Raw genomic sequence first — 72,089 nt, 5'->3', positions numbered from 1 at the left:
AGTGGTTTGTAGGTGGGTTCACCAACTCCTGAACACTTCCTGCGCAATGGCTTCAAACTAAATCAAGACAAAAATCAGGATTATTCATCAATGAAAATCAGATTAAAAACATAAGTGAAAACAAACATTAAAAAAAAAATCCAATCAGCTCTAACTGAGAATTGTTACAATTATACTCCAGAGATTGCACGATTTGCAACTCACAATTAGAAACTTCTAGATGGGAACAGACGGTGGCATTGTAATAGTGTCACTGGACTAATAATCCTGGCGCCCAAGCTAAAGGCTCTGGGGGCATGGGTTCAAATCTAGCAGGTGAATTTAAATTCAATGAATAAATCTCAAATGCCTTGAGCTCGGGTATTTTCCTCAGAATAGGGGTACGAGACAGATATCCATTGTCTCCACTTCTATTTGCTTTAGCAATTGAACCGCTGGCCACAGCGTTAAGATCTTCCAGTAAATAGAAGAGGATAACTCGGAGAGGGAGCACAGGGTGTGCTTGTACGCAGATAATCTGATTTGGGCAACATGGTAGCACAGTGGTTAGCACAATTGCTTCACAGCTCCAGGGTCCCAGGTTCGATTCCGGCTTGGGTCACTGTCTGTGCGGAGTCTGCACGTCCTCCCCGTGTGTGCGTGGGTTTCCTCCGGGTGCTCCGGTTTCCTCCCACAGTCCAAAGATGTGCAGGTTAGGTGGATTGGTCATGCTAAATTGCCCTAAGTGTCCAACAAAAAGGTTAGGTGGGGTTACGGATAGGTTGGAGGTGTGGGGATAGGGTGGAGGTGTGGGCTTAGGTAGGGTGCTCTTTCCAAGGGGCCGGTGCAGACTCAAGGGTCGAATGGCCTCCTTCTGCACTGTAAATTCTATGATTTATATTAGGCAGCCAGTATCCACTATGGATGAGATAATGAAGCTGCTTGAGAGTTTTGGCTCCTTCTCTGGGTACGAGTTGAATTTGGATAAGAGGGAATACATCCCGGTTTACCCCCGGGAGGGGAGCCTATCTGGGGATGTGACCTTTTCTCTTGCCAGATCCAGCTTTCGTTATCTAGGAATCTTGGTGGCCCACAATTGGTTCTTGTTCCATAAATTAAATGATGCGAGTCTGGGTGAATGGGGTCCAATGTCACTTGCAGAAGTGGGATAACATCCTTGGCGGGCAGGGCTCAGCCTGTTAAAATGAATGTCCTCCCGAGGTTTTTATTTCTTTTTCAGTGTCTCCCCACTTTTCTCCTCAAATCTTTCTTTGTCAGGGTTAACAAATTAGTGTCCTCTTTTATTTGGACGGGCAAGATCCCAAGGAGTCCAGGGCGTTCCTCCAGAGAGGCAGACAGTCAGGTGGTCTAGCTTCACCCAATTTGAGAGAAAAGCATGGAGGTTTGGGTACATGTTCATGGAGGGAAGGTTTACCAAGTTTGAGGAGCTATCGGATAAATTCCAACTCCCTGGGTTCAGTCGGTTTAGATATTTTTAGATTCGCAATTCTTTTGCATAAAGCTTTTCCCTTGGCACCACCCTCCTCCCCATTGAAGAGGATTTTGTCCATGGCTATGTCTGGTGGGGGGGATTATTTTGTGTAGTTATAGCCAGATCCTAACAGCGGAGTCAGGCTCCGTTGGATGAGGTGAGGGCGAAATGGGAGGGTGAATTGGGTCCTATTCTGGATGGTGTGGAGTGAGGTTCTTCACAGGGTCAAATCCCACGTCCTCTTACGCTCTGCTTAGTTTGATCCAGTTCAAGGTGTACAGGACACATCTGACCAAGGCCAGGATGAGTGTTTTTTTTCTCTTGTGTGGAGGACAGTTTTGAGAGTTGTTCTGGGAGACTGGTTAGCCACACTTATATGTTCTGGTTCTGTCCCAAATTAATAAGCTTTTGGTTCTCTTTCTTCAACACAATGTTGGGGATACTTAATGTTGACCTGGAGCCATGTCTGCTGGTGGCCGTTTTGGGGTGTCGGACACGCCGGTGCTGTAGGCAGGAGTGAAGGCGGATGTCCGCGCCTTTGCCTCGTTAATAGACGGGAGGAGAGTTCTGCGTGGGTGGAGATCATCCACTCCGCCCAGTGCCTTGGCCTAGTTGGTTGACCTCATGGTGTTCCTGCATTTGGCGAAGGTCAAGTAGACCATTAGGGGGTCGGTAGGTGGGTTCTCCCTCAGATGGTAGCCATTCATTTCCTCTTTCAAAGAGTTAGTCACCATCAGTTGAGAGAAAAACGGGTTAAAGGGATTTGGGGAACAGGTAGGGAGGTGAATTTGAGACCAGGAAGAGATTAGCCATGATCTGATTGAATGACGGAGCAGGCTCAAGGGGCTGAATTGCCGTCTTCTGCTCCCAATTCCCATGTTCCTTATGTACATTTTCAGCTGTTAGAAGCTTGCTTTGATGGCGCTTGAGTTCCAGTACACACAGATTCAATGAAAATAAACTCAATATTGATTTCCTTCAGTTCCTCCGTCTCATTAAACCCTGTGTTCCCCAACATTTCTGGTGCGTTATTTGCGTCCCCCTTTGTGAAGACAGAACCAAAGTATGTATTTAGTTGGTCAGTCATTTATGCTGAATATGTTGAACTTACATCTCTTTGATGTCTTCAAAATTTTTGCCCATTGGCACAACATTTGGGTGAATATTCACAGGCTGTACGTACGAAAGAAAATCCTTGATCTGATTGAGGGAGGAAAGAAAGCGACAGAAAGAGAACAAAAGAGAAAGCACACAACACAGGACAAGGAAGAGTGTGAAGACAGCAAGAGATGGTGAGCGAGAAAAGAGAAAAAAATGAACATGGGCAAGAGGGAAGAGACACAAGGGTGAGGGAATTGTTGAATGAGTAAGTTTGGGGCAGGGAGGCGGTGGTGGAAAAGAGAGAAACCGATTTTAATACATGGAAATTTCTCCCAGATTTCTTTACATCATTTAGGCTTCATAATCAGTCTACTTAAGGAATGATATACAAGTATCTTCAAAATCAGGGCAGCACGGTGGCACAGTGGTTAGCTCTGCTGCCTCACAGCGCCGAGGTCCCAGGTTCGATCCCGGCCCCGGGTCACTGTCCGTGTGGAGTTTACACATTCTCCCCGTGTCTGCGTGGGTCTCACCCCCACAACCCAAAGGTGTGCAGGCTAGGTGGATTGGCCCTTAATTGGAAAAATAAATTTAAAAAGTCAATTAAAAATACAAAATTAAATTAAAACAATTCTTGATTGGACTCTGGCAGATTCTCCTGTCACTCCAGCAAGCTTTGGCTAATTCTGTGACAGAGTGGATTCAGATCACTGACAGCCGTCCAGACTAAAATCAACCTTATGAGGCAAGGAAAATGCGAATTGACAGAAATTAAGATTGCAAGTTCACTACATAAAACCTCGGAATTTGAAGAAAAGTATTTACTGTAGATAACAGAAGGTCCCGACCTTACCTCACTGAAGGACGAGTGAAATGAGAAACAAGCCCTGTACGAACTCTCTCCAGTTCTGAAATAAATTATAAAAATTATTCTAAAAGACAACTGAACTGTAGTTTAAGACATTTCCCATTTAAACATCAGTTAACAATCCCTTGGTACAGGAATGCAAATTTATTTTATGGCTAAAAATTGCTGTGTTGAGGGCGGAACGGTGGCGCAGCGGTTAGCACTGTTGCCTCACAGGGCATGTTTGATCCCGGCCCCGGGTCACTGTCCGTGTGGAGTTTGCACATTCTCCCTGTGTCTGCGTGGGTCTCACCCCCACAACCCAAAGATGTGCAGGGTAGGTGGATTGGCCACGCTAAATTGTCCCTTAATTGGAAAAATTGACTGACAGGAACTGCTGGTGCTGCATACACAACACAACAAAGTGTTTGCACTTACATTCAAGATCTGGAGAACTTGGGCTGTCAAGTAGCAAGTAACATGTGCCAGGTAATGACAGAGAACAAGACAGAACATAACCAAATCCCCTCAATTCCACAGCATTATTACGGATTCCTCAACCATTAACATCCTGGGGGTTAGCATGAACTAGAAACTGAACTGGACTCGCCATGTAAATACTGTGACTACAAGAGACTGGAATTCTGCAGTGAATAACTCACCTCCTGACTCCCCAAAGCCTGTCCACCATCTACAAGGCACAAGTCAGGATGGAATACTCTCCACTTGCCTGGATGAGTGCAGCTCCAACAACACTCAAGCACCTTACCAGCAGCCAGGACAAAACCACCCGCTCGATTGGCACCCCATCTACCACTTATAAGATTCACTCCCTCTACCAGCGGCGCACTATAGCAGCAGTCTGTGCCACCTACAAAACGCACTGCCAAGCCTCCTTTCCTAGAATCTTCCAAATCAACAACCTCTATCACCAAGATGTGGAGGTGCCGGCGTTGGACTGGGGTGGATACAGTAAGAAGTCTGACAACACCAGGTTAAAGTCCAACACAGGTTCGTTTCGAATCACTAGCTTTCGGAGCACTGCTCCTTCCTCAGGTGAATGAGGAAGGAGCAGTGCTCCGAAAGCTAGTGATTCGAAACAAACCTGTTGGACTTTAACCTGGTGTTGTCAGACTTCTTACTGTACCAAGATCAAGGGCAGCGGGTCATGGAAGATCATGCAAATTACTCTCTAAACCGCACACGGTCCTGACTTGGAATGATAGTCCTTTCACCGTTGTTGGATCAAATTCCTGGAACTCCCTCACTAACAGCACTGTGAGTGTACCTACACCTCGTGAACCGCAGAGAATCAAGGCAGCAGCTCATCACCACCATTGCGGGCAATTCGAGACAGGCAAGGAAATCTGGCTGAGCCAGTGATACAAACATTTCATCAATGAATTTTTTTTTTCAAAACACATTTGTTCCTGATCCACTATACCAAACTTTAAATTCACCATGTTCCAGTGATTCGATATTTTAATACATATTCCAAACAATTTTTGATTAAAATGATGTTGTTGGCAAAATAAACGATTAGTTTAAAATTTAATTACCCCTATATTATATATGTTTTTTAAAGTGACATAAACACCTACAACATCGTATCTCAACAAGTACCCTCAGCATTTGGTTTATGTTTCTGTACCTCTCCAAAGTCTCTTTCTCCAGCTGTTACAGCTGCTGCATGAATTTTCTCCTCCTGTCTTGAAGCCTATATACTCGATGTAGACCATAATGACTCTGAACAAATTTTGTTTTGCTGCTGTCTCAACTGCCTTACTGTGGGTTGAGCATAGAACTGTCTGTACTCAAGTCTTTCAATAAGAGTGCTTATTGTGGTTAACAGATTCTTTGACGGGCACAGAGCACAACAGACATCTTTACTCATATTCCAAAACAGTGGACGGCCATTCGAGCCTGTTTGACCATTCAATCAGATTATGGCTGACCTCAGGAGCGGCACAGTGGCGCAGTGGTTAGCACTGCTGCCTCACAGTGCCAAGGACCCGGGTTCGATCCCGGCTCTGGGTCACAGTCCATGTGGAGTTTACACATTCTCCGTGTCTGCTGGGTCTCACCCCCACACCCCAAAGATGTGCAGGGTAGGTCGACTGGCCACGCTAAATTGCCCTTAATTGGAAAAAAAAAAGAATTGGGTACTCTAAATTTATTTAAAAGATTATGGCTGATCTCCCTCAACTTCACTTTCCCAACTTGTCTCCATATCTTTCAATCCCCCCCCCCCCCCAAAGGAGTTACCCCCTTGGTCCACTGTGAGGTCCACCGCGCCAGGACCACGCTGGTAGAGACCATCCGAGCCCAACCCAAGGGCCTCTCACCACCATGTCCAATCACACGCTTGGTCGATTGGAATGCACTTACCTCTCTTTGATGTGGTCAATAGTTGTAAACATTGGGGTTTCATCACTTGGACTACTGAACCGTGAAGGGAGATGAATGAATCATGGCTGCAGATTGTTTGTAGAAGCTGTCAACCACAGACCACTACTAGAAAGCTACGGATGGCTTGCAGCTAATGGATCTATGGGAACCAGAGGCGGTGACAGGGGTCTCTTTACTTTGGGGGGAGGGAAGGGATCTGTGTGAGTGTGTGGGGGGGGGGCCTTTAGGCAAGGTGTCTCTGTGAGGGGTCCCTCTATTACAGAGGTCCCAGGAGTGGGAGGGGGGGGGTCGGGTCACCCCCGTACTTGGGGGTAGTAGGGGCACCCAGGCAATCCGGCGGTGGGGATCTGCTGTGAGGTGCCGGGCGTTAGGGGTGGGTTTCCTGATCTGGGGCTGGTTGATCATGGGACCGGTGCAGACTCAATGGGCCGAATGGCCTCCTTCTGCACTGTAAGTTCTATGATAATCTATGATAATCTATGTCTTTAACCACACTGTGGAATAGTACAGTCTGTATAGTTTGTTTTATGTTAACTAAGATTTTAATCAAGGGCGTTGAACATGGTTAGAAATTGGCTGTGTAATTAATACCAGGACACTGTTAATAGCTTTTTCTTTTGTTATTTTAGTTTTTACTGGAGTTAAAAAATACTCTTCATTTTTTTCGAATGATACTATTTAAGCAGCAAGTTCCAAATATTGCCAAATTAGGTCAACACTAGAAGGCCAGAGCAGCAGATGCACAGGAACATCACAAGTTCCTCTCCAAGCCACCCACCATCCTGACTTCACTGTCACTGGGTCAAAATCTTGGAACTCCCTTGCTAACAGCACTGTGGGTGCACCTACAACCCCAGGACTGCAGCATTTCAAAAAGGCATCTCACCACCACCTTCTCAAGGGCAGCCACGCCCAGATCCCAAGAACAGTATTTCCCCCATTTCCAGATTTTTGAATGAAAAAATTCATTCCCGGAATACTAACATGTTGCAATTAACACTGCATTCACTCCATTCCCCTGGTCACGTTCCCATCAGCAAAATCCAGCTGCAGATTTGAAAGCTTTCCAGCCTCAAACCAGCTAAATATTTGCACAACACCCTTTTTAAAGCAAATTTAAATTAATGTCATTTTGGAGGCATTTTTGCCCATTTGGGTTTATATCGTAGTTTATCTCCAACAACTTTGCAAAATAATGCATCGGGAAGTTTGATAGGGTTACTTCACTCACAAGCAGATCTGTAAACTCGCTACAGGGTAGTAACACTGGCGATTTAAATAAAATTTACGACACACAATCCTTGGTTCTTCTAAAGATCCTGCAGCACTTCCAATAGTCGGCAATCTACGTTTATTCTTTTTGTACCACTGCCAAAGCTACATCACAGCCCTTAAAAATATCAATTCAATCTCGTCTGACCAAAGAAGCATTTTAAGATATCCGCAAAGGATACTCATGAGCGCTCACAAAGGGGAGCGATTTATTGGAAGGGAAAGAGAAGATCTGGGTACTGCAGGATACAAACAGGATCTCAAGTCATTGATAATCACTATTCACTGATAGGACTGAATATAATTTAGATTTGGATCTCAGTTATTTCAAGTCTCCCAAGTGGCTATTCTTCACATGGCAGTTTTGAGTGCAAGCGTAACCAATTGTGGAAGCCACATTTCCAATACACTGCTGCAAGAGGTCACTGGTTAGGAATCAGAAGAACTTTTCTCCCCACACCCGAGTGCATCTTAGACAAACGTGGGGCCTCAGTTTAAAAATCTGGCTCAGCTCAGAAAGTTGATTCATAGGTTTTCTATATGGTTGGCAATGCACCTTTAACCTACCCAGCTACCTAGGTGAGGTGGTGGTGTCAGGGATGTCACCTGCATTTAATTTCTATGAGGTTCTATGTCATGCGCACATGGGAGGAAATTTATCAACCCACAACAGAACGGCTCAAAAATACTAAGTGAACATTCACTCCCTCCGCCACCCGTGCACAGTGGCAGCCGTGTGCACCATGTACAAGACGCACTGTAGCAACTCACCAAGATTACTGATGCAGCACCTTCCAAACTCATGGCCTCCACCACCTAGAAGGACATGTACAGCAGACACATGGGAACACTACCACCTTCAAGTTTCTCTCCAAGTCACTCACCATCCTGACTTGGAAATATATCCCCGTTCCTTCACTGGCGCTGGGTAAAAGTCCTGGAGCTCCCTCCCTAACAGCACTGTGGGTGCATGTACACCACATGGACTGCAGCGGGTCAAGTAGGCAGCTCATCGCCACCTTTTCAAGAGAAACTAGGGAGGATTGTAAATGCTGTCCTAGGCAGCAACGCCCACAACCCATGGTCAAATTAGTAAAAAGTTGTTTCAATTGAATATTCAACTTAAATCACGAACAAAAAAATGAGAAACAGAACTGGACTGAAATGGTAACGTGTAAATAATTTAATAGGAGAAAATTGGGCCAGTGTGTAATATGTCGAATTTAAAATATTGAGGGTTAGGCCGAGCAATAATCTTCAGCTTCTTCCTTCGGTCAGTCTGCAGGATATTGCGAGGTCATAAATTGTTTCATTACCAATTGTATGCATCTGTCTACCACATGCATGCTGTGCAGATCATGTAACGCTGCTGTACAAGCTTTCGTACCTCACAATTACACTCGTCTTTTTTGTCCTTTCGCCAAACCACATTGTAGAAGGTTTAATGCTGATGATGCGGAGTGGGGTGCCATTCTTCGCTGTAACGCCGCATGGGAGTCGGTTTCCACGAATAAAATCCTCACCCTGGTGAAAACACCAATTAAAATATAAATTTTGAAGAGAGAGAGAGAGAGAGAGAGAGAGAGAAAGAAAAAGTGACAAAAAGAGAGGGAAAGGGAACATTACATTTAAAGAATTTTGACAATTAAGATTGAAAAAACCCAAGGCTGGCACAGAAAGAGGATGTGATACTTCTTCACCCATTACAAAATGTACGTACAAATCAGGAAATGATTCTGATCTTCAGCAGTATGTTAACAAATAAAAGCTAAGGAAACAAACATACCCTGGGGTGCCTGCATGCATGAATCTGTGTTGTTCTGTCTGTGGTCACATGATGCAGAATTTCTGGCATATTATTAAACATATCCAGCTTGTTAAGATGGACCTGAAGGTTCAGAAAAAATCCACACAAGAAAATAAGGTGCGATCCTGGTTTCGCAAGAAGTAAACTCAAGAGTACAAAGCATTACAGCCAAGATAAAAATTACTAAATTCATTCTCCTCTTCTTTGCTTTAACCTGTCATAGGTCATCTCCAGCAGATGGCAGAGACTGATGTGCTGTGTTTTTACACTCTGCTTTTGCCGTATTGCACGTGACTGCTGCCAGGCGAATGGGCCACACAGGCTGACAGCCCAATTTCATGAGCATCTTCTCTATGTGGCACCTTGCGTCAGGCAGGACGAGTTTATTCATGTGCTTTTCCATCATGTTCAGTGAGAGAAGTTAGCAGGGGGAAGTATTCAGGCCCTCTTGACATTCACCTTTTGGGAAGCTCACTTGACTCTGTTCCAAGAACAAAATCTGCTCTCGAACCCTAAAGCACTAAAACGCAGTGATCAACGACTGTGATGTTTGAGCGCGCGTGACGAGCAGCAAACTTCTGCCACCCACCTTACGGCTGAATTCTTCGCTGAGGTTAGTGAAGAGATACTCGTATCCGTAGGCTGCTTTGCAGTTTAACCACACTACATGGTAAGAGCTGAGCGTGATCCAGCTTCTCACCAACTCCAGCACCCCATTTAGGCACTCCTCCTTTGAACAGCAAGGTACAAGACAAAATATGAAAATCAGACTGGCTTTTGGCAAATTACTTAGTCATTAATCGCATAACTCTAACTTGGCTGATTTCACAGTATGCAAATCATCTGCAATCTACAAAAACAAGCCTTAAAAGGACATTCTCCCAATTTAGAGTCCAGTTTTGAACTGCAAATTGAACCAGTTTCAGTGTTCTAGGAACAGAGCAAGGGTAGGCCATTCTGCCTGCCGAAACTTCTCCACCATTCAAACAGATCCTGGCTGATCATCCAGCTCTTATGCCATTTCCCCCCACTATTCCCATATCCTGTGATGTCATTAGCACCCAGAAATCTATCTAATTTCAGTCTTGAACATGCTCAATGTTATGGGCGAGGTGTTTTCAGAACCCCAAAATGTATCATGGAGTCCAACCAACCTCTCCCTTTAATGGATTGTTGCTTTTGAAGCACGCGGCTTGTTCCCCAGGTGTGATATTACAATTATGGACACGTGGTTTTTAAAACAAAACAATGTTTATTCCATGAACTCAAATTGACCTATTAAATAAACATTGGATCTCTTAACACCCCTTACTTCAAAGATAACCCCGAAAATAATACAACACTAACTAATCCCTCAAAATGTTCCTTCAAACATCCAAAAGGCTTCAAACCTTCAAAACAGTAACACACCAGGTCACAGTTAATATATATTTTCTGTTTTATGGCCGAGATATATCAGCTTGGTTGACTTCAGCTCCAGCACCTTGCTTTTCTTCCTGCAGCTCTCTGGAAACACACAGACACACCCAAGCTGCTTTTTCAAACCTGGCTTTCTCCCTTCAAGCAGCTCACAGCAAACCAGAACTTCTCAGGCTGCTGTCTCAAACTGGCTTTCTCCTTTTAAGTAACTCACAGCAAAACAGCCAGGCACTTTTAAACTGCTCTCAGCAAAACTAAAACCAAAAGCAGAAGTGAGCTCAGCTGCCCTCCTGTGACATCACTTCAGTAATATGATCAACTCCATTCCTTAAAGGTACATTGCTTAAACATCCATTTCTTAAAGGTACTCTCACATGACATCAATGATTGAACTTGCAGGAAGCAGTGATGTGACATTTCAGTGTGGTGACCAGTCACCAGTGGGTGCAGGATTTAACTCCGATACAGAGCCAGAGGGGCACTTTGAACCTGCAAACCAGGGACAGCAGCATTGGGAGAGGCCTGTGACCCCTCCCAAACCGCCACGTGCCATTCTCCTGTGAGGACAGCACTCCATTTTTAAAAAGTGAACCTATCAGTAAGCATGTGAACAGCAATGGCTGCTTGGATCACCACCCACACAACTGGCTTTCCCCAGATAGCCAATTTTATGTTAAAGATGCTGCTAATAATGGCGGAATTGTGCATCCGACATTAAGGGTCCTCACTTGTTGTCGAAGTACCTATAATCTTCACTCTACTGTCTGCAAGAATCCCGTTTAAAACGGGTTTCAACATTGATAATCTCGGTAGTGAACTCCGCTCTTGCAGGATGCCCCTTGATTAGACAGCTCGTCACTTCGGTGAAATCAGATTACAAAATAGTCCAGGGCAGGAGGCCATTTGGTCCATCAAGCCGGTGCCAGAGATGTATTTATTGGAATGACAGTCGCGGCTCAGTTGGTGCCACACCGCAAGGTTCTGGACAGTCGCGGCTCAGTTGGTGCCACACCGCAAGGTTCTGGGCAGTCGCGGCTCAGTTGGTGCCACACCGCAAGGTTCTGGACAGTCGCGGCTCAGTTGGTGCCACACCGCAAGGTTCTGGACAGTCGCGGCTCAGTTGGTGCCACACCGCAAGGTTCTGGGCTCAGATTCACTCCAGGGCTTGAGCAGTAAAATCAAAGCCGACCCTCCAGTGGAGCACTGAGAGCTGCACTGTTGGAGGTGTTGTCTTTCATTAAACCGAGGCCCCACCATCTGCTCAGGTGGATTGAAAAGGTCCCCGGGCACGATTACCAAGAGCAGCAGGGGAGTGGCCTCAATCCACAACATAAACCGTGTTATTTGGTCAGTGTCATGCATTTTTAAAAAAAATTTTAGAGTACCCAATTCATTTTTCCCCAATTAAGGGGCAATTTAGCGTGGCCAATCCACATAGCCTGCACATTTTTGGGGTTGTGGGGGCGAAACCCACGCAAACACGGGGAGAATGTGCAAACTCCACACTGACAGTGACCCAGAGCCGGGATCGAACCTGGGACCTCGGCGCCGTGAGGCAGCAGTGCTAACCCTCTGCGCCACCGTGCTGCCCTAGTGTCATTCATTTTGAGCATCTTCGGGTCCACATATTGGCTGTCATGTTTCCTATATCACAACAGTAACTAATTTCCAAATGTCCTCCAACTAGCACAGGGCTAAATCGCTGACTTTGAAAGCAGGCCAAGGCAGGCCAGCAGCACGGTTCAATTCCCGTACCAGCCTCCCCGAACAGGCGACGGAATGTGGCGACTAGGGGCTTTTCACAGTAACTTCATTTGAAGCCTACTTGTGACAATAAGCGATTTTCATTTCATTTCATTTCCAAAAGTCCTCCATTGGCGGCAAAACAATTGAGGCACCTGCTGGTCATGAAAAGCACGACAGAAATGCAAGTCTTTAAACTATTGTCTGAATAAGCTAGTGCAGGCATAATGGACCGAATGGTCTCTTTTTGTGATTCTATAGAAACTTGCATAACAGATTGTACACTCGTATCTCATTGGGTAATGAGATTTAGGATGGTGCAAAATTCTTGACATACTCCAGTAAAAATATTAAGTGTTTAAAATATTTACCCTGCTCGGGATTTGGTAAAATCGCGGATCACAAAAGGTTGTGTCTAAGTAAACACTCTGAATGTCTTTGACCCTGCAATAGAACAATGGAGTGCCGTTTAATTATTCAAGAAATATTTTCATACATACATTATGCAAATCATTCTCCATTAGACCCCACAACATTCGCAGAGGGTAAGGAAAGAGCAAAATACTGTGACCATGAGCTGCAAATGATGCTTTGCAAACACTAGACACCAGGAACGCGTGTGTAGTCCAGGTGACCACACATTCAACCTCATCAAACATTCAACTCAGGAAGACAACACTTGATGTCTGCCCCAGCAGTCATCCGCATCATGCATCGAGATTGAATCTTTGATGTGGACAATGATGCCAAAAATCTGAATCAAGAGGCGGAGAACCTCGGAGAGCTGATCAAACGTTTGGTCAAGTGGTCGGGTTTTGAAAAAAGAGTGGGTGGTAGAAGAGTTTAGCACAAGGTTTGCAGAGAGTAGGTGAAGGCAACTGAACACACAGTAAACAACAGTTGACAAAGGAAAACAATTAAAATGAGAAACTTCATCACTAAGCTGTTGTTTTCTTCAATATTCTGTCATTCGTACTTTTACAACATTAAGTGTTGCTAACATTGTCAATAAAATCTCTTATTGGTGAAAAATTTAATGAACAAAATCTCATGTTAAGGCAGCTACTGCTGGTGATAGTTAACTAAGAATCACTGAAAAAATACTTTGCAAACATGCCCTTAAAATAAAACCGTCTTTTGATTTAAAAAGTTAGATCAAGCTCTCGATGGGTTCAGGCAAAACTGCAGCAGGCCAGCCCTAACAGGGGGCCCACAAGTTTCAATGCTGAGATACTGATCTCAGTCGCACTGTTTCTCCTGGTGATTTTCTTTTTAACTCATGGTCTCCTGAAGATGTCACAGTTTGATTTGTCAATGGGGTAATAGATCGTACCTGTCACCCGAGTGTAACAGTTCCATGCGAGCAGCTTCGCCTTTGGCTAGTCTGAAATCTCCAGTGTACAGCACAGTACCATCACTACCTTCAAATAAGAACCTGGAAAAGGGCAGGGAAGGGAGGACAGTTTCAACTCATCTCATTAGTTAAACTTTTAAAGTTTAAACACAGTTGAGAAAAGCAAGCTGTAAATACCAGGAATATAAAGTTGAAGTAAAACATTTTGTTTCAGAGGAGCACCGCGCAGAATCCGACGAGAGGTTACATTATTAACAGTCTTATAAAATCAGCTTGTTTTCAACGCTCTGGACTGAATAGCACAGGGGAAGGACGTGAGATGCATGTAGTCACAATCTCGACATGCAAGAGTGAATTCAGCATTCAAACACGGAGCAGCCCACCTGTCAGGGACACAAACGCGTGTGCAGCAGCAGGTCAGAAGGACACAACAAATGCACACATTCTCTCAAAACCCGGCCAAGCAAATCATTTTAAACAGCACACTGGAAGGTCACAAAGATCTGACTTTCGCAAAGTCTCTACCCATGCTCAATGGAGAGTAATGTGTTCCTACTATTAGCTGTTCCTATTAACTATTAGCTATTAATTAGCTATTAATTATTAACCATTAACTATTAACTATTATTATTAACTATTAATTAGCTATTAACTATCAGCTATTACTATTAATTATTCCTACTATTAGCATTTCACAAAAGTTGATCTAATTTACTTTGCTGGTAGCATCAGCTATTGCCCCAGCACATGCTTTGGAATCATAGATAGCTCAGTTTGGAAGGGGCAAATTTGACCCATCAAACCTTTGACATCCAAGCTATCGATTCCGACACAAGTCCTCCACTCTTTCCTTTAGGAAAGGCTCTTTCTGAACAGTCACCATTTTTCATTTTCAGATAGCTGGCTGCTATGGACTTCCAGTTTTTAATCCCTAACACTATTCACATAACTTTATAAAAATAATTATTTTCGAACATATGCACTCCCTGCAGCATGTGCTAACTTAAACCACTAGATAGGAAAACATACATAACTGATCCAGGGCAATGTCCGGCAGGTAGAAGGGTAACTAGCACATCTTCTTTCTATTTTTAAAGAAAAAAAGACATGGTATTATATAGAAACACACCGTGAGCAAACATGTGGACGGCACGGTAACACAGTGGCTAGCACTGTTGCTTTGCAGCGCCAGGTTCGATTCCAGGCTTGGGTCACTGTCTGTGCGGAGTCTGCACCTTTTCCCCGTGTCTGCGTGGGTTTCCTCCGGGTGCTCCGGTTTCCTCCCACAAGTCCCGAGAGACGCGCTGTTAGGTGAATTGGACATTCTGAATTCTCACTCTGTGTACTCGAACAGGCGCCGGAGTGTGGCGTCGAGGGGATTTTCACAGTAACTTCATTGCAGTGTTAATGTAAGCCTACTTGTGACAATAATAAAGATTACCTAATTAATGTGTTTAAGTTGTGAATTAGCTAATAGGTTTCTGTGATAAGGTTTACGGCTGGCGTGGATCGGATGGTGCTAACACCATGGATCCAATGCCCATTTGGGTCAGGGTGGATCTGGAACCTGCCTTCCTGCCCGACATACGGCAGAGATTGCTACCGTGGGTCAGATCTATCATTGGGCAGAGAACTGAAGGTCCATAGAACCCCTAGAGTGCAGAAGCAGGCCATTCGGCCCATCGAGTCCGCACCATCCCTCTGCAACAGCACCTAGGCCCACCCCACCCTATCCCCGTAACCCCACCTAACCTGCACACCCCTGGACACTAAGGGACAGTTTATCACGGCCAATCCACCTGACTCGCACATCTTTGGACTGTGGGAGGAAACCGGAGCAGCCGGAGGAAACCCACGCAGTCACGGGGAGAACGTGCAGACTCCGCACAGACAGTGGCCCAAGCCGGGAACTGAAGCAAGGATTCCACGTAACTAGGAAATATAACATCTACAACAGGTGTCTTCAAACACTTGGTTTCTGCTGAATGTACATTGTTAACAGTTTAGCACAATTTCAGTTACAGCGCACAGCTGCACCACTTTTGTTTGCTCTAAAAGAATAAAGCCACTTCTTACAGAAATACACACAATGGCTGTTTTTGCATAGAAGGAAGGGGGTGCAGGAAAGGTTGCATCTGCCACCGCTATAATCACCTTATGTCATGGTTAAGATTTCCATTCAAGATAAGTTATTGAAAACAATTTAAAGCAAAATATTCTAGCTAACACTTTGGGCCCTGGAAGACTTAAAAGCTTAACCGTTACAATATTACTCACATATGAGCCACATGGAATTAGAGCGCTTTGACACAGCTACATGGAAAAGCGATTGGGCTCTGGGTTGGGAATAGAGACAGAAGGGGCGAGAAGACAAATAACATCCCAAACTTCTGTTGATCAGTACAGTATTATCCAGTGACCCACTTGTGAAAGGCACTGTCCCAGGATCACCGATGTTAGTCAGGTTTAGGGTCAGGGTTAGTTATAGGGCAGCGTGGTGACTGTACCATTAAGGGCAATTTAGCAGACAAGGGTCTCTGTGACCAATCGGGACCCAAGTGTGGAATCACCCCATGGTGAGGGAGTCCTCTTAGCCAGGGAACACGTAGGGACTTTTGAGCTTGGGGCTGCTTTACATTTCCTACCAATAAATCCTCTTGTGCTTCCGTGAAAGTGCATCATTACAGGCAGAATTTTATAAACATTTTTCCCCAAAGTGTTGTCTTGGGCAGGAAAAGCGGAGGGCAGCTCGATAGCTGCCATGCCGGCATTTCCCGTCAAACTTTCAAGCACTTCGGGAAAAAAAACTGAAGGGGCTTCTGATGCGACCATCAATTCACTGAGAGACACGTTGAGAAGTAAACTTTTAAATCAGCTTACAACTGAGCCTGCCTGTGACCGGTACAACAATGAATGCGGCCCTGCAGGTCAGCTGCCTTTATACTTCCTGTAAGGGGTGGAGCCATGGGCGAGCTCGTACATGCCCCGACATATCCCCCAGTGGATGAAGCCATACAATGGCCCATAGGTGGAGCCCACAGGGTTAAACACATAACGTAACACGATACAGCAGTAACATGATATCACAGTGCACTGGTGAATTAACAGTAGTTCCATTCACCACAGCATCATGCTGGTGGGGCAGGCTCTGAATGAGCTCACCCTGCCAAAAACCTCGGCTCGTGACAGATCGCCAGATTTAGAAAAAAAAGGATTCCACCCACGAAGACAGCAAGCCCCCCCCACACACTAGCAATATTACCCCCCCCCCCCCCATTCCCCGCCAGCGGGCAGTACAGGGGCATGACCCCTCCCCGGGAGTTGGACATACCCCTGTGCCTGTTGGCGAGGACCGATCACCAGATTCCCCTTTGTCCAGACGTGTTGTAATCCTCGCCGCGATTGGGGGGAAGGTCCTAACGTGGGAGGATAACACAGATAGGTAGCCCAGAATTGGATGGTAATGGGATTCCCAATCTTTCATAGTGGGAGCCCCATTACATCATAGGCCGGGACAATGTCAATGCGAGATCCTGCATGTTGGGAACTCCCGTTAGTTTCTCCACACTCACTGGCTTACCCACCCACCGATAATGCGGGGGGGCGTGGGGAGAGAGAAGGGAGGGAGAATCCAATAATTGTGTTTTGGGGGGGTGGGGTGTGGGAGGGGGAAATTCCCATCATAATCTCTGCACGGTGGAATACTACGCCAATAACATCAATGACAAAATGCTATTTGGCGATGCATAACTAATGGTCACGTACCCACACTCAAGCGGGAGAGTGAGCACCTTCAGGAGAAAGTGGGGGCCCAGTGGGGAAACATTGTCATGAAAAACTGAATATATGGGCAGCATGGTGGCACAGTGGTTAGCACTACTGCCTCACTGTGTGGAGTTTGCACGGGTTTCCTCCCGGTGATCCGGTTTCCTTCTATAGTCCAAAGATGTACAGATTAGGTGGGGTTATGGAGTTGCGGGGTAAGGGTAGGAAACTGTGCCGAGGTGGGCTGCTCTTTCAGAGGGTAGATGCAGACTTAATGGGCTGAATGGCCTCCTTCTGCAATGTAGGGATTCTACGATTCTATACACCGGAATACAGGTCAAAATCTAAATGCTGTTTTGCTCAGGCACCAAATGTGCCAGGCTGTGGTTTCTGATTCCTTATGTGGCGAGTTCAAAGACACTGAGCAGAAGCCAGATCCTTTCCATCCATAGCAAACAGAAAGAAAACCTTATTTTCGCACGATCTCTCTCAATCTCAATTGACGAAAAGAATCAGATGTGCAACTTATCCTTTCAGACAGAGAATTTTGCACAGGGAGGGATTACCAAATTTAGAACAAAATGGAGATTTTCTTCACAAAGTTTTCATAACTAGACTTTGTGGGGGGAGTCAAATGTTACATTTTTAACTTTTCAATGTCTTAAAATGTATATTTTCCATATAAACATTTTAAAAATCACATTTGGCCCATATTCACAACTAGCAGCATCATTTCCAGTCTTCCTTTTAACAGAGTTAGAGAGAGAACTTGTGCATCTACCTCACCAGTTGCCTCATCGACCAAGGAAATCTGCGTTGGAGTTTCAACTTCAATAGCAATCTGTACAAAACAAACATTGACTGTACTTATTTTCCTGAAATAACACAAACTGAATCCTACCTCAATAAAAAACAAACGTGTCTGCTATTCTTTAAAATGAGTGGTTACCCGATATTAAATATACGCCAAACTCCAGGGCCACTCAATGCAAATGTTAAAGGCGCCACGCTCCCCTTCTACACCTCAAGAGATCGAGGTTCAAATACAGCCCACAAGAACAGAATGAAAAGCTCCTTTCTTTCTCTGCCTTAGACCTACAAGAACGCAATGCAAAATAACCATGGGCACTCATTTACTCCGCTTGGAACGGACATGTACCCGAAGCACAACGTTGACCCTCACTCAGCGCCAATTGGGAATCTCTCAGATTGAGGCGAGAGAAGAGAGGGAATGGGAAGCATGATAATCACAAAAGGGAATTTCTTTTGCCGCATTGGGCATATTATTTAGCAGCACAAAGTGTCTGCTCACTTCAGTGCGAGAAGAAAACCGATTAGTCACTTCTATTGCTCAAATATCACTCACGGCGGTTGGAGATATATTTACGGGACATTCTCGACAAGTGCACAAGAGATACCCAGCGCACAATTCTTCCTTCGAAGGTCAAAGTCACGTGGCGAGGTGGGGACGGGGAGTGTTTGCCGCTGCAGAGGGTGCTGGGAAACCATGCCATAACTTCCGTCCTCGGCACAATTAATTATGCATCCGGGGATTTTGTGCCATCTGCCATGGTGGGGTGTGCCTCAAGGAGTGTGTCCCGCGTCATACCCAGGTGTCATATTTCAAAGGCGCCCGATATCACTGACCCATCAAATTTAAGAAGATGGACCTCCTCAAAGGCAGTGAAGCTGAAAGATCCACACGATAGCTGCACCCCCCTCCCACTGCTGTGGTGTTCCAGATCCAGGGCACTGGCGGTTTCCATCCTGAATTCCGGAGGCAGCCCCAGGCCCCATTCAGGTAAATCCTGACTTTTGCACACCACGTTGGTCCAGATGTATTCCGAACTGGACTGTTTTTCCGCTGGCGGTGCAGAGAATCAGGTGTGGGGGGGGGGGGTTGAAGATACCATCCCATCAGTGAGATGCAAATGAGTTTGACCTAGCCTCCCACGGGATTCCCGATCTGCTATGACACAGCATCAGAAGATCTCGCTGCAAGTTACGCATCCCGCCAGTGGAGTCTTGGGAGAATTCCATCACCCCGTTCAGCATGGTTCCTCCTGACTAGGAGGTCGGTGCCAAGCCAGTATCAGCTGAAATGTACTACGGGGCACAACAACCAGCCTGAACATCTCAGGTTAGGGAGGAAAGTTTTGGAGAAACAGCCAGAATTCTCTCCGATGACCCCTGGCCAATGTTTCTTCCTGGACATGTGTCTGCTGCGAGGACAGAAGCAGGCTTAACGATGATGGACACTTCAATCAAATAGCCTACTACAGTCTAACATCATACAAAGAACATGTGTTTGTTAAGTGGGATCAATACTCCTAAGTCAGCACCTTCAGCAGGAGACACAAACAATTTAAACATGAGGAACTTACAATATAATTCTCCCAGAATTTATATTTGTTACTTGTTAGCAGAATCTCCTTTGTGACTGGGGAACAATAAAGCTTCAGCTTCAAGCTGTAAAGAAGAAAAATAATAGTTCAGCATTATAAAACAGGGCAATAGCAAATACCGACAAGGCTTGTCTCAGTGATATCGGGTACACAGCATATCAGAGCCTGAATGAGTCCTTCCCCAATAATCACCAAGGTTCACTGTCCGCTGGAACGGGCTGGATAGCCTAGGGAACGCTGGCCAGCGTTCCGCTTTCAAATCCATGGGTACAGCATTCAATCGCACTCCCACCTCTCTCATCCAATCTGACAGGTGATTCAATAAGGGATGAATCCCAATCTGCAGCACTCAGCTATTCACAGAGCCTAAGGGAGAGCGACTATAATTACATTTTAGCAGAGGGATTATCAACAGCGGTGAATCTTCATTTTGTTATTCACAGTTGATTGCGGAAAGGTCATTAGGAACGGTTAGTTCAGTCTGCTCTGAAAACCAACATAAACACCACACGGACTATTAATAGTCCAGCACTGCACCTGCAAAATGCCAGTTAATAATTCAACACAACAGTTCAATGACACACGTGAGCACTTTGCTCTACGGACTAGAACTACTATCTAATTCAAAAGAAATTTCACAGCCGAGCATTTCCTGATTTTGATTGTACCTCCCTCACATTTGAAGAGAGCTCTTCGAGCCGCCTCCGCCACTCAATATGATCAGAGCTGATTTTGGGTTTCATCTCCATTTTCTTGCCCACTCCCCCACATCCCTCAATTTTAAAAAAATGAAGTTTAGAGTACCCAATTCTTTTTCTATCCATATAATAGGCAATTTAGCGTGGCCAATCCACCTAGCCTGCTCATCTTTGGGATTGCGGGGGTGAGACCCACACAGACACGGGGAGAATGTGCAAACTCCACACGGGGCTAGGATCGAACCTGGGACCTCGGCGCCATGAGGCAGCAGGGCGAACCACTGCCCGCCCTTTCCCATATCCCTCAATTACCTGAGACACCAAACATCTGTCTGCCCCAACCTTAAATATACGCAACAATGTAAAGAATTCCAAAGATTCACAACCCTTTGAGTGAAGAAATTTCTCATCTCAGTCCTAAATGATCGGCCTCCTCCTGAAACCGTGCCCGTGTTTTAGATTTGCCGACGCATGGAAACAATTCCTCAGTGTCCATCCTATCAAATGTCTTCAGAACCTGGTAGGTTTAAATGAGATCGCCCCTCATTCTTTTAAATTCCGGAAACTATAAACCAATTTACTCAGCCTCTCATCATAGAATACCCTCATCCCTGGGAACAATCTAGTAAAACCTTCGCTGTACCGTCCCCCAACTTGAGCATATCCTTTCTTCAACGTGTAGACCAAAACTGCGCACAGTATTCCAGATGTGGTCTCACCAAAACCATGCACAATTGTAGCAAAACCGCTTTATTCTTGTACTCCAATCCCCTGGTAATAAAGTTCACCGCCCCATTTGACTACCTAATTGTTGCACCAACACACCAACTTCATGTCCCTTGTAGCAGCGCACACAAGTTTCTTTGAACATCAACACTTAAGCTTCTCATCTTATAAGAATAATAAATGCAGAATATTTTTTATGACCAACGTGAATAACTTCACATTTCCCTACATTATAATCTTGCTGCTCGCTCACCTAACCTGTCTATATCTCGGCCGTCTCCGTGTGTCTTCCCCACTGCTTTCCATTCCACCTAGTTTGGTACCATCAGGAAAAGATATATTACCAAATAGTAACAGGATGGTAGGGCAGGCAATAAGCAAAGAAATAACGGATGCATGTAGAAATGGTACAGCGGTTATCATGGGAGATTTTAATCTACATGTCGATTGGTTTAACCAGGTTGGTAAAGGCAGCCTTGAGGAGGAGTTTATAGAATGTGTCCGGGATAATTTCCTGGAACAGTATGTAATGGAACCTACAAGGGAACAAGCGGTCCTAGATCTGGTCCTGTGTAATGAGGCAGGATTGATTAGGAGCGACCACAATATGGTGGAATTTAAAATACAGTTGGAGGATGACAAGGTAAAATCAAACACTTGTGTTTTGTGCTTAAACAAAGGCGATTACAGTGGGATGAGAGAAGAACTAGCTAAGGTAGACTGGGAGCGAAGACTTTGAAGCAGTTGAGGAACAGTGGAGAACCTTCCGAGCGATCTTTCACAGTGTTCAGAAAAGGTTCATACCGACAAAAAAGAAAGACGGTAGAAAGGGGAAAAATCGACTGTGGATATCTAAGGAGGTGAGGGAGAGTATCAAATTGAAGGAAAAAACATACAAAGTGGCAAAAATTAGTGGGAGACTAGAGGACTGGGAAGTCTTTAGGGGACAACAGAAAGCTACTAAAAAAGCCATAAAGAAGAGTAAGGTAGACTATGAAAGTAAACTGGCTCAGAACATAAAAGCAGATAGTAAAAGCTTCTACAAATATATAAGACAAAAAAGAGTGGCTAAGGTAAATATTGGTCCTTTGGAAGATGAGAAGGGAGATTTAATAATAGGAGACGGGGAAATGGCTGAGGAGCTGAACAGGTTTTTTGGGTCAGTCTTCACAGTGGAAGACACAAATAACATGCCAGTGACTGATGGAAATAAAGATATGATAGGTGAGGACCTTGAGATGATTGTAATCACGAAGGAGGCAGTATTGGGCAAGCTAATGGGGCTAAAGGTAGACAGGTCTCCTGGCCCTGATGGGATGCATCCCAGAGTGTTAAAAGAGATGGCTAGGGAAATTGTAAACGCACTAGTGATAATTTATCAAAATTCACTAGACTCTGGGGTGGTCCCAGAGGATTGGAAAGTAGCAAACGTGACACCACTGTTTAAAAAAGGAGGTCGGCTGAAAGCGGGTAATTATAGGCCGGTAAGCTTAACTTCGGTTGTAGGGAAAATGCTAGAATCTATCATTAAGGAGGAAATAGCGGGGCACCTGGAGGGAAATTGTCCCATTGGGCAGACGCAGCATGGGTTCATAAAGGGTAGGTCGAGTCTGATTAATTTGGTAGAATTTTTTGAGGACATTACCAGTGCAGTAGATAACGGGGAGCCAATGGATGTGGTATATCTGGATTTCCAGGAAGCTTTTGACAAGGTGCCACACAAAAGGTTGCTGCATAAACTAAAGATGCATGGCATTGAGGGTAAAGTGGTAGCATGGGTAGAGGATTGGTTAACTAACAGAAAGCAGAGAGTGGGGATAAATGGGTGTTTCTCTGGTTGGCAACCTGTTAACTAGTGGGGTCCCTCAAGGATCAGTGTTGGGCCCGCAGTTGTTCACAATTTACATAGATGATTTGGAGTTGGGGACCAAGTGCAATGTGTCAAAGTTTGCAGACGACACTAAGATGAGTGGTAAAGCAAAAAGTGCAGAGGATATCGGAAGTCTGCAGAAGGATTTGGATAGGTTAGGTGAATGGGCTAGGGTCTGGCAGATGGAATTCAATGTTGCCAAGTGTGAGGCTATCCATTTTGGGAGGAATAACAGCAGAATGGATTATTATTTAAACGGTAAGATGTTAAAACATGCTGCTGTGCAGAGGGACCTGGGTGTGCTGGTGCACGAGTCGCAAAACGTTGGTGTGCAGGTGCAACAGGTGATTAAGAAGGCTAATCGAGTTTTGTCTTTCATTGCTAGAGGGATGGAGTTTAAGACTAGTGAGGTTATGCTGCAATTGTATAAGGTGTTGGTGAGGCCACATCTGGAGTATTGTGTGCAGTTTTGGTCTCCTTACCTGAGAAAGGACATATTGGCACTGGAGGGAGTGCAGAGGAGATTCACTAGGTTGATCCCAGAGTTGAGGGGATTAGATTATGACGAGAGGTTGAGTAGACTGGGACTGTACTCATTGGAGTTTAGAAGGATGCGGGGGGATCTTATTGAAACATATAAAATTATGAAGGGAATAGATAGGATAGATGCGGGCAGGTTGTTTCCACTGGTCGGGGAAAGCAGAACTATGGGGCATAGCCTCAAAATAAGGGGAAGTAGATTTAGGACTGAGTTTAGGAGGAACTTCTTCACCCAAAGGGTTGTGAATCTTTGGAATTCCTTGCCCAATGAAGCAGTTGAGGCTCCTTATTTAAACGTTTTTAAGAAAAAGATAGATACCTTCCTAAAGAATAAAGGGATTCGGGGATATGGTGTACGGGCCGGAGAGTGGAGCTGAGTCCACAAAGATCAGCCATGATCTCATTGAATGGCGGAGCAGACTCGAGGGGCCAGATGGCCTGCTCCTGTTCCTAGTTCTTATGTACTCTGTCTCTTCATCCAAGTTATTAATATAGATGGTAAATAGCTGACTCTTTGTCAAAGTAATCCAGACTGGAAACGTTAGCTCCTTTCTCGCTCCACAGCTGCTGTCAGACCTGCTGAGATTGTCCATTATTTTCTGTTTTTGTTTCAGATTCCAGCATCCGCAGTAATTTGCTTTTATTTCCATTGTATTATGATGGCTTCCACCATCCAAACTAGGCGGAGTGAATCTCAAAGTGTCAAACTAAAACACTGAATGATTGGAATCAATACAGAGCTTTGAACTTGAGGAAATCATTTTTGCTTTTAAAACCAGCAAGAGGTTGCCTGGAGACAGAGGGCGCGATCTTCCAGCCTCGTTACGTGGCGAGAAACCAATTATCACCACTTAAGCCCCATTTCCATACAATTAACGAGAGCCACCCATGATCCAATGGCCTCCCCAGCAAGTGGTCACGCTGGCACCGATTCATACTCCTTTTGAAAATGTGAACCTGGCGGAAGGTCTTCTGTGGGTCACATGGTAGCACAGTGGTTAGCACTGTGGTTCACAGCACCAGGGTCCCAGGTTCGATTCCCGGCTTGGGACACTGACTGCGGAGTCTGCACGTTCTCCCCGTGTCTGCGCGGGTTTCCTCCGGGTGCTCCGGTTTTCCTCCCACAAGTCCCGAAAGACGTGCTTTTAGGTAATTTCTCCCTCAGTGTACCTGAACATGTGCCGGAATGTGGCGACTAGGGGCTTTTCACAGTAAATTCATTGCAGAGGTCATGTAAGCCTACTTGTGACAATAATAAACATCATGTGGGGAGCCGAGATGGTGAGTAGCCTTCTTTGCTCACAGGCAAAGAGTCCGGGGGCCCTGGACTTGCCGTCCCAGGTGAGGGTGGTGGACAGGCGGCATCGGTGAGGGTCTGGCAAGCCCAGAGGGCCAGAGAGGACGGCATACTCGCCCGATTCACCTAGGACATGCCGTGGTCGGTCATCGTAACCTTACCCACCCCCCACTCCCATTTCCCACCCTCCCAGGGTCTGTGTCACATCACTCCAGCGTGTTGGCACTGTCAGCGGGTCAATGTCAAGGGCAGGGGGGTGATGGTAACCTACAGAGAAGCTGGGCGCTGGTGCTCAATCTATGCCATAGGCTGACCCCTGTCTGTCTGCTGAGTGCTTGCTTACATCCATCACCTCGGCCACACCGGTCACCTCCACAGCCCGCTCCTCGAAGGAGCTGAGGATTCTCAAGTCCGGCACCCCACCGCCAGTCTGGGCCCTCTCCCGCCGACTGTGGGAGAGCTTTTCCTGAGGGGGCAGAGGGGGCATCGTTAGCCACATGCGTGGTTCAAAGTTCGGGTGGAGGAAGGGTTGAAGGGGGAGGGGAGTGGAAGGAGGGTTGGGGGTCACCTGGGGGGTTGGTGTCAACTCACTCATGCTGCCCGGTGTACGTCTTTGAGCTTCTTTCAGCGCTGCAGACCAGTCTTCCTGGTCACACTCCGTGAACTGATTGCTGCCGCCACCCCATCCCAGGCAGCACTGGCTGCCTTGTGGCTCACCCTCTGGGACCCTCAGAGGAACAGGACATCCCCCCTGGCCTCCACCACATCTAGGATCAGTGTCCCAGAATCTTGGGGACGGTCTCCTGGGCGCCATTGTTGTGAGCTGGCGGGGTGGGCTGAGCAAGTGCAGCTTAAGTAATGCTCGACCCTGTTAGCGGGGAGCTGGCGAGCACGATCCCTGCGCATCAGCTGACGAGCCTTCATTTGGGGCGAGAAGCCTGGGAGGCCTCGTTAAGTGGACCAATTAGCGTTGAATAGCATTACCGACCTTGCTGGGCCGAGCTCCGGGAAACTCGCAGCAATTCCTGCTCGCTAGCACACTTAGAAATTTGTCCGGAGAATCGCACCTGGGACCCTGGTGCTCTGAACCAACATTGCTAACCTTTGCTTTACCAACCCTTCACTTCAACTAAAGCAGCAACTTCATCCAAGAAACTACAGGCCAAAAGAGGGCAAGATATTTACAAGCTGTAACAGTATATTATCTTTATCTTCTCTTTACGCGAGTGTGTGGGAGATGAGTGAGTGAAACACTGTGTTATATTTGAGGCAAGGTGGAACATGTTACTGCAGGATCTAGCACTGGAACATGTGGATTGTTCAACTCTGTAAATACAATTAAATACAAACAATACAATTCTTCAGAGGGAGGCATAACTGAAATACACAAGATATATAATCGATCAAAACATAAGGGGGGGGGATAGAAATTCCTGAAAAGATCTCTAGGAAAATCAAAGGGGGAGCAGTACCTGCATTCCAGTCGTCTTTTCAAGGCGGGAGCTCTTAATCCTTTCATGTGATCTGAAAAATAGTTGCAAATCCAACCATTCAGCAATCCCTTCGACAAACTGAAAGCTTGAGGACATTATAAGAATAATCTTTATTATTGTCACAAGTAGGTTTACATTAACACTGCAATGAAGTTACTGTCAAAATGGAGTCCTTTGTGGTAAAAGAAATTTGTAAATTATCTTTATTGTTCCCCCTGTTCCACTCATCACAGATATTTTGAAAATGATGACCTCTAAAATGTTTCCTCCAGGTTGCAATTCATCGGTGTTGCAACAGAATGAATGTTTCTGTAAGTGATTTGTTAAAGAGTCAGTCGCACTAGCATTTCATTCAGGTAGCGACTCACCTCCAGACTCCCAAAGCTGGCGTTAGTAGTTTCAAAAATCACTCATTTAAATGTGACGATCATTTTGCAGTTTGATTAGTATGTTCTTAAGCATTTTCTGGTAAAATTGATGGAAGCTATTTTAATAAAAACTAAGCAAATGAGACAGATTTGTTAAGTTTTAATTGTGAGGTGATGAAAGAATAAGAAACAATTAATAGATTTGTTAGAAAGGCTGGAAATGTTTTTTGGAACACAACACGAAACTATAAACATTTGTTTTTGTGAAATAAATTTAGAGTAACCAATTCATTTTTTCCCCAATTAATGGGCAAGTTAGCCGGCAATCTACCTACTCTGCACATCTTTGTGCTGTGGGGGTGAAACCCACGAAGACACGGGGAGAATGTGCAAACTCCACACGGACAGTGACCCGGGGCCGGGATCGAACCCGGGTCCTCAGCGCCTGAGGCAGCAGTGCTAACCCACTGCGCCACCGTGCCGCCCCCTGATTTAGGTGTTTACTGTAAGCGGTTGTCTTATTGCTTCAGTTGGCGAAGTGTCAGAGAGGGAGATGTAATTTTCAGTGGATTGACAGTGAAAGATTATTTTCCCTGGCTGGTGAACTGCTAACAGCGACCCGGGGCCGGGATCGAACCTGGGTCCTCAGCGCAAATGGCCTTTTCAACCTCATGTCGGCTAGGATTGTGCTGAGGTGGAGTTAGGCAGCATGTTGGGGAACATGGTTGAGGACACTCTTTTCGAGATCCTCAAAATGCTCCTTCCAATCAACACTCACTGCCTCTCTGACATTGAGAAGCCCCATTCTATGCTGCACTCTCAGTAGGATAGGTCCTTGGGGGTTTAATGGCCCTGATTGAGTTGAAGAATCCACATGTCGTGGCTGCTGGTGGGTAGCTGTATTTGCTATGCTCTTTCCACCCACCATCTATTCTTTAGGTCACAGATTCATTGTTGGACCTCTGCCTTCATCTGTCTGTAGACCTCTGCTTTTCAGTCCCCCGAACTTCGGTGGTGCTACCAGTTCTGGAAGGCCTTGTGCTTGTGATTCAGTAACTCCTGGATCTCCTATTCATTCTTGTCAAACCAGTCTTAGATATTTCCTGCTGGAGAAATGGTATATCCTTGGAGGTGCTGATTATGGCAGGTTGAAGAGAAGTCCAGACACCGTGGACATTCTGTGGTCCCTGTTCGCTGAGCATCACCAGGTTGCTTGTGAGGCACTGTCTGAGTAGGTCTTTCCTCACAAAGTCCTCCCGTCCAGCGACATTGCTGTTCCTGCTGCAGCTTTTAGCCCCAATTTGGTCGGTCGAGCAGTTGACAGCTCCTGTCGTAGCACGGGTGGTGCGAACATAGATTAGAGTGCCGAAGGAGGCCGTTGCGCCCATCGAATCTGCACCGTTCCTCTCTGAAAGAGCACCCTCCCTAGGCCCAGTCCTCCCCTCTATCCCCGTACCTGCGCCTAACCAAGGGACACGAGGGGCAATTTAGCACAGCCAGTCCACCTAACCTGCACATCTTTGGACTGTGGGAGGAAACCGGAGCACCCGGGGGAAACGTGCAGACTCCGCACAGACAGTGACCCGAGGCCGGAATTGAAGCCAGGACAAAAAGGGTGTTTGTTACGATCAGACCATGTTCTAGACACTGGTCATTCAGTACCTGTAACATAGGCTTTGCAGCGGAGAAAGTCTGTGATGCAGGAATTCGATTGAAATTGGATATTTCGCGATTGATGTTGTGTGCTAACAAAATAGAACACACAACTTTAATGCTGAAATTGTTGTAATGCTCAACTCAGCCCCAACCTCAGTAATTGATCCCAGACATTGCTGCTGCTGCTAATGGAAAATAAAGTTGATATTAAGTCGTGGGTACCCACAAACCGGAGGAGACCGAGAGAGTTCTCAGGGAGGAGGGGTCCGGGAGGGTAGGGGGGGGGTCCGGGAGGGTAGGGGGGGGGGGGTCCGGGAGGGGAGGGGGGGGTCCGGGAGGGGGGGGGGGGGTCCGGGAGAGGGGGGGGGGACCGGGAGGGGGGGGGGGGTCCGGGAGGGGGGGGAGGGGGGTCCGGGGGAGAGGGGTCCGGGGGAGGGGGGTCGGGAGAGGTGGGGGGTCCGGGAGGGGGGGGGGGGTCCGGGAGGAGGGGGGGGGGGGTCCGGGAGGAGGGGGGGGGGGGTCCGGGAGAGGGGGGGGGGTCCGGGAGAGGGGTCCGGGAGGGGGGTCCGGGAGGGGGGGGGGGGGTCCGGGAGAGGGGGGGTCCGGGAGAGGGGGGGGGGGGGGGGGTCCGGGAGGGGGGGGGGGGGTGGGTCCGGGGCCGCTGTTTCCGGGCAGCTGGTTCCCACCTTTGTGGCAGTGAGACAGGAAGAGCGCCCGGGCCCGCAGGTTCTCCCGGTCAAACCTGTCGATGGAGGCGCCGGGATATTCCCGCATCCGCCCCTGGAAGGAGCTCATTCCGCGCCCCGCCCGCCGCACCGACACGGACCGGCCTGGAGTCGACACGCCCCCGCCCCTGGTCCCGCCCCCGGGTCCCGCCCCGCAAGCCCCGCCCCCCGGGTCCCGCAGCCCCGCCCCCGGGTCCCGCCCCGCAAGCCCCGCCCCCCGGGTCCCGCAGCCCCGCCCCCCCCGGCCCGCAGCCCCGCCCCCGGCCCGCAGCCCCGCCCGCCGCACCGACACGGACCGGCCTGGAGTGGACACGCCCCCGCCCCGCAGCCCCGCCCCCGGGTCCCGCCCCCGCAAGCCCCGCCCCCCCGCCCCGAAAGGCCCGCCCCCGGGCCCCGCTGCTCCCGCCCCGCAAGCCCCGCCCCCCGGGTCCCGCAGCTCCGCCTCGCTGGTCCCGCCCCCCCCCCGGCCCGCAGCCCCGCCCCCGGCCCGCAGCCCCGCCCCCGGCCCGGCCAGTCCCTTCCCGGCCCCACAATGCTCTGACTGACACCCCGGCCCCCGCGGGCCCCGCCTTTCGGCCCCGCCCCCTAGCTTTATGGCCCCGCCCGTTCCGGCCCGGCCCATGCTCTGACTGACGTCCCGCCGGACCAATCAGAGCTCGGCCCCAGCGGGCCAATAACAGAGCCCGCCCGTCAACACCACCAATCAGAACAGTGCGGGGGCGGGGCCTTGACCCGGAGGGTCAATCAGAGCACCGGGCCCGGGGGGCGGGGCTGCAGTGACTCTCTCCTGCCCCCGGGGGCAGTGTTGTCTCTGTCGCCCGGGAAAGGGGAGGAGTTTCCAGTCCAGTCGGCCCATTGTGTCTGTGCTGTCCCCTCTCTGAGAGCAGATCCAAACCTACTGAACCTTCAAACTGCCGGCCTGCAGCTATTGTCGCCCCCTCACTATCACCCCCTCACTATCACTCCCTCACTGTCACTCCACTCCCTCACCCCCTCACTATCACCCCCTCACTATCACCCCCTCACTGTCACTCCACTCCCTCACCCCCTCACTATCACCCCCTCACTATCACCCCCTCACTCTCACTCCCTCACTGTCACTCCACTCCCTCACCCCCTCACTATCACCCCCTCACTATCACCCCCTCACTCCACTCCCTCACTATCACCCCCTCACTATCACCCCCTCACTATCACCCCCTCACTCTCACCCCCTCACTCTCCTGGAGGAGGTGGTGCTGAGCCGCTCCAGTCCCTGGGGAGAAGGTTGTCTTTACCCATGTTGCATTTCCCACTCAGTGCTATCCCAAGCAGCATCTAAGCAAAGACTAACCGAAGAGAACACACTGCCCCAATCATTGCCTACTTCCCCTCCACCCTCTTCGTCGTTGCCTCCCACCTTCATTGAACACCTCCCCTGCTGTCTGCCTCCGTCCCTCTCTCTGACTGCCGCCCATTCCCTCCTGCCCTGGCAGCAGCGATGTCAGTGGCCGGAGAAAGTGGGTGAGCTGGTGGGTGGAGTGGGAGTAAGTTGCTGTTCAGCGGCAGGAGTTACAGGGGCACACATCTGGTGGAAACATTCTGGAAGGTGTCACTTCCTCCGTTACTCTGTCAAACAGCAACTCCACCTGTTTAACTTCTCAGTAATGCAGCAGCCCCTCGCTGCTGGACAAAATGAGACACATCCAGAATGGGCCTGAAACCCACAATTTTCTAATTCAGGAATATTATCACTGAGCAAAGTGTTCAATTAGAGCCGGTGCAATTACACAGAAAAGACCATAGCCTGGACCTTCCAATTAAACACCTCATTGCAGCCAGTATCATTCATTCAGGTTCAACACATCTACCCTGGGACATCCTATTCATCCGGATAAAGCACAAGCGACCTGGGGTAGGAACAGGACAAGATTGCATCTCCAAAAAGAGCCAATGAATGCCGGCCGTCCTGACAGAGAAAAATGCTTTCTGACCACACAAGTGTGGCAGCACGGTAGCACAGTGGTTAGCACTGTGGCTTCACAGCGCCAGGGTCCCAAGTTCGATTCCCGCTTGGGTCACTGTCTGTGCGGAATCTACACATTCGCCCCGTGTCTGCGTGGGTTTCCTCCGGGTGCTCCGGTTTCCTCCCACAAGTCCCGAAAGACGTCCTTGTTGGGTGAATTGGACATTCTGAATTCTCCCTCTGTGTACCCGAACAGGCGCCAGAGTGTGGCAACTAGGGGATTTTCACAGTAACTTCATTGCAGTGTTAATGTAAGCCGACTTGTGACAATAAAGGTTATTATTATAAATGATTGTCAGTGGACACTGTGTCATTCGACTGAAGGTTACCCCCAATGCTGCACTTTGTAGGGATGAACATGCATTCTACCGAGGAATATTTATTTACAGAACAGCTTCCTCAGAGACCTGAACTCTTATACACAACATCTTCAATTTTTCTAGCAGGTTGCACTGAATGAACTTTCAGCAAGGACTCCCAAGGTCTTATTGGTATCATCAGGTCTGTGGTCATGCAGATGATTGGTGAAGGTGTTTGTGCTTCTGGACAATTCCGCACCGCGCTCCATTCCCTGTGTAAACTACACCTGCCTATATCAGCAGAAGTGACCCCCCTGGCAGCTGTGAATGTGGTGGAGCCAGGTCTGCGCTCAGTGTCACAGACTAACCCTGGCTCAGTTCAATCCTCAACTGGCATCAGGTATAGCAGCCACACAGGGGGAGGCATGTAGAGCAGAACACTATGCTCAAAAAAACCCTCCGTCCCCATTCTCCCTGTCCCAAGAGCTGACAGTACCCTGTCACATGTCAGTACAAAGCAATGGACAATTTTCTGTACTCCAGAAAATTTAAGGGTTGTCTAACTCCAGCCGAGCGTTTCAGCAAATATATCACATGAATTGATACATTAATACTGCTAACCGACCCTGTCCCTAACCAGACTGTCCCGAATGTCATTACTGTCTGTCACTTTGTCACATTTCCCTCCAATCCCGACCTTTACTCAGCTTTTATGTTGCACTAATTCTGTCTCCCTTAACAGACAACCTCCTGTCTCTCTGTTAACTGACATTCGATTACAATTTTATAAATAACTTCATTGAAATTGCACACTTCTGAATGACATTTGTCCACAGTTAAAAACACTTTCAATAGTATTGATCAAATATGTTTAAAAATAATAGTTTGGCTGTGTGCTGGGCACAGAGGAGCTCATTCAGATTGGGCTTGTTACACTCCACACAGAGCAGCACATTGGGCTTGTTACACTCCACACAGGGCAGCACATTGGGCTTGTTACACTCTACACAGGGCAGCACATTGGGCTTGTTACACTCCACACAGAGCAGCACATTGGGCTTGTTACACTCCACACAGAGCAGCACATTGGGCTTGTTACACTCCACACAGGGCAGCACATTGGGCTTGTTACACTCCACACAGGGCAACACATTGGGCTTGTTACACTCCACACAGAGCAGCACATTGGGCTTGTTACACTCCACACAGGGCAGCACATTGGGCTTGTTACACTCCACACAGAGCAGCACATTGGGCTTGTTACACTCCACACAGGGCAGCACATTGGGCTTGTTACACTCCACACAGAGCAGCACATTGGGCTTGTTACACTCCACACAGGGCAGCACATTGGGCTTGTTACACTCCACACAGAGCAGCACATTGGGCTTGTTACACTCCACACAGGGCAGCACATTGGGCTTGTTACACTCCACACAGGGCAGCACATTGGGCTTGTTACAATCCACACAGGGCAGCACATTGGGCTTGTTACACTCCACACAGGGCAGCACATTGGGCTTGTTACAATCCACACAGGGCAGCACATTGGGCTTGTTACACTCCACACAGGGCAGCACATTGGGCTTGTTACACTCCACACAGGGCAGCACACTCAGAATGGGCTTGTTACACTGCACACAGAGCAGCACATTGGGCTTGTTACACTCCCCACAGAGCAGGACATTGGGTTTGTTACACTCCACACAGGCCAGCGCATTGGGCTTGTTACACTCCACACAGAGCAGCACATTGGGCTTGTTACACTCCACACAGAGCAGCACATTGGGCTTGTTACATTCCACACAGAGCAGCACATTGGGCTTGTTACGCTCCACACAGAGCAGCACATTGGGCTTGTTACACTCCACACAGAGCAGCACATTGGGCTTGTTACACTCCACATAGGGCAGCACACTGGGCTTGTTACACTCCACACAGAGCAGCACATTGGGCTTGTTACACTCCACACAGAGCAGCACATTGGGCTTGTTACACTCTACACAGGGCAGCACATTGGGTCTGTTACACTCCACACAGGGCAGCACATTGGGCTTGTTACACTCTACACAGGGCAGCACTTGGGCTTGTTACACTCCACACAGAGCAGCACATTGGGCTTGTTACACTCTACACAGGGCAGCACATTGGGCTTGTTACACTCCACACAGAGCAGCACATTGGGCTTGTTACATTCCACACAGGGCAGCACATTGGGCTTGTTACACTCCACACAGGGCAGCACATTGGGATTGTTACATTCCACACAGGGCAGCACATTGGGCTTGTTACACTACACACAGGGCAGCACATTGGGCTTGTTACATTCCACACAGAGCAGCACATTGGGCTTGTTACATTTCACACAGGGCAGCACATTGGGCTTGTTACATTCCACACAGAGCAGCACATTGGGCTTGTTACACTCCACACAGGGCAGCACATTGGGCTTGTTACACTCCACACAGGGCAGCGCATTGGGCTTGTTACACTCCACACAGAGCAGCACATTGGGCTTGTTACACTCCACACAGGGCAGCACATTGGGCTTGTTACACTCCACACAGGGCAGCACATTGGGCTTGTTACACTCCACACAGAGCAGCACATTGGGCTTGTTACACTCCACACAGGGCAGCACACTGGGCTTGTTACACTCCACACAGTGCAACACATTGGGCTTGTTACACTCCACACAGGGCAGCACATTGGGCTTGTTACATTCCACACAGGGCAGCACACTGGGCTTGTTACACTCCACACAGTGCAACACATTTTGCTTGTTACACTCCACACAGGGCAGCACATTGGGCTTGTTACATTCCACACAGGGCAGCACATTGGGCTTGTTACACTCCACACAGAGCAGCACATTGGGCTTGTTACACTCCACACAGGGCAGCACACTGGGCTTGTTACACTCCACACAGTGCAACACATTGGGCTTGTTACACTCCACACAGAGCAGCACATTGGGCTTGTTACACTCCACACAGAGCAGCACATTGGGCTTGTTACACTCCACACAGGGCAGCGCATTGGTCATGTTACACTCCACACAGTGCAGCACATTGGGCTTGTTACACTCCACACAGAGCAGCACATTGGCTTTGTTACACTCCACCCAGGGCAGCACACTGGGCTTGTTACACTCCACACAGAGCAGCACATTGGTCTTGTTACACTGCACACAGGGCAGCACATTGGGCTTGTTAAACTCTACACAGAGCAGCACATTGGGCGTGTTACACTGCACACAGGGCAGCACATTGGGCTTGTTACACTCCACACAGAGCAGCACATTGAGCTTGTTACACTCCACGCAGAGCAGCACATTGAGCTTGTTACACTCCACACAGAGCAGCACATTGAGCTTGTTACACTCCACACAGAGCAGCACATTGGGCTTGTTACACTCCACACAGAGCAGCACATTGAGCTTGTTACACTCCACACAGAGCAGCACATTGGGCTTGTTACACTCCACACAGAGCAGCACATTGGGCTTGTTACACTCCACACAGGGCAGCACATTGGGCTTGTTACACTCCACACAGAGCAGCACATTGGGCTTGTTACACTCCACACAGAGCAGCACATTGGGCTTGTTACACTCCACACAGGGCAGCACATTGGGCTTGTTACACTCCACACAGAGCAGCACATTGGGCTTGTTACACTCCACACAGGGCAGCACATTGGGCTTGTTACATTCCACACAGGGCAGCACATTGGGCTTGTTACATTCCACACAGGGCAGCACATTGGGCTTGTTACACTCCACACAGAGCAGCACATTGGGATTGTTACATTCCACACAGGGCAGCACATTGGGCTTGTTACACTACACACAGGGCAGCACATTGGGCTTGTTACATTCCACACAGAGCAGCACATTTGGCTTGTTACATTTCACACAGGGCAGCACATTGGGCTTGTTACATTCCACACAGAGCAGCACATTGGGCTTGTTACACTCCACACAGGGCAGCACATTGGGCTTGTTACACTCCACACAGGGCAGCGCATTGGGCTTGTTACACTCCACACAGAGCAGCACATTGGGCTTGTTACACTCCACACAGGGCAGCACATTGGGCTTGTTACACTCCACACAGAGCAGCACATTGGGCTTGTTACACTCCACACAGGGCAGCACACTGGGCTTGTTACACTCCACACAGTGCAACACATTGGGCTTGTTACACTCCACACAGGGCAGCACATTGGGCTTGTTACATTCCACACAGGGCAGCACATTGGGCTTGTTACACTCCACACAGAGCAGCACATTGGGCTTGTTACACTCCACAAAGAGCAGCACATTGGGCTTGTTACACTCTACACAGGGCAGCACATTGGGCTTGTTACACTCTACACAGGGCAGCACATTGGGCTTGTTACACTCTACACAGGGCAGCACATTGGGCTTGTTACACTCTACACAGGGCAGCACATTGGGCTTGTTACACTCCACACAGAGCAGCACATTGGGATTGTTACACTCTACACAGGGCAGCACATTGGGCTTGTTACACTCCACACAGAGGAGCACATTGGGCTTGTTACACTCTACACAGGGCAGCACATTGGGCTTGTTACACTCCACACAGAGCAGCACATTGGGCTTGTTGCATTCCACACAGGGCAGCACATTGGGCTTGTTACACTCCACACAGGGCAGCACACTGGGCTTGTTACACTCCACACAGGGCAGCACATTGGGCTTGTTACACTCCACACAGAGCAGCACATTGGGCTTGTTACACTCCACACAGGGCAGCACATTGGGCTTGTTACACTCCACACAGGGCAGCACATTGGGCTTGTTACACTCCACACAGGGCAGCACATTGGGTTTGTTACACTCCACACAGGGCAGCACATTGGGCTTGTTACACTCTACACAGGGCAGCACATTGGGCTTGTTACACTCTACACAGGGCAGCACATTGGGCTTGTTACACTCCACACAGAGCAGCACATTGGGCTTGTTACACTCCCCACAGAGCAGGACATTGGGTTTGTTACACTCCACACAGGCCAGCGCATTGGGCTTGTTACACTCCACACAGAGCAGCACATTGGGCTTGTTACACTCCACACAGAGCAGCACATTGGGCTTGTTACATTCCACACAGAGCAGCACATTGGGCTTGTTATGCTCCACACAGAGCAGCACATTGGGCTTGTTACACTCCACACAGAGCAGCACATTGGGCTTGTTACACTCCACATAGGGCAGCACACTGGGCTTGTTACACTCCACACAGAGCAGCACATTGGGCTTGTTACACTCCACACAGAGCAGCACATTGGGCTTGTTACACTCTACACAGGGCAGCACATTGGGTCTGTTACACTCCACACAGGGCAGCACATTGGGCTTGTTACACTCTACACAGGGCAGCACTTGGGCTTGTTACACTCCACACAGGGCAGCACATTGGGCTTGTTACACTCTACACAGGGCAGCACATTGGGCTTGTTACACTCCACACAGAGCAGCACATTGGGCTTGTTACATTCCACACAGGGCAGCACATTGGGCTTGTTACACTCCACACAGGGCAGCACATTGGGATTGTTACATTCCACACAGGGCAGCACAATGGGCTTGTTACACTACACACAGGGCAGCACATTGGGCTTGTTACATTCCACACAGAGCAGCACATTGGGCTTGTTACATTTCACACAGGGCAGCACATTGGGCTTGTTACATTCCACACAGAGCAGCACATTGGGCTTGTTACACTCCACACAGGGCAGCACATTGGGCTTGTTACACTCCACACAGGGCAGCGCATTGGGCTTGTTACACTCCACACAGAGCAGCACATTGGGCTTGTTACACTCCACACAGGGCAGCACATTGGGCTTGTTACACTCCACACAGGGCAGCACATTGGGCTTGTTACACTCCACACAGAGCAGCACATTGGGCTTGTTACACTCCACACAGGGCAGCACACTGGGCTTGTTACACTCCACACAGTGCAACACATTGGGCTTGTTACACTCCACACAGGGCAGCACATTGGGCTTGTTACATTCCACACAGGGCAGCACACTGGGCTTGTTACACTCCACACAGTGCAACACATTTTGCTTGTTACACTCCACACAGGGCAGCACATTGGGCTTGTTACATTCCACACAGGGCAGCACATTGGGCTTGTTACACTCCACACAGAGCAGCACATTGGGCTTGTTACACTCCACACAGGGCAGCACACTGGGCTTGTTACACTCCACACAGTGCAACACATTGGGCTTGTTACACTCCACACAGAGCAGCACATTGGGCTTGTTACACTCCACACAGAGCAGCACATTGGGCTTGTTACACTCCACACAGGGCAGCGCATTGGTCATGTTACACTCCACACAGTGCAGCACATTGGGCTTGTTACACTCCACACAGAGCAGCACATTGGGCTTGTTACACTCCACCCAGGGCAGCACACTGGGCTTGTTACACTCCACACAGAGCAGCACATTGGTCTTGTTACACTGCACACAGGGCAGCACATTGGGCTTGTTAAACTCTACACAGAGCAGCACATTGGGCGTGTTACACTGCACACAGGGCAGCACATTGGGCTTGTTACACTCCACACAGAGCAGCACATTGAGCTTGTTACACTCCACACAGAGCAGCACATTGAGCTTGTTACACTCCACACAGAGCAGCACATTGAGCTTGTTACACTCCACACAGAGCAGCACATTGGGCTTGTTACACTCCACACAGAGCAGCACATTGAGCTTGTTACACTCCACACAGAGCAGCACATTGGGCTTGTTACACTCCACACAGAGCAGCACATTGGGCTTGTCACATTCCACACAGGGCAGCACATTGGGCTTGTTACACTCCACACAGGGCAGCACACTGGGCTTGTTACACTCCACACAGAGCAGCACATTGGGCTTGTTACACTCCACACAGAGCAGCACATTGGGCTTGTTACACTCCACACAGAGCAGCTCATTGGGCTTGTTACACTCCACACAGGGCAGCACATTGGGCTTGTTACACTCCACACAGGGCAGCACATTGGGCTTGTTACACTCCACACAGAGCAGCACATTGGGCTTGTTACACTCCACACAGAGCAGCACACTGGGCTTGTTACACTCCACACAGAGCAGCACATTGGGCTTGTTACACTGCACACAGGGCAGCACATTGGGCTTGTTAAACTCCACACAGGGCAGCACATTGCGCTTGTTACACTCCACACAGAGCAGCACATTGGGCTTGTTACACTCCACACAGGGCAGCACATTGGGCTTGTTACACTCCACACAGTGCAGCACATTGGGCTTGTTACACTCCACACAGGGCAGCACATTGGGCTTGTTACACTCCACACAGGGCAGCACATTGGGCTTGTTACACTCCACACAGGGCAGCACATTGGGCTTGTTACACTCCACACAGGGCAGCACATTGGGCTTGTTACACTCCACACAGAGCAGCACATTGGGCTTGTTACACTCCACACAGGGCAGCACATTGGGCTTGTTACACTCCACACAGAGCAGCTCATTGGGCTTGTTACATTCCACACAGAGCAGCACATTGGGCTTGTTACATTCCACACAGAGCAGCACATTGGGCTTGTTACACTCCACACAGGGCAGCTCAATGGGCTTGTTACACTCCACACAGAGCAGCACATTGGGCTTGTTACACTCCACACAGGGCAGCGCATTGGGCATGTTACCCTCCACACAGAGAAGCACATTGGGCTTGTTACACTCTACACAGAGCAGCACATTGGGCTTGTTACACTCCACAAAGAGCAGCACATTGGGCTTGTTACACTCTACACAGGGCAGCACATTGGGCTTGTTACACTCTACACAGGGCAGCACATTGGGCTTGTTACACTCTACACAGGGCAGCACATTGGGCTTGTTACACTCTACACAGGGCAGCACATTGGGCTTGTTACACTCCACACAGAGCAGCACATTGGGATTGTTACACTCTACACAGGGCAGCACATTGGGCTTGTTACATTCCACACAGAGCAGCACATTGGGCTTGTTACACTCTACACAGGGCAGCACATTGGGCTTGTTACACTCCACACAGAGCAGCACATTGGGCTTGTTGCATTCCACACAGGGCAGCACATTGGGCTTGTTACACTCCACACAGGGCAGCACACTGGGCTTGTTACACTCCACACAGGGCAGCACATTGGGCTTGTTACACTCCACACAGAGCAGCACATTGGGCTTGTTACACTCCACACAAGGCAGCACATTGGGCTTGTTACACTCCACACAGGGCAGCACATTGGGCTTGTTACACTCCACACAGGGCAGCACATTGGGTTTGTTACACTCCACACAGGGCAGCACATTGGGCTTGTTACACTCTACACAGGGCAGCACATTGGGCTTGTTACACTCTACACAGGGCAGCACATTGGGCTTGTTACACTCCACACAGAGCAGCTCATTGGGCTTGTTACATTCCACACAGAGCAGCACATTGGGCTTGTTACACTCCCCACAGAGCAGGACATTGGGTTTGTTACACTCCACACAGGCCAGCGCATTGGGCTTGTTACACTCCACACAGAGCAGCACATTGGGCTTGTTACACTCCACACAGAGCAGCACATTGGGCTTGTTACATTCCACACAGAGCAGCACATTGGGCTTGTTACGCTCCACACAGAGCAGCACATTGGGCTTGTTACACTCCACACAGAGCAGCACATTGGGCTTGTTACACTCCACATAGGGCAGCACACTGGGCTTGTTACACTCCACACAGAGCAGCACATTGGGCTTGTTACACTCCACACAGAGCAGCACATTGGGCTTGTTACACTCTACACAGGGCAGCACATTGGGTCTGTTACACTCCACACAGGGCAGCACATTGGGCTTGTTACACTCTACACAGGGCAGCACTTGGGCTTGTTACACTCCACACAGAGCAGCACATTGGGCTTGTTACACTCTACACAGGGCAGCACATTGGGCTTGTTACACTCCACACAGAGCAGCACATTGGGCTTGTTACATTCCACACAGGGCAGCACATTGGGCTTGTTACACTCCACACAGGGCAGCACATTGGGATTGTTACATTCCACACAGGGCAGCACATTGGGCTTGTTACACTACACACAGGGCAGCACATTGGGCTTGTTACATTCCACACAGAGCAGCACATTGGGCTTGTTACATTTCACACAGGGCAGCACATTGGGCTTGTTACATTCCACACAGAGCAGCACATTGGGCTTGTTACACTCCACACAGGGCAGCACATTGGGCTTGTTACACTCCACACAGGGCAGCGCATTGGGCTTGTTACACTCCACACAGAGCAGCACATTGGGCTTGTTACACTCCACACAGGGCAGCACATTGGGCTTGTTACACTCCACACAGAGCAGCACATTGGGCTTGTTACACTCCACACAGGGCAGCACACTGGGCTTGTTACACTCCACACAGTGCAACACATTGGGCTTGTTACACTCCACACAGGGCAGCACATTGGGCTTGTTACATTCCACACAGGGCAGCACACTGGGCTTGTTACACTCCACACAGTGCAACACATTTTGCTTGTTACACTCCACACAGGGCAGCACATTGGGCTTGTTACATTCCACACAGGGCAGCACATTGGGCTTGTTACACTCCACACAGAGCAGCACATTGGGCTTGTTACACTCCACACAGGGCAGCACACTGGGCTTGTTACACTCCACACAGTGCAACACATTGGGCTTGTTACACTCCACACAGAGCAGCACATTGGGCTTGTTACACTCCACACAGAGCAGCACATTGGGCTTGTTACACTCCACACAGGGCAGCGCATTGGTCATGTTACACTCCACACAGTGCAGCACATTGGGCTTGTTACACTCCACACAGAGCAGCACATTGGGCTTGTTACACTCCACCCAGGGCAGCACACTGGGCTTGTTACACTCCACACAGAGCAGCACATTGGTCTTGTTACACTGCACACAGGGCAGCACATTGGGCTTGTTAAACTCTACACAGAGCAGCACATTGGGCGTGTTACACTGCACACAGGGCAGCACATTGGGCTTGTTACACTCCACACAGAGCAGCACATTGAGCTTGTTACACTCCACACAGAGCAGCACATTGAGCTTGTTACACTCCACACAGAGCAGCACATTGAGCTTGTTACACTCCACACAGAGCAGCACATTGGGCTTGTTACACTCCACACAGAGCAGCACATTGAGCTTGTTACACTCCACACAGAGCAGCACATTGGGCTTGTTACACTCCACACAGAGCAGCACATTGGGCTTGTTACACTCCACACAGGGCAGCACATTGGGCTTGTTACACTCCACACAGAGCAGCACATTGGGCTTGTTACACTCCACACAGAGCAGCACATTGGGCTTGTTACACTCCACACAGGGCAGCACATTGGGCTTGTTACACTCCACACAGAGCAGCACATTGGGCTTGTTACACTCCACACAGGGCAGCACATTGGGCTTGTTACATTCCACACAGGGCAGCACATTGGGCTTGTTACATTCCACACAGGGCAGCACATTGGGCTTGTTACACTCCACACAGAGCAGCACATTGGGATTGTTACATTCCACACAGGGCAGCACATTGGGCTTGTTACACTACACACAGGGCAGCACATTGGGCTTGTTACATTCCACACAGAGCAGCACATTTGGCTTGCTACATTTCACACAGGGCAGCACATTGGGCTTGTTACATTCCACACAGAGCAGCACATTGGGCTTGTTACACTCCACACAGGGCAGCACATTGGGCTTGTTACACTCCACACAGGGCAGCGCATTGGGCTTGTTACACTCCACACAGAGCAGCACATTGGGCTTGTTACACTCCACACAGGGCAGCACATTGGGCTTGTTACACTCCACACAGAGCAGCACATTGGGCTTGTTACACTCCACACAGGGCAGCACACTGGGCTTGTTACACTCCACACAGTGCAACACATTGGGCTTGTTACACTCCACACAGGGCAGCACATTGGGCTTGTTACATTCCACACAGGGCAGCACATTGGGCTTGTTACACTCCACACAGAGCAGCACATTGGGCTTGTTACACTCCACAAAGAGCAGCACATTGGGCTTGTTACACTCTACACAGGGCAGCACATTGGGCTTGTTACACTCTACACAGGGCAGCACATTGGGCTTGTTACACTCTACACAGGGCAGCACATTGGGCTTGTTACACTCTACACAGGGCAGCACATTGGGCTTGTTACACTCCACACAGAGCAGCACATTGGGATTGTTACACTCTACACAGGGCAGCACATTGGGCTTGTTACACTCCACACAGAGCAGCACATTGGGCTTGTTACACTCTACACAGGGCAGCACATTGGGCTTGTTACACTCCACACAGAGCAGCACATTGGGCTTGTTGCATTCCACACAGGGCAGCACATTGGGCTTGTTACACTCCACACAGGGCAGCACACTGGGCTTGTTACACTCCACACAGGGCAGCACATTGGGCTTGTTACACTCCACACAGAGCAGCACATTGGGCTTGTTACACTCCACACAGGGCAGCACATTGGGCTTGTTACACTCCACACAGGGCAGCACATTGGGCTTGTTACACTCCACACAGGGCAGCACATTGGGCTTGTTACACTCTACACAGGGCAGCACATTGGGCTTGTTACACTCTACACAGGGCAGCACATTGGGCTTGTTACACTCCACACAGAGCAGCTCATTGGGCTTGTTACATTCCACACAGAGCAGCACATTGGGCTTGTTACACTCCCCACAGAGCAGGACATTGGGTTTGTTACACTCCACACAGGCCAGCGCATTGGGCTTGTTACACTCCACACAGAGCAGCACATTGGGCTTGTTACACTCCACACAGAGCAGCACATTGGGCTTGTTACATTCCACACAGAGCAGCACATTGGGCTTGTTACGCTCCACACAGAGCAGCACATTGGGCTTGTTACACTCCACACAGAGCAGCACATTGGGCTTGTTACACACCACATAGGGCAGCACATTGGGCTTGTTACACTCCACACAGAGCAGCACATTGGGCTTGTTACATTCCACACAGAGCAGCACATTGGGCTTGTTACGCTCCACACAGAGCAGCACATTGAGCTTGTTACACTCCACACAGAGCAGCACATTGGGCTTGTTACACTCCACACAGAGCAGCACATTGGGCTTGTTACACTCTACACAGGGCAGCACATTGGGTCTGTTACACTCCACACAGGGCAGCACATTGGGCTTGTTACACTCTACACAGGGCAGCACTTGGGCTTGTTACACTCCACACAGAGCAGCACATTGGGCTTGTTACACTCTACACAGGGCAGCACATTGGGCTTGTTACACTCCACACAGAGCAGCACATTGGGCTTGTTACATTCCACACAGGGCAGCACATTGGGCTTGTTACACTCCACACAGGGCAGCACATTGGGATTGTTACATTCCACACAGGGCAGCACATTGGGCTTGTTACACTACACACAGGGCAGCACATTGGGCTTGTTACATTCCACACAGAGCAGCACATTGGGCTTGTTACATTTCACACAGGGCAGCACATTGGGCTTGTTACATTCCACACAGAGCAGCACATTGGGCTTGTTACACTCCACACAGGGCAGCACATTGGGCTTGTTACACTCCACACAGGGCAGCGCATTGGGCTTGTTACACTCCACACAGAGCAGCACATTGGGCTTGTTACACTCCACACAGGGCAGCACATTGGGCTTGTTACACTCCACACAGAGCAGCACATTGGGCTTGTTACACTCCACACAGGGCAGCACACTGGGCTTGTTACACTCGACACAGTGCAACACATTGGGCTTGTTACACTCCACACAGGGCAGCACATTGGGCTTGTTACATTCCACACAGGGCAGCACACTGGGCTTGTTACACTCCACACAGTGCAACACATTTTGCTTGTTACACTCCACACAGGGCAGCACATTGGGCTTGTTACATTCCACACAGGGCAGCACATTGGGCTTGTTACACTCCACACAGAGCAGCACATTGGGCTTGTTACACTCCACACAGGGCAGCACACTGGGCTTGTTACACTCCACACAGTGCAACACATTGGGCTTGTTACACGCCACACAGAGCAGCACATTGGGCTTGTTACACTCCACACAGAGCAGCACATTGGGCTTGTTACACTCCACACAGGGCAGCGCATTGGTCATGTTACACTCCACACAGTGCAGCACATTGGGCTTGTTACACTCCACACAGAGCAGCACATTGGGCTTGTTACACTCCACCCAGGGCAGCACACTGGGCTTGTTACACTCCACACAGAGCAGCACATTGGTCTTGTTACACTGCACACAGGGCAGCACATTGGGCTTGTTAAACTCTACACAGAGCAGCACATTGGGCGTGTTACACTGCACACAGGGCAGCACATTGGGCTTGTTACACTCCACACAGAGCAGCACATTGAGCTTGTTACACTCCACACAGAGCAGCACATTGAGCTTGTTACACTCCACACAGAGCAGCACATTGAGCTTGTTACACTCCACACAGAGCAGCACATTGGGCTTGTTACACTCCACACAGAGCAGCACATTGAGCTTGTTACACTCCACACAGAGCAGCACATTGGGCTTGTTACACTCCACACAGAGCAGCACATTGGGCTTGTTACACTCCACACAGGGCAGCACATTGGGCTTGTTACACTCCACACAGAGCAGCACATTGGGCTTGTTACACTCCACACAGAGCAGCACATTGGGCTTGTTACACTCCACACAGGGCAGCACATTGGGCTTGTTACACTCCACACAGAGCAGCACATTGGGCTTGTTACACTCCACACAGGGCAGCACATTGGGCTTGTTACATTCCACACAGGGCAGCACATTGGGCTTGTTACATTCCACACAGGGCAGCACATTGGGCTTGTTACACTCCACACAGAGCAGCACATTGGGATTGTTACATTCCACACAGGGCAGCACATTGGGCTTGTTACACTACACACAGGGCAGCACATTGGGCTTGTTACATTCCACACAGAGCAGCACATTTGGCTTGTTACATTTCACACAGGGCAGCACATTGGGCTTGTTACATTCCACACAGAGCAGCACATTGGGCTTGTTACACTCCACACAGGGCAGCACATTGGGCTTGTTACACTCCACACAGGGCAGTGCATTGGGCTTGTTACACTCCACACAGAGCAGCACATTGGGCTTGTTACACTCCACACAGGGCAGCACATTGGGCTTGTTACACTCCACACAGAGCAGCACATTGGGCTTGTTACACTCCACACAGGGCAGCACACTGGGCTTGTTACACTCCACACAGTGCAACACATTGGGCTTGTTACACTCCACACAGGGCAGCACATTGGGCTTGTTACATTCCACACAGGGCAGCACATTGGGCTTGTTACACTCCACACAGAGCAGCACATTGGGCTTGTTACACTGCACACAGAGCAGCACATTGGGCTTGTTACATTCCACACAGGGCAGCACATTGGGCTTGTTACATTCCACACAGGGCAGCACATTGGGCTTGTTACACTCCACACAGAGCAGCACATTGGGATTGTTACATTCCACACAGGGCAGCACATTGGGCTTGTTACACTACACACAGGGCAGCACATTGGGCTTGTTACATTCCACACAGAGCAGCACATTGGGCTTGTTACATTTCACACAGGGCAGCACATTGGGCTTGTTACATTCCACACAGAGCAGCACATTGGGCTTGTTACACTCCACACAGGGCAGCACATTGGGCTTGTTACACTCCACACAGGGCAGCGCATTGGGCTTGTTACACTCCACACAGAGCAGCGCATTGGGCTTGTTACACTCCACACAGGGCAGCACATTGGGCTTGTTACACTCCACACAGGGCAGCACATTGGGCTTGTTACACTCCACACAGTGCAACACATTGGGCTTGTTACACTCCACACAGGGCAGCACATTGGGCTTGTTACATTCCACACAGGGCAGCACACTGGGCTTGTTACACTCCACACAGTGCAACACATTGGGCTTGTTACACTCCACACAGGGCAGCACATTGGGCTTGTTACATTCCACACAGGGCAGCACATTGGGCTTGTTACACTCCACACAGAGCAGCACATTGGGCATGTTACACTTCACACAGGGCAGCACACTGGGCTTGTTACACTCCACACAGTGCAACACATTGGGCTAGTTACACTCCACACAGAGCAGCACATTGGGCTTGTTACACTCCACACAGAGCAGCACATTGGGCTTGTTACACTCCACACAGGGCAGCGCATTGGTCATGTTACACTCCACACAGTGCAGCACATTGGGCTTGTTACACTCCACACAGAGCAGCACATTGGGCTTGTTACACTCCACACAGGGCAGCACACTGGGCTTGTTACACTCCACACAGAGCAGCACATTGGGCTTGTTACACTGCACACAGGGCAGCACATTGGGCTTGTTACACTCTACGCAGAGCAGCACATTGCGCGTGTTACACTGCACACAGGGCAGCACATTGGGCTTGTTACACTCCACACAGAGCAGCACATTGAGCTTGTTACACTCCACACAGGGCAGCACATTGAGCTTGTTACACTCCACACAGAGCAGCACATTGGGCTTGTTACACTCCACACAGAGCAGCACATTGAGCTTGTTACACTCCACACAGAGCAGCACATTGGGCTTGTTACACTCCACACAGAGCAGCACATTGGGCTTGTTACACTCCACACAGGGCAGCACATTGGGCTTGTTACACTCCACACAGGGCAGCACATTGGGCTTGTTACACTCCACACAGAGCAGCACATTGGGCTTGTTACACTCCACACAGGGCAGCACATTGGGCTTGTTACACTGCACACAGAGCAGCACATTGGGCTTGTTACACTCCACACAGAGCAGCACATTGGGCTTGTTACACTCCACACAGAGCAGCACATTGGGCTTGTTACACTCCACACAGGGCAGCACATTGGGCTTGTTACACTCCACACAGAGCAGCACATTGGGCTTGTTACACTGCACACAGAGCAGCACATTGGGCTTGTTACACTGCACACAGAGCAGCACATTGGGCTTGTTACACTCCACACAGAGCAGCACATTGGGCTTGTTACACTCCACACAGGGCAGCACATTGGGCTTGTTACATTCCACACAGGGCAGCACATTGGGCTTGTTACATTCCACACAGGGCAGCACATTGGGCTTGTTACACTCCACACAGAGCAGCACATTGGGCTTGTTACATTCCACACAGGGCAGCACATTGGGCTTGTTACACTCCACACAGAGCAGCACATTGGGCTTGTTACATTCCACACAGAGCAGCACATTGGGCTTGTTACACTCCACACAGGTCAGCACATTGGGCTTGTTACACTCCACACAGAGCAGCACATTGGGCTTGTTACACTCCACACAGAGCAGCACATTGGGCTTGTTACACTCCACACAGAGCAGCACATTGGGCTTGTTACACTGCACACAGAGCAGCACATTGGGCTTGTTACACTCCACACAGAGCAGCACATTGGGCTTGTTACACTCCACACAGAGCAGCACATTGGGTTTTTACACTCCACACAGGGCAGCACATTGGGCTTGTTACACTCCACACAGAGCAGCACATTGGGCTTGTTACACTCCACACAGAGCAGCACATTGGGCTTGTTACATTCCACACAGGGCAGCACATTGGGCTTGTTACACTCCACACAGAGCAGCACATTGGGCTTGTTACATTCCACACAGAGCAGCACATTGGGCTTGTTACACTCCACACAGGGCAGCACATTGGGCTTGTTACATTCCACACAGGGCAGCACACTGGGCTTGTTACACTCCACACAGGGCCGCACATTGGGCTTGTTACATTCCACACAGGGCAGCACATTGGGCTTGTTACACTCCACACAGAGCAGCACATTGGGCTTGTTACACTGCACACAGAGCAGCACATTGGGCTTGTTACACTCCACACAGGGCAGCACATTGGGCTTGTTACATTCCACACAGGGCAGCACATTGGGCTTGTTACACTCCACACAGGGCAGCACATTGGGCTTGTTACACTCCACACAGTGCAGCACATTGGGCTTGTTACACTCCACACAGGGCAGCACATTGGACTTGTTACACTCCACACAGAGCAGCACATTGGGCTTGTTACATTCCACACAGAGCAGCACATTGGTCTTGTTACACTCCACACAGGGCAGCTCATTGGGCTTGTTACACTCCACGCTGGGCAGCACATTGGGCTTGTTACACTCCACACAGGGCAGCACATTGGGCTTGTTACATTCCACACAGAGCAGCACATTGGGCTTGTTACACTCCACACAGGGCAGCACATTGGGCTTGTTACACTCCACACAGGGCAGTACATTGGGCTTGTTACACTCCACGCTGGGCAGCACATTGGGCTTGTTACACTCCACACAGGGCAGCACATTGGGCTTGTTACATTCCACACAGAGCAGCACATTGGGCTTGTTACACTCCACACAGGGCAGCACACTGGGCTTGTTACACTCCACACAGAGCAGCACATTGGGCTTGTTACACTCCACACATTGCAGCGCATTGGGCTTGTTACACTCCACACAGGGCAGCACATTGGGCTTGTTACACTCCACACAGGGCAGCACATTGGGCTTGTTACACTCCACACAGGGCAGCACATTGGGCTTGTTACACTCCACACAGAGCAGCACATTGGGCTTGTTACACTCCACACAGGGCAGCACACTGGGCTTGTTACACTCCACACAGAGCAGCACATTGGGCTTGTTACACTCCACACAGTGCAGCGCATTGGGCTTGTTACACTCCACACAGGGCAGCACATCGGGCTTGTTACACTCCACACAGGGCAGCACATTGGGCTTGTTACACTCCACACAGGGCAGCACATCGGGCTTGTTACACTCCACACAGGGCAGCACATTGGGCTTGTTACACTCCACACAGGGCAGCACATTGGGCTTGTTACACTCCACACAGGGCAGCACATTGGGCTTGTTACACTGCACACAGAGCAGCACATTGGGCTTGTTATACTGCACACAGGGCAGCACATTGGGCTTGTTACACTCCACACAGGGCAGCACATTGGGCTTGTTACACTCCACACAGGGCAGCACATTGGGCTTGTTTCACTGCACAGAGGGTTTGTTACTGAGCCGCTCCACGCGTGCGTTCCAATGGGTCCTCAGCTGTATTGTAGCGTCAAGGGGTTGCCTGGTTACTGGCGACAACAAGACAACAACGACATCCAACGTGCAGCCTCCCGGATAAAGTGACAGTGCAGCCCTGTCCTCCTCTGTGTGCAGAGAGTAACTGTGAAGCATTTGAGGGGTAAGTTGCTGTGGTGTGCCTGAGCTGGCAGTGTGGACGCAGCCAGCCCCCTGGCACACTCACCATTCTCACTGGGGGCAGCTGCAGGCTGATGGGGGCAAATCCCTGCTTGCAGGCAGAGGGCCAGAGACTGCCCCCCACCCTCGCCAACCCTGCTCCCCCGGCAGCTGAGCCCCAGGCTGTGTGGGCTGGATTGGCCAGTGCCACTCACTGATGATGGGTCTGTGCCACTGGGAGGTGCCCCTACCCGGAGCCGGGTGCGGGCCCGCCCTGCCCTCCACATACCCAGCTGGGGGGCCGTTAGCTCGGTTGGCAGGTTCGTGCAGAGCGAGGCTAACGGCCCGCTTTCAATTCCTGTACCCCTGCTGCAGGTTCTGTCTTCTCAGCCTTACCCCCCCCACCCCCCCCCCCCGCATGAGGGGTGGTGACCCTCAGCTTAAATCAACACCTATCAGCCTTCCCTCAAAGGGGAGAGCAGCCTCTGGTCTTGTCGGACTGAGCTGGCATTTCCATGTCAATGCTCTTAAGGCCAGTATGCTCCTTGCCTATAAACTACAGGATTTTGTTAGTAGGCATCTGCTAAATTTTGGCGCCTGCCAATGTGTAACTAAAAGTCTTGGATAGTGAGACCTGACTGTGGAAAACATAGAAAATAGGAGCAGGATAAGACCATTCAGCCCCTCGTACCTGCTCCACCATTTAATACACTCATAGCTGACCTTCTATCTCAACACCGTACGCCCACGCTCTCCCCACATCATTTGACACCTGGTATGCAAAGATGAAGTTTATTTAGTTTCCTTCAACCTGGTGATGGGTTTCCGTCTGTGCTCCAGATATGCTGAGCAGGTCACAGCATTCATTTTCAAATGAGGTGGAGAATGCCTTTGTACAGGATCTGTCACTATTTCAAAGGGCAGGAGAGTTTCACCAACGTGTCTTGGTCAATATTCATCCCTCAACCAACTGTAACAGGTTATAATAATAATCTTAATTTTTATCACAAGTAGGTTTACATTAACACGGCAATAAAGTTACTGTGAAAATCCCCTAGTCGCCACATTCTGGCGCCTGTTTGGGTACACAGAGGGAGAATTCAGAATGTCCAAATTACCTAACAGCACATCTTTCCGGGCTTGTGGGAGGAAACTGGAGCATCCGGAGGAAACCTATGCAGACACGGGGAGAACGTGCAGACTCTGCACTGTCAGTGACCCAAGCGGGAATCAAACCTGGGACCCTGGTGCTGTGAAGCAACAGTGCTAACCACTGAGCTACTATGCCAACCCGCATTGCTGTTTGGGGAATTTTGCCATGTGCAAATTGATTGCCACATTTCCTATATTATAACAGTAACCGCACTTCACGTTTACGTCATTGGCTGTAAAGTATTTTGGTACATCCTGAAACATGAAAAGTACAATATAAATATTGTGGTGATCTACATCACTGTAAGTACACAAAGGGTTAATGTACACATACTACACCTAGTTAGACATTAGAGGGAACACCAGAGACATGACACAGAGGCAGTCAACCAATAGGTCAGTAAGATAGGACACGACCAATGGGCATTCACGATACACACACAGGTGACACTACCACAGGAGGGCATTACACCAACCCATATAAAAGGACACAGCACACATTCTCAGTCTCTTTCCAGTGGAGACACTCAGTGTGTACACAGGGTTAATTTGAAACACATCACTCCCACCACGAGGATTGTAGCAGACTGGTTCATCAGTCTGAGTAGCTATAGAAGGATTAACAGTAGCGTTGAATCCAAGTAGAAGAATTGTTAACAGTAATAAATGTGTTAAAGCTATCTCCAAGTCTGAACCTTCCTTTGTCAGAGTGCACATCGAGGAAGCAGCTTATGCTACGTCAAGAGCGTAACAAAACAAATATAACTCTTCCTTTCTACACACAAGTTAAATATATTCGGAAGGATTAGTCCCCACAAATATACAACTTCAGGTGTTTCGTATATCTGTGCTGGATTTAAAAAATTAATCTATGATAAAGGTATAATTTTTGAACCAGTTTATGTGTAGATGTGCATTAGAGGGGGGTCAACATTTATTTGCATTTCTGTTTTAGGTATTTATTACATTATGTCTTTGAGAGATTTTGGAACCCAAGGGCAGGAAGTAAAACCTAAATTTATGAGTCGTGCCAAACAGTGGACGGAAGAAATAGAAAATTTGTACAGATTTCAACAAGCTGGATACAGAGATGAAATAGAATACAAGCAAGTAAAGCAAGTAGATGGGGTAATGGATTCCATGATTTATTAATTGCATGCTACAGTTGTCTAATTTCCAATTTTTGCAATTAAAAACCTGCAGAGATTTTATAAGGGGCAGCACACATTTATCTGATCCAGATGGTTCAACCTATAGAATGAAAACACTGGGCAGCAATGAGATTGACGCAGCTCCACTCGTAAGGTCAACCAGGTTTGACTGATGAAGTCACAAAAGCATTATGGTCAAGTTCTACTAATCTACACATTACAAAGACCGAGTTTTATAACATAAACGTAGTTTAACCATCTCCGTATTTAAAAGTAGCCGTTGTTATATTTTTCTTGGGAAAAGACAGCTCTCAAATCAACATGAAGGCCTAAGCTGCCATAAATTTTGACCTAATTTTTGCAATTTCAAATCTGCTAATTCATACTATTTTACAGATCTAATCAATTTCATTCCCACTGGGGAACTCTGCAACACTTAGAATAAAGAATGCATAAGTAAAGTCACCATAGTCCCAGGTGACCATTGGCTGCTTTCCCCTTTGAGGTGGGGGGGAGCTGACTGGTGGTGATTTAACCAGAGGATCACCACACCTGTAAGGCAAGGGCCTGGGTTAGGACATACATACAGCATACAGTGCAGAAGGAAACCATTCGGCCCATCGAGACTGTGGGAGGAAACCGGAGCACCCGGAGGAAACCCACTCAGACACGGGTGAACGTGCAGACTCTGCACAGACAGTGACCCAACGGGGAATTGAACCTTGGACCCTGGCGCTGTGAAGCCACAGTGCTAGCCAACTAATGCGCCTAGTTTTAGAACTACAACGAGGACAAAGAAGAGAAGATAGGGAAAAGGAAGGGAGAGAAGGCGAGCGTGTTGACAATGAACAAAGAAATAGTTGCCTCCCAAAGGTCCAGAAAGAGTAAAGGCAGGGTTAAATTATATGTATGTAAATACACGGAGTATGGTGAACAAAACTGGGGAACTGGAAGCAGAAATTGCTCTGGGGGATGTGACATTGACAGAAACATGGCTCAAGCCAGAACAGGACTGGATAATTAACATCCCGGGTTATACGGTTTTTAGCAGGAACAGGGTGGGTAAAAAGGGAAGAAGTGGAGCAGTCTTGGTCAAAGATAGTATCAGAGCTCTTGAACGAGATGCAGTTCCTGAATTAGAATCTGCATGGTTGGAGAAACAAGAAGGGAGGGGTGACCTGGTTTGGTATTTAGTGTAGACTTCCAAATAGTGGGGAGAAAGTGGAAGAGAGCATTTGTAGGCAGATTATGGAAACCTGCAGGGCAAGTAGTGTTGTGATAGTTGGGGATTTCAATTACCCTAAGGGAATTGGGAAACGGGTAGCGTATGAGGCACAGAAGGGGAGAAATTCCTGCAGTGTGTGCAGGAGAACTTTCTGGAACAGTACATTTCCAATCCTACCATCTGTGCTGGATCTGATCATAGAGTCATAGAATTTACAGGCAGAAGAAGGTCATTCAGCCTATCGAGTCTGCACCGGCCATTTGAAAGAGCACCCTACGCACCTACACCTCCACCCTATCCTCTTAGAACATAGAACAATACAGCGCAGTACAGGCCCTTCGGCCCACGATGTTGCACCGAAACAAAAGCCATCTAACCTCCACTATGCCATTATCATCCATATGTTTATCTAATAAACTTTTAAATGCCCTCAATGTTGGCGAGTTCACTACTGTAGCAGGTAGGGCATTCCACGGCCTCACTACTCTTTGCGTAAAGAACCTACCTCTGACCTCTGTCCTATATCTATTACCCCTCAGTTTAAAGTTATGTCCCCTCGTGCCAGCCATATCCATCCGCGGGAGAAGGCTCTCACTGTCCACCCTATCCAACCCCCTGATCATTTTGTATGCCTCTATTAAGTCTCCTCTTAACCTTCTTCTCTCCAACGAAAACAACCTCAAGTCCATCAGCCTTTCCTCATAAGATTTTCCCTCCATACCAGGCAACATCCTGGTAAATCTCCTCTGCACCCGCTCCAAAGCCTCCACGTCCTTCCTATAATGCGGTGACCAGAACTGAACGCAATACTCCAAATGTGGCCGTACCAGAGTTCTGTACAGCTGCAACATGACCTCCCGACTCCGGAACTCAATCCCTCTACCAATAAAGGCCAACACTCCATAGGCCTTCTTCACAACCCTATCAACCTGGGTGGCAACTTTCAGGGATCTATGTATATGGACACCTAGATCCCTCTGCTCATCCACACTTTCAAGAACTTTACCATTAGCCAAATATTCCGCATTCCTGTTATTCCTTCCAAAGTGAATCACCTCACACTTCTCTTCATTAAACTCCATTTGCCACCTCTCAGCCCAGCTCTGCAGCTTATCTATATCCCTCTGTAACCTGCTACATCCTTCCACACTATCGACAACACCACCGACTTTAGTATCGTCTGCAAATTTACTCACCCACCCTTCTGCGCCTTCCTCTAGGTCATTGATAAAAATGACAAACAGCAACGGCCCCAAAACAGATCCTTGTGGTACTCCACTTGTGACTGTACTCCATTCTGAACATTTCCCATCAACCACCACCCTCTGTCTTCTTTCAGCTAGCCAATTTCTGATCCACATCTCTAAATCACCCTCAATCCCCAGCCTCCGTATTTTCTGCAATAGCCTACCGTGGGGAACCTTATCAAATGCTTTGCTGAAATCCATATACACCACATCAACTGCTCTACCCTCATCTACCTGTTCAGTCACCTTCTCAAAGAACTCAATAAGGTTTGTGAGGCATGACCTACCCTTCACAAAGCCATGCTGACTATCCCTGATCATATTATTCCTATCTAGATGATTATAAATCTTGTCTCTTACAATCCCCTCCAAGACTTTACCCACTACAGACGTGAGGCTCACCGGTCTATAGTTGCCGGGGTTGTCTCTGCTCCCCTTTTTGAACAAAGGGACCACATTTGCTGTCCTCCAGTCCTCTGGCACTATTCCTGTAGCCAATGATGACATAAAAATCAAAGCCAAAGGTCCAGCAATCTCTTCCCTGGCCTCCCAGAGAATCCTAGGATAAATCCCATCAGGTCCCGGGGACTTATCTATTTTCAGCTTGTCCAGAATTGCCAACACCTCTTCCCTACGTACCTCAATGCCATCTATTCTATTAGCCTGGGGCTCAGCATTCTCCTCCACAACATTATCTTTTTCCTGAGTGAATACTGACGAAAAATATTCATTTAGTATCTCGCCTATCTCTTCAGACTCTACACACAATTTCCCATCCCTGTCCTTGACTGGTCCTACTCTTTCCCTAGTCATTCGCTTATTCCTGACATACCTATAGAAAGCTTTTGGATTTTCCTTGATCCTTCCTGCCAAATACTTCTCATGTCCCCTCCTTGCTCGTCTTAGCTCTCTCTTTAGATCCTTCCTCACTACCTTGTAACTATCCATCGCCCCAACTGAAACTTCACACCTCATCTTCACATAGGCCTCCTTCTTCCTCTTAACAAGAGATTCCACTTCCTTGGTAAACCACGGTTCCCTCGCTCGACGCCTTCCTCCCTGCCTGACCGGTACATACTTATCAAGAACACGCAGTAGCTGATCCTTGAACAAGCCCCACTTATCCAGTGTGCCCAACACTTGCAGCCTACTTCTCCACCTTATCCCCCCCAAGTCACGTCTAATGGCATCATAATTGCCCTTCCCCCAGCTATAACTCTTGCCCTGCGGTGTATACTTATCCCTTTCCATCATTAACGTAAACGTCACCGAATTGTGGTCACTGTCCCCAAAGTGCTCTCCTACCTCCAAATCCAACACCTGGCCTGGTTCATTACCCAAAACCAAATCCAACGTGGCCTCGCCTCTTGTTGGCCTGTCAACATATTGTTTCAGGAAACACTCCTGCACACACTGCACAAAAAACGACCCATCTATTGTACTCGAACTATATCTTTTCCAGTCAATATTTGGAAAGTTAAAGTCTCCCATAATAACTACCCTGTTACTTTCGCTCATATCCAGAATCATCTTCGCCATCCTTTCCTCTACATCCCTAGAACTATTAGGAGGCCTATAAAAAACTCCCAACAGGGTGACCTCTCCTTTCCTGTTTCTAACTTCAGCCCATACTACCTCGGAAGAAGAGTCCCCATCTAGCATCCTCTCCGCCACCGTAATACTGCTCTTGACTAGCAGCGCCACACCTCCCCCTCTTTTGCCTCCTTCTCTGAGCTTACTAAAACACCTAAACCCCGGAACCTGCAACATCCATTCCTGTCCCTGCTCTATCCATGTCTCCGAAATGGCCACAACATCGAAGTCCCAGGTACCAACCCATGCTGCCAGTTCCCTTACCTTGTTTCGTATACTCCTGGCATTGAAGTAGACACACTTCAAACCACCTACCTGAACACTGGCCCCCTCCTGTGATGTCAAATCTGTGCTCCTGACCTCTATACTCTCATTCTCCCTTACCCTAAAACTACAATCCAGGTTCCCATGCCCCTGCTGCATTAGTTTAAACCCCCCCAAAGAGCACTAACAAATCTCTCCCCCAGGATATTTGTGCCCCTCAGGTTCAGATGTAGACCATCCTGACTGTAGAGGTCCCACCTTCCCCAGAAAGAGCCCCAGTTATCCAGAAATCTGAATCCCTCCCGCCTGCACCATCCCTGTAGCCACGTGTTTAAATGCTCTCTCTCCCTATTCCTCATCTCACTATCACGTGGCACGGGCAACAACCCAGAGATAACAACTCTGTTTGTTCTAGTTCTGAGCTTCCATCCTACCTCCCTGAAAGCCTGCCTGACATCCTTGTCCCCTTTCCTACCTATGTCGTTAGTGCCAATGTGGACCACGACTTGGGGCTGCTCCCCCTCCCCCCTAAGGACCCGGAAAACACGATCCGAGACATCACGTACCCTTGCACCTGGGAGGCAACATACCAAACTTGAGTCTCTCACGCTCCCACAAAATCTCCTATCTGTGCCCCGGACTATAGAGTCCCCAATTACTAATGCTCTGCTCCTCTCCCCCCTTCCCTTCTGAGCAACAGGGACAGACTCCGTGCCAGAGGCCCGTACCCCATGGCTTACCCCTGGTAAGTCCCCCCCCCACAAGTATCCAAAACGGTATACTTGTTTCTCAGGGGAACGACCGCAGGGGATCCCTGCACTGACTGCTTTTTCCCAGTCCCTCTTACAGTTACCCACCTATCTCCAATCTTTGGTGTAACTAATTCCCTGAAGCTGCTATCTATGACCCCTTCTGCCTCCCGAATGATCCGAAGTTCTTCCAACTCCAGCTCCAGTTCCCTAACTCGGTCTTGGAGGAGCTGGAGATGGCAGCACTTCCTGCAGGTAAAATCAGCAGGGACACTAACTGCATCCCTCACCTCAAACATCCTGCAGGAGGAACATTGCACTCCCTTCCCTGCCATTCCTCTAACTTTCTACCAAGATCTGGCTAACAACTAAATTAAATTTTTATAAAAAATAATAATAATATAATAAAATATGGTACTTACCTCAGACCAATGGGTTTTATTATTAGGTTAGAGGAGGAGGGCGGGTGGGAGACACTACACGTGTAGTGTCTCGGGTTTCCTCTCCACCAGAATTTATTGGTGAGGGTCTTCCCAGACGTCCGCGGGTCGACTTCCTGTTCCCGCCTAAAAAACTAATTTAAAAAAAAGAAAAATTCTCAGCTCCTGCTGAAATTGACTAACCAGCCAGCTCCACTCCCACCGAAATCGACTGGCCTGCCCCTGCAAAGACAAGTGCTTTTAAAGGACAGACTTACCTCCCAGCAACCACTTCCGCAATGCTCCCGCTGAAACTGACTCACCAGCTGTTCTCACGCCGAAATCGACTGGCCTGCCCCTGCAAAGACAAGTGCTTTTAAAGGACAGACTTACCTCCCAGCAACCACTTCCGCAATGCTCCCGCTGAAACTGACTCACCAGCTGTTCTCACGCCGAAATCGACTGGCCTGCCCCTGCAAAGACAAGTGCTTTTAAAGGACAGACTTACCTCCCAGCAGCCACTTCCGCAATGCTCCCGCTGAAACTGACTCACCCGCTGTTCTCACGCCGAAATCGACTTAACCCAGTAACCCCACCTAACCTTATTTTTTGGACACTAAGGGCCATTTAGCATGGTCAATCCACCTAACCTGCACATCTTTGGACTGTGTGAGGAAACCGGAGCACCCGGAGGAAACCCACGCAGACACAGGGAGAACGTGCAGATTCCGCACGGACAGTGACCCAAGCTGGGGATCAAACCTGGGACCCTGGAGCTGTGAAGCAACAATGAGGCAGGGCAGGCGGAGAACGTCAGAGTGGGTGAGCCGTTGGGAAGTAGCGATCACAATATAATACGATTCAATATTAAGTTGAATATTAAATTATTAAGTGAAATATTAAGCCTCCCATCCATTGACCCTGTGTACACATCACGCTGCCTTGGGAAAGCGGGCAGCATAATCAAAGAGCCCTCCCACCCGGGTTATTCTTTCTTCCAACTCCTTCCATCGGGCAGGAGATACAAATGTCTAAGAACACTCACCAACAGGTTCAACAGGGCAGCACGGTAGCACAAGTGATTAGCACTGTGGCTTCACAGCGCCAGGGTCCCAGGTTCGATTCCCCGCTGGGTCACTGTCTGTGCGGAGTTTGCACGTTCTCCCCGTGTCCGCGTGGGTTTCCTCCGGGTGCTCCGGTTTCCTCCCACAGTCCAAAGACGTGCAGGTTAGGTGGATTGGCCATGCTAAATTACCCGTAGTGTCCATAAGGGTTGGGAGGGGTTATTGGGTGGAAGTGAGGGATTAATGTGGGTCGGTGCAGACTCGATGGGCCGAATGGCCTCCTTCTGCACTGTATGTTCTATGTAATCTATGTAAAAACAGCTTCTTCCCCGCTGTTACCAGACTCCTGAATGACTCTCTTGTGGGCTGAACTGATCTCTTCACACATCTTCTCTACTGAGTAGTACCACACTCCGTATGCTTCACCCGATGCCTGTGTCTATATATTTACATTGTGTACTTAGTATGTCCGATGTTTTTTCCTGTATGGAGCGATCTGTCTGGACTGTACGCAGAACAATACTTTTCACTGTACCTCAGTACACGCGACAATAAATCAAATAAAATCAAATCGAATCAAATCAAAAGGATAAAAATCAGTCACGGGTGAAGATCCCAGACTGAAAAAGGCCCTAAAAGTTGAACTGGAGGAGGTTGATTGGAAATGCATTTTGGTGGATAAAACAGTGGATGAAAAATGGGAGGCTTTCAAAGGAGAGGTGAATAGGGTGCAAGCTAGGTACGTACCCATGAGAAATAAATGGGGTATCCAAAACTAGAGTAGCCTGAATTACTAAGGATATTGATGATAAAATAAGGAAGAAAAAAGAGGCAAATGATGCATGCCTGAATAATAATAGCAATAGAAATCAGGAAGAGTATCTGAAATGGAGGAGAGAGGCTCAGGCTGGAATAAGGAAGCACGAGGAAAGGATCGCAGGCTGTGCTCAAACAAATAGCAAATGTTCTTCAAGCATATTAATGGTACTCAAGATTAGTGAAGGATAAAGTGGGGCCCATAAAGGACAAGTAGGAAAAACTGCTCAGTGAAGCGGAGGGTATGGCAGTGGTACTAAATGAGTACTTCGCTTCTGTCTTTAGCAAATTAGAAGATGGTGACAATGGCCCAGTTGAAAATGCGGGTGTTGAGCAACTGAGCAGTATAGTGATAGATAAAGAAAAGGCTAAGAAGGCTGGCTGCACTCCAGGTAGAGAAGTCGCCAGGCGCGGAAGGGATGCATCCTAGATTGCAGAGAGAGCATATTGCGGAAATTTTCCAGACCTCTCTGAACACAGGATTAGTCCCGGGAGACTGGAGGATTGCAAATGTGATGCCGTTGTTTCAGAAAGGGGCAAAGGATAACGCAGGAAACTACAGACCTGTCAACTTGACATCAATAGTGGGGAAACTAATGGAGGCCATAATAGGGAATGAGATAAATATACACTTAGAGAAAAATAAGTTAATACTAGACAGTCAACATGGCTTTGTCAAGGGCATATCATGTCTGGCAAATTTAATGGAGTTCTTTGATGAGGTGACACAGGCAGTGGATGAATGTAGTGCCGTGGATGTTGTATATTTGGACTTTCAGAAAGCATTTGATTCAGTGTCACATGGTAGGTTGGTTAGCAAATTAAAAATGTTTGGGATTGATAGGTCCTTGGCAGCATGGATTAGAAGTTGGCTCAGGGATAGGAAACAGAGGGTAGGTATAGACGGGCATTTCTCAGACTGGAGACCAGTTGAAAGTGGTGTCCCCAGGGCTCAGTGTTGGGACCCTTGCTTTTTCTGATTTATATAAATCATTTAGAAGTGTGTGTTGAGGGCAACATTTCTAAATTTGCAGATGATACTAAGCTAGGGAGAATAGTGAATTGTGAGGATGACGCTGAGCGACTTCAGAGGGACATTGACAAGTTGGCCAAATGGGCAGACACCTGGCAGATGAACGTCAATGCAGTGAAATGTGAGGTAATGCATTTTGGTAGAAGAAACATGGGGGACAATATAGGCTCAATGATACAACTTTGAGGGGAGTCCAGGAGCAGAGGGACCTCGGGGTTCAAGTACATCATTCTCTGAAGATGGCCAGACAAGTTGAAACAGTTGTTAAGAAGGCTTATGGCATCCTTGGGTTTATAAATAGAAGCATAGAGTATAAAAGCAAAGAAGTGATGCTACACCTCTACGAATCATTGGTCAGACCACATTTGGAGTATTATATTCAGTTCTGGGCACTTCATTTAAGGAAGAATGTTAAAGACCTGGCGAGAGTGCAGAGGTGATTTACTAGAATGATACCAGCAATGAGAAAGATTGGAGAAATTGGGCTTGTTCTCCTTGGAGCAGAGAAGATTAAGAGGTGACCTTATTGAGGTGTTCAAATTCTGAACAATTTTGACAATGTAAGGAAGGATATTCTGTTTCCACTAGTTGCTATGTCAGTGGCTAGGGGTCACAATTTCAAGATGGTCAGCAAGAGAGCTAAGAGTGAGATGAGGAGAAACTTCTTTACTCAGAGAGTTGTTGGGGTTTGTTATGTGCTGCCTGGGAGAGTGGTGGAGGTGGATTCCATAGGAGGTTTCAAAAGAGAGCTGGATATATATTTGAAAGAGATGAATTTAGGGGTCCACGGGGAATGGGACTAGCTCGGTTGCTCTTTCGGGAGCCGGTGCAGAAACGATGGGCCGAATGGTTGCCTGCGTGCTGTAAATAACAAACAAACAAAAACCTCAGGCGACGGGCAAGGTTGCGAAGGCAGGGCCTTCATGAATAACCTCAGCTGGTACAGGAATTGAACCCATGCTGCATCACAAACCAGCTGTCCAGCTAACTGGGCTAAAGAGGCTGAGCTAAAGAATAATCCACCCAATTCCACACAATATCTGTGTTAGATATTTTTATATTTAATGTGTTGCACTTCAATAGCTACATTTGGGTTTGCAATGTGCTGTATGTGTGAGATACTCAGTGTGACCAAACTGAGATGCTGATGTTTTTTTCAATGCAGGTGGATCGCTGGCCAGATACTGGATATGTGAAAAAACTTCAACGACGAGATAACACATTTTATTACTACAGTAGAAAAAGGGAATGTGAGGAGAAAGAAGTTCAAAAAGTCAAAGTTTATGCCTATTGAACACTTCTTGTTTGTTGTTGCACTTTTGAGCCTAAATAAATTAACATTTATCTTCAAAGGTTTTGTGATTGAATAGTTCACATTTTAATATTTGTGAGTTTTTGTTGTTTTCTCTCCCCTTTTCTAGTTAAACCTGAATGAAAATATGTGAGCTCAGTTGAAAAAGAGAAACAAGCATATTAGTGACTTATGAACATATTACCCATCTGAATGTTTGTTATGCAAGGAAGACAAGTTTTATAATTCCAAAGAGCTGTTAAAACCATTTCTATAAATGGGAAGATGATATATTGGATTGTTTTGGTTTTACATTTCAATTAACTTTGCCTTTTTTGGTACAACTATTGTTTTGCTTTTATCTCCAACAGAACACGAATTAACCATTTTATGAAAATGGTTTTGGTTTTAACATTAAAGTAAATTCACACATCACAAAATTACATATTGACAGGACTTATTAGCATTGCTGCCTCACGGCGCCGAGGACCCGAGTTCGATCCTGGCCCTGGGTCACTGTCCGTGTGGAGTTTGCACATTCTCCCCGTGTCTGCGTGGGTCTCACCCCCAAAGCCCAAAGATGTGCAGGGTAGGTGGATTAGCCACGCTAAATTGCCCCTTCATTGGAAAAAAAATAATTGGGCACTCTAAATTTATTGAAAAAAAACTAAATTACATAGAACATAGAACAATACAGCGCAGTACAGGCCCTTCGGCCCACGATGTTGCACCGAAACAAAAGCCATCTAACCTACACTATGCCATTATCATCCATATGTTTATCCAATAAACTTTTAAATGCCCTCAATGTTGGCGAGTTCACTACTGTAGCAGGTAGGGCATTCCACGGCCTCACTACTCTTTGCATAAAGAACCTACCTCTGACCTCTGTCCTATATCTATTACCCCTCAGTTTAAAGTTATGTCCCCTCGTGCCAGCCATTTCCATCCGCGGGAGAAGGCTCTCACTGTCCACCCTATCCAACCCCCTGATCATTTTGTATGCCTCTATTAAGTCTCCTCTTAACCTTCTTCTCTCCAACGAAAACAACCTCAAGTCCATCAGCCTTTCCTCATAAGATTTTCCCTCCATACCAGGCAACATCCTGGTAAATCTCCTCTGCACCCGCTCCAAAGCCTCCACGTCCTTCCTATAATGCGGTGACCAGAACTGTACGCAATACTCCAAATGCGGCCGGACCAGAGTTCTGTACAGCTGCAACATGACCTCCTGACTCCGGAACTCAATCCCTCTACCAATAAAGGCCAACACTCCATAGGCCTTCTTCACAACCCTATCAACCTGGGTGGCAACTTTCAGGGATCTATGTACATGGACACCTAGATCCCTCTGCTCATCCACACTTTCAAGAACTTTACCATTAGCCAAATATTCCGCATTCCTGTTATTCCTTCCAAAGTGAATCACCTCACACTTCTCTACATTAAACTCCATTTGCCACCTCTCATGCCAGCTCTGCAGCTTATCTATATCCCTCTGTAACCTGCTACATCCTTCCACACTATCGACAACACCACCGACTTTAGTATATTGATAAGCAGTGAATTAATACACAATCAGCAAAATGTAGGACTTTGTATTTTAAAACTTTTATGGCATTCCAACAAACATATTCTTATATACGTATAGGTGTACATATAAATATATTTTATGAAGCCGTTCATTTGTAATTATGGGTATCTTCATACAGATGATATATTGCGAACTCGTTAAAAATGTAGGTGTGTAATTATGCACATCTAATGGGCAAGTACATTTCCACACAGCGTTAATGACTGTGCAATCTGACTCTGTATTACATCAGTCCAGGCTGGGGTAACTGTAGGTCAAATGCATTTTGCTGGGGTAGTTTTGATGATGAATGATGGACAGTAGGTTAGTTAGCGCATTGAGGGGGAAGAAACGGTTAGATATTTCCCCACTCCTCCCTTCCAACTGGGGGGCTGGACATTATTCATTTTGATTGGCAGATTTCCCACATGTCTCTTTCAGTGTCATGATCATTACAGCGCTTCCGACAGAGTGGGAAACATCTCCTGCAATTGGCAGCAAGGTGGGTCCATAAATACGAGGAGTGGGTGCACTGTGGCCCATGGCTGTCTGGTATGGAGGGATAGACCTTTTGCAGCATGTGAAGTATGTGCTATAGGGGATTTTAAATTGGCCTTCCTACATTTGACTGCCGTTGGTGGAGTTTACGGATGGAGGGCTCACCTTAGCCATTCCTGTTTCCTAACACATGGCCTCAGTCATGTTACCACCCAGCCTTCAGGCTTTCTGTCCTGGCTTTGGTTATGGAGGTAAGGCTGGTTACAGGGTAGAGATGCACTTGCTGAAGGCTATTGCACAGCACAGGAAATTCCCCGAAAGGTGTGTTGGCTGATGCTGAACCTGGAAAGTCTGGCAGAGTTCTGGAGGATTTCTTCATCTGGAGATAACTAGGTTTGCCATGTCGGACGAGGTGAAAGTTTGTCAGCTAAACCGGTGGAAAAACATAATTTAGCCCCACGTGAACTCGCGTTTCTATTCCTCGTTACTCTGTCAGGGTAGAACCTTAGCTCTTCAATCTTGAACTGTTAACAACAGCAGCTTCAGTGCTAAAAGCAGGAGGCACCAGCAGGATTCACAGGCTTTATCACCTGATCTCAATCTCTCAGGTAAAAACACCACTTTTTCCATGTCAAAAGGATATTGTTAACTTGTAGAAAAATGATGAGGATTAGTTGTGGAGCTATATTGAGACCTATGGCTTAAAAATAATCTTTTCAACATGTTTAGCTTGCAATTACATAATTTTAAAAAATGAAACATTCGTCCTTTTTTCCATAATCTTTCCCTCCTGTTTGTTCTGCCATTTAATTTTACCAAAAGAGTGAACAGATGAATCTCCAAGCAGTTGGCTGACAAGTCATAGAGTTTAAAATTGATGTAAAAATAGTCTTGCAGAGAGGAACTTTCATCAATTGACTTTACACACTGACGTGTTGTACAGTGGAATTCATTTCTATTGTAAGAGTCATAGACATAGATTACATAGAACATACAGTGCAGAAGGAGGCCATTCGGCCCATCGAGTCTGCACCGACCCACATTAATCCCTCACTTCCACCTTATCCCCGCAACCCAATAACCCCTCCCAACCCTTATGGACACTACGGGTAATTTAGCATGGCCAATCCACCTAACCTGCACGTCTTTGGACTGTGGGAGGAAACCGGAGCACCCGGAGGAAACCCACGCGGACACGGGGAGAACGTGCAAACTCCGCACAGACAGTGACCCAGCAGGGAATCGAACCTGGGACCCTGGCGCTGTGAAGCCACAGTGCTAATCACTTGTGCTACCGTGCTGCCTTCCTGTTGATTTCCTTTGTTCCCATTTTTTATTTTATTATTTTGGTCCATGGACCCATAATTGGAACAAGCCCTTAAGCTGAAGACTCAGTTGAAACAGCCTGCTTGTCAGGACACTGCGCTCCCAGGTTTCATGTTTGGGATAGGAGAAGCCAGATTCCTCGGCACCAAGTGCATCTTACAAACTAGGTTTGGAGGGGTTGGTTTGATTGGCTAACTGGTGGGCTGGCCAGGACAGTGTTCTGCCTGACAACAGTCAGTGATTGTTTCCTGCATGATGCTTACTGAGGGAACCTGACAGAAGTGTTTAGATCTTGAAAGTGAAAGGAACTTTCTCTTGCCTGCTTGCTGAAGTGAAATAACAATTCTATTACTCTGATAGCAGTGTGTGCCTGGCACATAATTTTCTGTAAACTTGAAATGATCCTGAGTCTACAGAGAAGGGAGACCACCTTGCCAGGAAAACCCATCCCAAGCCTGAAAGGACAAAGTACCAAAACGAAAGCCTGAACTTCAGAAAGACATTGACTGAAAGTCATGCCAGAGCATTGTAGATCCTTAGCTCTTCATTTTTATTAATATTTTCTTTCCCTTTCCGCCATCCTTTCCCCTCTGTGTTGTTTGTCTGTGTATGTATGCGTAGCGAATGGGGGTAGTTAGGAAGGTGGGGGAGGGGTTGGGAATGGGGTAGCAGAAAGTCAGTTACATATTGGAAAAGATTCTTAGAGACAAGCTTTACTCACATTTGGAAACAAATGGACTTATTAGTGATGGGCTCACTAACTTGATCGAGTTTTCTGAGGAAGTGATAAAGATGATAGATGAGGGAAAGGCAGTAGATGTTGTGTACATGGGCTTCAGTAAAGCCTTTGACAAGGTACCTCATGGTAGACTGGTACAAAAGGTGAAGCCACATGGGGTCAGAGGTGAGCTGGCAAATTGGATACAGAACTGGCGTGGGCACAGAAGACAGAGGGTAGCAGTACAAGCATGTTTTTCTGACTGGAAGGCCTGTGACTAGCGGCGTTCCACAGGGATCACTTCTGGGGCCTTTGTTGTTCGTGGTGTATATAAATGATTTGGAAGAAAATGTAGCTGGTCTGATTAGTAAGTTTGCAGACGACACACAAATTGGTGGAGTTGCGGATAGTGAAGAGGATTGTCAGAGGATACAGCAGGAAATAAACTGGTTGGAGTCTTGGGTGGAGAAATGGCAGATGGAGTTTAATCCGGACAAGTGTGAGGTAATGCACTTTGGAAGGTCCAATGCATGTAGGAATTACACAGTAAATGGTAGAACTTTTGCGAGTATTGACGGGCAGAGAGACCTGGGCGTGCATGTCCACCGATCACTGAAAGTGGCAACGCATGTGGATAAGGTAGTCAAGAAGGCATACGACATGCTGGTCTTCATCGCTCGAGGCATTGAATATAAAAATTGGCAAGTCATGTTGCAGCTGTACAGGATCTTAGTTAGGCCTCATCTGGTCGCCACACTACCAGAAGGATGTGATGTTTTGGAGAGGGTACAGAAGTGGTTTACTAGGATGTTGCCTGGTTTGGAGGGCATTAGCTATGAGGAGCGGTTAGATAAACTCGGTCTGTTCTCACTGGATCGACGAAGGTTGAGAGTCGACCTGATAGAGGTCTACAAGATTATGAGTGGCATGGACAGAGTTGATAATCAGATGCTCCTTCCTAGGGTAGGAGAGTCAAGTACTAGGGGACATAGGTTTAAAATGCACAAGGAAAAGTTTAGAACAGATGTGCGTGGCAACTGTTTGTGTGGAAGACAAAGTTTCAGTGAGATTGGTTGGCTCACAATGTGACAAACGTCTTGGTGGGTTATTGAGAAATCCATGGAATCTGATTTAGTCTCATCTGTCATTTATTGTGCAGTGTGGTATGTCTGACCATAGTTTGCCTGTTAATTCACATGTACCTCATACTTAGCCTACATATTAGATAGATAAAGATAGATATTGTAAATTGTTTCATCTCTCTGACCTTGTGTAGTAAAGTTTATGCTTGTTTGTTTGTTCAAAACCCATGGAATCTTGTGGCTTTATTCTCTTAGTCAGTGTCTTGAAACTCAAATGTTATCGACTTTAAAGAAAACAATATTGGTCCCGGATTGGGTCTCCCCACGTCCCCGGGCCTGGCCAAGGATCATGACATCCTCAAGTGCCCCTCCAATATCCTTTTCAAATCATTGAATATCTCCACTTCCACAACTCTTGGAGGCAGTGAGTTCCAGGTCATTACCAGTCACTGCTTCAAACGGTTCTTCCTCCCACCCTTCTGCATCTCTTGCTCAGTTCCTCAAAACCATCGTTAAATTCTCTAAAGATTCTGCAAATCCATCTGCTGCCACTGTCTTAATTCAATAAGTTAACCCATTGCACACAACAACCACCAGATGGAACTGGTGTGAGGTTGTTGGAGAGTGAGCTGTATTTTAGGTTAAGGCAGGCAAGGAATGACTGAGTCCTCGTGTCCCACATCCAAATGTTACCCATCTGTGCAAAAGTTAGTTATGATAAGGACACGGAAGTGATCTTTCCCATATAGTGCACTTTCACCACATTCATATTTAGATGTCTGGTACCTCGCTGATGTTAAATGCGAGTGTCAGTCGGCAGTTAGGAAGACAAATGCAATGTTAGCGTTCATGTCAAGAGGGCTAGAATACAAGACCAGGGATGTACTTCTGAGGCTGTATAAGGCTCTGGTCAGACCCCATTTGGAGCATTGTGAGCAGTTCTGGGCCCCGTATCTAAGGAAGGATGTGCTGGCCTTGGAAAGGGTCCAGAGGAGGTTCACAAGAATGATCCCTGGAATGAAGAACTTGTCGTATGAGGAACGGTTCAGGACTCTGGGTCTGTACTCAGAGTTTAGAAGGATGAGGGGGGATCTTATTGAAACTTACAGGATACTGCGAGGCCTGGATAGAGTGGACGTGGAGAGAATGTTCTAGAACCAGCGGACACCATCTCAGACTAAAGGGACAATCTTTTAAAACAGAGATGAGGAAGACTTTCTTCAGCCAGAGGGTGGTGAATCTGTGGAACTCTTTGCCGCAGAAGGCTGTGGAGGCCAAATCACTGAATGTCTTTAAGACAGAGATCGATAGGTTTTTGATTAATAAGGGGATCAGGGGTTATGGGGAGAAGGCAGGAAAATGGTGGATGAGAAAATATCAGCCATGATTGAATGGCGGAGCAGACTCGATGGGCCGAGTGGCCTAATTCTGTTCCTATGTCTTATGGTCTTCGAAACCCAGAATGGTAACTTGGAACACCGGTTCTTAGTGGTGTATATTTTCAATTTGGTGTTCTGAGAGGAAAGATCACAGTCGTCCAATCGTTTTGTGATCAATTAATAAAGAACATTTATTAACTTAAAAGCAAAACACATGACAAGAAAAACTATAATACACTAATACAGTGCACTTAACTACACTGATGGCTATGCATACACAGTATTACATGAAGTTACCCCTTTATTCCCAACTATCTCCGTTTCCTGAACTCTCAGACGCCTCTTATTCCCAAACAACATCCAATAAGCCATGGGGTACGGGCCTCTGGCACGGAGTCTGTCCCTGTTGCTCAGAAGGGAAGGGGGGAGAGGAGCAGAGCATTAGTAATTGGGGACTCTATAGTCAGGGGCACAGATAGGAGATTTTGTGGGAGCGTGAGAGACTCACGTTTGGTATGTTGCCTCCCAGGTGCAAGGGTACGTGATGTCTCGGATCGTGTTTTCCGGGTCCTTAGGGGGGAGGGGGAGCAGCCCCAAGTCGTGGTCCACATTGGCACTAACGACATAGGTAGGAAAGGGGACAAGGATGTCAGGCAGGCTGTCAGGGAGCTAGGATGGAAGCTCAGAACTAGAAGAAACAGAGTTGTTATCTCTGGGTTGTTGCCCGTGCCACGTGATAGTGAGATGAGGAATAGGGAGAGAGAGCATTTAAACACGTGGCTACAGGGATGGTGCAGGCGGGAGGGATTCAGATTTCTGGATAACTGGGGCTCTTTCTGGGGAAGGTGGGACCTCTACAGACAGGATGGTCTACATCTGAACCTGAGGGGCACAAATATCCTGGGGGGGAGATTTGTTAGTGCTCTTTGGGGGGGTTTAAACTAATGCAGCAGGGGCATGGGAACCTGGATTGTAGTTTTAGGGTAAGGGAGAATGAGAGTATAGAGGTCAGGAGCACAGATTTGACGTCGCAGGAGAGGGCCTGTGTTCAGGTAGGTGGTTTGAAGTGTGTCTACTTCAATGCCAGGAGTATACGAAACAAGGTAGGGGAACTGGCAGCATGGGTTGGTACCTGGGACTTCGATGTTGTGGCCATTTCGGAGACATGGATAGAGCAGGGACAGGAATGGATGTTGCAGGTTCCGGGGTTTAGGTGTTTTAGTAAGCTCAGAGAAGGAGGCAAAAGAGGGGGAGGTGTGGCGCTGCTAGTCAAGAGCAGTATTACGGTGGCGGAGAGGATGCTAGATGGGGACTCTTCTTCCGAGGTAGTATGGGCTGAAGTTAGAAACAGGAAAGGAGAGGTCACCCTGTTGGGAGTTTTTTATAGGCCTCCTAATAGTTCTAGGGATGTAGAGGAAAGGATGGCGAAGATGATTCTGGATAAGAGCGAAAGTAACAGGGTAGTTATTATGGGAGACTTTAACTTTCCAAATATTGACTGGAAAAGATATAGTTCGAGTACAATAGATGGGTCGTTTTTTGTACAGTGTGTGCAGGAGGGTTTCCTGAAACAATATGTTGACAGGCCAACAAGAGGCGAGGCCACGTTGGATTTGGTTTTGGGTAATGAACCAGGCCAGGTGTTGGATTTGGAGGTAGGAGAGCACGTTGGGGACAGTGACCACAATTCGGTGACGTTTACGTTAATGATGGAAAGGGATAAGTATACACCGCAGGGCAAGAGTTATAGCTGGGGGAAGGGCAATTATGATGCCATTAGACGTGACTTGGGGGGGATAAGGTGGAGAAGTAGGCTGCAAGTGTTGGGCACACTGGATAAGTGGGGCTTGTTCAAGGATCAGCTACTGCGTGTTCTTGATAAGTATGTACCGGTCAGGCAGGGAGGAAGGCGTCGAGCGAGGGAACCGTGGTTTACCAAGGAAGTGGAATCTCTTGTTAAGAGGAAGAAGGAGGCCTATGTGAAGATGAGGTGTGAAGTTTCAGTTGGGGCGATGGATAGTTACAAGGTAGCGAGGAAGGATCTAAAGAGAGAGCTAAGACGAGCAAGGAGGGGACATGAGAAGTATTTGGCAGGAAGGATCAAGGAAAACCCAAAAGCTTTCTATAGGTATGTCAGGAATAAGCGAATGACTAGGGAAAGAGTAGGACCAGTCAAGGACAGGGATGGGAAATTGTGTGTAGAGTCTGAAGAGATAGGCGAGATACTAAATGAATATTTTTCGTCAGTATTCACTCAGGAAAAAGATAATGTTGTGGAGGAGACTGCTGAGCCCCAGGCTAATAGAATAGATGGCATTGAGGTACGTAGGGAAGAGGTGTTGGCAATTCTGGACAGGCTGAAAATAGATAAGTCCCCGGGACCTGATGGGATTTATCCTAGGATTCTCTGGGAGGCCAGGGAAGAGATTGCTGGACCTTTGGCTTTGATTTTTATGTCATCATTGGCTACAGGAATAGTGCCAGAGGACTGGAGGACAGCAAATGTGGTCCCTTTGTTCAAAAGGGGAGCAGAGACAACCCCGGCAACTATAGACCGGTGAGCCTCACGTCTGTAGTGGGTAAAGTCTTGGAGGGGATTATAAGAGACAAGATTTATAATCATCTAGATAGGAATAATATGATCAGGGATAGTCAGCATGGCTTTGTGAAGGGTAGGTCAAGCCTCACAAACCTTATTGAGTTCTTTGAGAAGGTGACTGAACAGGTAGATGAGGGTAGAGCAGTTGATGTGTATATGGATTTCAGCAAAGCGTTTGATAAGGTTCCCCACGGTAGGCTATTGCAGAAAATACGGAGGCTGGGGATTGAGGGTGATTTAGAGATGTGGATCAGAAATTGGCTAGCTGAAAGAAGACAGAGGGTGGTGGTTGATGGGAAATGTTCAGAATGGAGTACAGTCACAAGTGGAGTACCACAAGGATCTGTTCTGGGGCCGTTGTTGTTTGTCATTTTTATCAATGACCTAGAGGAAGGCGCAGAAGGGTGGGTGAGTAAATTTGCAGACGATACTAAAGTCGGTGGTGTTGTCGATAGTGTGGAAGGATGTAGCAGGTTACAGAGGGATATAGATAAGCTGCAGAGCTGGGCTGAGAGGTGGCAAATGGAGTTTAATGAAGAGAAGTGTGAGGTGATTCATTTTGGAAGGAATAACAGGAATGCGGAATATTTGGCTAATGGTAAAGTTCTTGAAAGTGTGGATGAGCAGAGGGATCTAGGTGTCCATGTACATAGATCCCTGAAAGTTGCCACCCAGGTTGATAGGGTTGTGAAGAAGGCCTATGGAGTGTTGGCCTTTATTGGTAGAGGGATTGAGTTCCGGAGTCGGGAGGTCATGTTGCAGCTGTACAGAACTCTGGTACGGCCGCATTTGGAGTATTGCGTACAGTTCTGGTCACCGCATTATAGGAAGGACGTGGAGGCTTTGGAGCGGGTGCAGAGGAGATTTACCAGGATGTTGCTTGGTATGGAGGGAAAATCTTATGAGGAAAGGCTGATGGACTTGAGGTTGTTTTTGTTGGAGAGAAGGTTAAGAGGAGACTTAATAGAGGCATACAAAATGATCAGGGGGTTGGATAGGGTGGACAGTGAGAGCCTTCTCCCGCGGATGGAAATGGTTGGCACGAGGGGACATAACTTTAAACTGAGGGGTAATAGATATAGGATAGAGGTCAGAGGTAGGTTCTTTACGCAAAGAGTAGTGAGGCCGTGGAATGCCCTACCTGCTACAGTAGTGAACGCGCCAACATTGAGGGCATTTAAAAG

The 72,089-nt window shown here is 48.0% G+C and overlaps 2 protein-coding genes across 2 annotated transcripts in view; one reads left to right on the top strand and one right to left on the bottom strand.

Moving 5' to 3' along the window:
* dclre1c (DNA cross-link repair 1C, PSO2 homolog (S. cerevisiae)) overlaps nt 1-29,064 on the bottom strand; it is a 31,612-nt gene extending 2,548 nt beyond the window's left edge. Inside the window, 13 exon segments of the mRNA XM_072470951.1 lie at nt 1-57; nt 2,583-2,671; nt 3,426-3,480; nt 8,488-8,624; nt 8,887-8,988; nt 9,497-9,637; nt 12,441-12,513; nt 13,403-13,504; nt 14,453-14,508; nt 17,970-18,029; nt 19,573-19,657; nt 26,197-26,248; nt 28,928-29,064. The exon segment at nt 1-57 is cut by the window's left edge and continues 44 nt beyond it. Coding sequence (XP_072327052.1) covers nt 1-57; nt 2,583-2,671; nt 3,426-3,480; nt 8,488-8,624; nt 8,887-8,988; nt 9,497-9,637; nt 12,441-12,513; nt 13,403-13,504; nt 14,453-14,508; nt 17,970-18,029; nt 19,573-19,657; nt 26,197-26,248; nt 28,928-29,036 — 1,118 coding nt within the window. The 5' untranslated portion in view covers nt 29,037-29,064.
* Nucleotides 29,065-49,605: 20,541 nt separating this feature from the next.
* Nucleotides 49,606-61,791, top strand: meig1 (meiosis/spermiogenesis associated 1). The gene is made up of 3 exons (XM_072470846.1): nt 49,606-49,730; nt 51,834-52,006; nt 61,605-61,791. Exons 2-3 carry the CDS (start codon nt 51,848-51,850, stop codon nt 61,731-61,733), a joined length of 288 nt encoding a protein of 95 aa, XP_072326947.1. The 5' UTR covers nt 49,606-49,730; nt 51,834-51,847; the 3' UTR covers nt 61,734-61,791.
* The last annotated feature ends 10,298 nt before the right edge of the window (nt 61,792-72,089 follow it).

This window comes from Scyliorhinus torazame, chromosome 13 (genome assembly GCF_047496885.1).
Source record: "Scyliorhinus torazame isolate Kashiwa2021f chromosome 13, sScyTor2.1, whole genome shotgun sequence".
Lineage (NCBI taxonomy): Eukaryota > Metazoa > Chordata > Chondrichthyes > Carcharhiniformes > Scyliorhinidae > Scyliorhinus > Scyliorhinus torazame.
This window is presented reverse-complemented; position numbering and strand designations above follow the sequence as displayed.

Coding starts and splice junctions, on each gene's coding strand:
- meig1 (XM_072470846.1), top strand. CDS start 51,848: ATGTCTTTGAGAGATTTTGGAACCCAAGGGCAGGAAGTAAAACCTAAA. Junction 52,007..61,604: donor AAGTAAAGCAAGTAGATGGG/GTAATGGATTCC, acceptor TTTTCAATGCAG/GTGGATCGCTGGCCAGATAC.